This window comes from Equus caballus, chromosome 2 (assembly GCF_041296265.1).
Source record: "Equus caballus isolate H_3958 breed thoroughbred chromosome 2, TB-T2T, whole genome shotgun sequence".
Classification (NCBI taxonomy): domain Eukaryota; kingdom Metazoa; phylum Chordata; class Mammalia; order Perissodactyla; family Equidae; genus Equus; species Equus caballus.
Window position 1 is genome coordinate 11,375,588 of NC_091685.1, and position 59,798 is coordinate 11,435,385.

The following is a 59,798-nucleotide window of genomic DNA, read 5'->3' on the forward strand; positions in this document are numbered from 1 at the left end:
GTCATGAAGTTTTCTCTGATGTGGCAAACACATCCCTTCCCTCTATGGGTTTTGAAGCAATTGCGAAATACCCATATCTCTTTTCTTGGTATCTGGGAAACTGGGTTTTTATGTAGGGGTTCCCAAGCTTCATGATTCCCCAAGACCAGGTGGTTAGAGTTTCCCATTGACTCAGGACCCATTGCACCAATCAGTGCAATAAAATGGGATTAGCACCTACATTTAGCATCAGCATGTAACTCCTCCCCTTGCCTCAGCTTCTGATCTCTGACACCCCAGCAACCCCCATCCACACAGAGTCTTATGACCAGGAGTCACATAGCCATACTTCTTAGCTTGGGCTCCCCCAAAATGCAGAGCTTGAGGAAGAGGCTCATTAGCAGGTAGTTGACCCAGAAAACAGGAGGAGGGTGGTGCCTGGGAAGGGTGAACAGGAAGGAGGCAAAGTCGATCTAAGGTGTGTCATTGAGCTGGTTACCACTAGAGGCAACCAGTCTCAGTCATGCTTGGGGACCTTTGGAGGAACTGTGTAAAGTGCACCTCAGAACTGCTTGCCCGGGGCGTGGGGAGGAGAGTGTTTATTATTTACTAGCTCCTGTTGTTCCCTGGTCAAAGGTTGCCTCAGGGGTGTCAGCTCTCTGGTCCTACCAGGTGTGTATGCCTGTGCTGGAATGTCTAGGCAGCCTCCTACAGCTATCCTGCTGGCAGCAGCAGGGAAGCCCTGGGACAGAGCACAAGAGGTGTGAAGTGAGGTGAGGTGCCAACAGGCTACAAGTGGGTGCAACTGGCTACTGCAGAAATGGTCAGAGCAAAAAGGTGGGCAGAGAGGATGTGAGACGGGGCATAAAAGCTGCCAGAGCAGCCGTGCACAGTTTGCACACAGGAGAGCACAGAGCACTGCCATAATCTCAGGATCCTCAGCACAGCTCTGTGAACCCCTAGATGCCATCTGATTCACTGACATGGGGCAGCTGAGGCACTGAGAGCAGAGGGTGTCATCTGAGGTCACCCAGTGAGCCAGAGACAGACTTGAAACCAGAACCTGCATTTCCTGGCTCCCACCCAATGGTCTTCATTTGATAGAGCTTATATGCAACTAATCTTCCCATGCGCAGGGTCACCTGGCGGGCAGGGGAATGCCTGAGTTCTGGACTCAGGCTCCTGGCAACACAGGGAGAAGTCTTTCTTTTGGCAGAACCATGTTAGAATGTGAGCTCCTTGTCTGTCTTATCATTTTATTTCAGTCCCAACAGACTTTCTGGCCTGTGGTAGGTGCTCAGTACACATGTGTTGATGCACGAATGAGTCCGTTTGGTGACTGATAGGGGAAAAGTGGCACCACTCCTGGCTCCTCCTCTTGCATGCAGATGGGGGCAGTCCTCTTCTTTGGTGTTGACCTGCACAGCACTGACAGGCCTTCCTTCCCTTCCTGTAACTCAGGTCTGCTGGGTTTTGCCTGTTCTCTTCCCTCACCTCCCTTTCTCCTCCCGTTTGCCAAGATTGTAGTGTTCTTCCCAGGGACACATCTCTTACTCATTTTCTTCAGAGTGACACACGGCTCACAGTTTTTCCTGGAACCTGAAGGATCCCACTATTCCAGGTGGTGCCCTTGGAAGAGCAGGGATTCTGAGACATGCCCTCCCCCATCATGCTGCATCCTTAGTTAGCTGTCCTCGTGGCAAAGCCATCCTTGGGTGGATCAGAGCACCTTGGAAGGAGGCCCCTACCGTCTCCAGAGCCTCCACTCAGCACAGAGCCTGCAGAATGACCAACTCCTGCCCAGCCCAGCCACTTCACATTCCTCACTGCCCTCCTGCCCTCCCATCTACACCATCCACACCTCCCTCTCCTACATCTCACTTTCAGGAGCAAGATACTCAGCCAAAGCGGGTTGGGATTGCTCATGGGCTAGTACAGCCTAGGTGGAAGGAGCTGGGCAGACCACAAAGATCGGGAAGTTCCACATGCGGGGGTCGGGGGAAGCCATCTCCCCCGCCTCCCCTCACCCATTTTGGGCACTGATCCCTCACCTGTGCACCAAGTTTACCATGTGCACAGAGCATTGCCTGCTCTCCAGATGCCCCCCATCCCCTGAAGAAGGTCATGTGAGCAGGAGACACTGGAGTGGACAAGCCCAGAGGACAGGGAGGCATTGAGGGCATCAGACATTTCTAAAGCTGCCCAGGAGATCCCACGTGCAGCCAAGATCTAGACTGTTTTGGACACAACACTTCTCCTCCTGGATATAATCTGGGCCCTCCTTTCCCCTATCAGGAAGTCACACTCAGCACTCCCTCAGTGTGCCTGACATCCCTGGGAAATAGAGGTGGGTGTCAGGTTGAGGAGGATGGTGAGCTTTGGGCTCCTCATCAGGCAGTGGCTGCTGGGACCCAGCCACAAGAGGTGCCAAATGTGCTGTCCAGAAGGACACTAGTTTGGCGTTTCCAGTATATTTTGCATTAGCCAGTCAACCTTTCCTCACCTTCTCCTCCCCACAACCCCCAATATAATAGCCAATCTCTTCAACATCCATTCACCGAACAAATATTTATGAAGTTCCTACTGAGTGCTGGGTGCTGGGGTGGCAGAGATGACCCTGACATGGACCATCCTCTGAAGGTTTATGGAGTTGTGGGTGGGTATGCACAGGGCGGTATGGTGGGTGCACATTGCCAGTGTTCTCTCAACCCTGCAAACCTCAGTGCCTGCACAACCCTCAAAGGTGGTCCATTCTTTCTTATATGCGCCTGGTCATTGATTCCCTGAGTGCTGGTATCTTGCCTGTCTCAGCTCAGCCGTGCAAAGAAGGGGAAAGACAAGCTCAGGCTCTGGCTTGCAGCAGAATGGGAAGATTTCAGGACAGGACAAACACTCTGAAACATGCCATGAGGGAGAAAGTCAACAAATCCAAGAAGAGTTGCAGGCAAAGTCTTCAGAGTCAGAAGACTGGCTCTAACTGGTGTTTCTGAAGTGGAGGAGGGGTGTGAAAGAATGCTTTCTGGAGGAGAACTGGAAAGCATTTGGATAAATGCAGAGTCTGACGGTGTGCATCTTCCTGACATGCACACTACTGCACTGGGGCTCATCTATAAGCTTTTCCTTATGGCTGACATTTTCCACTGGGCCCTTGAGGGTAGACTTTAGGCCAGTGGGTGAAAGCTTCAGCAAGGCACATCTTGGCTTCCAAGAATCACACTACCAAGGTGGCCTCAGGGGTAGCTGGTAGGATCAGGACCCGGGAGTTGGCGGCTGGCCAGTCTCTGATTCTGGCCACATGATGACCTGTCCTCAGCTCTAGAAGTGGGGATGACTGTCAGATTCCAGCCAGGGAGTGGAGAGCAGGGTGTGTGACAAATAGACCATGAGTGCTGGGAGTGGCAGGAGAAGGTTTGCAGGACCTCAAACGCCATAAGCAATGTCCACCCTGCTGGGCCTCCCCCTGACTTCCTCTTCCTGATTGCCAACCCAGGCTCCCGGCCCCTTCCACACCAGGCCAGCTCAGAGCCACTGCACACACAAAGGGGGAAATCTTTCTGGAACATACCTCTGACCACCTTTGTTCCTCTGTTTAAGATCCCTCCATGGCTCCTGTCAGCATGGAAGACAAAGTCCAGTCTCCTCACCCCTCTGTTCTGTTTGAGGCTCATGTTAACTCTGCTCTTGACATTCCAATGTCCTGACCCGCTCCTCCCCGTGTGGTTTCTGCTTCATATACCTCAGATGTTTGCTTCACCTCCAAGCCATGGCCTTCAATTTCTCCATAACCAGATCGTTTCTTGCTCCCTCTGAAGGGAGCTTTGCTGAGGTTAGTCTCACTTAGAGCTCCTCTATGAGCCCTCTCAACACTTCCCAGGCTAGCCCCACTGCTCAGAGGCTACCATGTCTTTCCCACTTGTCCCTTCCCAGGTAATTCCATTCAATTTGTTGCAGGCTAGCTCCCTAAACAGGTTTCAGCCCAACTTAACCAAGCCTTGCCCACTTTCCTGGGCTTTCCCCAGTATACCACTTAGGAATCCTTTGGTTTTAGGTAACAAAAAACCTAACTCAAACTGAATTTGAACAATAAGGAGGATTCATTTGCTCACATAATTCAAATATTTGGAGGCACTCCTAGCGCCAGGTGAAGCTTGATCCAGGAGTTTGAACAATGTGATGAGTGTTCAGTTTCTCTCTGTCTAGTTCTCAGTTCAGGTACTTTGGCACGGAGTACCTTCTCGTCTGACTCTCCCCACACAGATGGCTCATGAGAACACATGCTTCCAGGTTCAAATCCAATCCTGGAGAGAGAGTCTGCTTCCAGAGAGCTTAAATTAGAGACTGAAATAGAATTTTAATCACCCTGATTGACTGACTTTGGTCACGTGCCGACCCTTGAAACGTCACTGTGGGCAAGCTCAGTGCAGACTGTCCTGAATAAATATGGGCCATGCTGGAGTTGGTGAGGCCAGTCCCACTGCACCCAAAGCCAACGAATTTGCAGACCGGTTGGACAGGGGAAGCAGGGAATGAACGCTGGGAGTCATTCAACCGAGGTCCACAACACCGACTTACCACCTTCTAGGCTAGCCCTATTCACTTCCCAGGGGAGTCCTAAATGGTCCTTGCCAGGAGCCGTGGCTCTTTCATCAGGTGGGAGCTCCTTGAGGCTCTCCCCTAAACACTGCCTTCATTACCCCGCTGGGCTGAGACCACGCTGATAAACAAATTCACCGTAAAGCATGGACATCTGCTGATAGCTCTTCCTGCTCCCTTACTCTGACCTGGATGACTTGCATTTTCCTGGGGCACTCAAGTCTCGATCTAGGGACATGAAGCATGAATGCAGAATTTCAGGAAGTCCCTTGGAGTGTTGTCATCTTGCCTCCTCTGCCTATGGGTAGGAAGGGGTGTGGTGTCTCCCCAACAGAGGAGGAGGAGGCCATGTTGACACTTTACCATTCTCTGAGTCGCACCTGTGATCTGAGCTCTGAGATTGAGTTCCAAGTCCACCTGTTCGCTAGTTTTCCCCCTGCCACCTCCATGCCAGGCCCAGCCTTTGCTCTCTCTGCCCTGCTGGGAAGCTGATTTCCCAACACTGACTGCCCGAGCCTCCCTTGCCCTCTCACTGCTGGTTGGGTTTGGCGGATAGGAGACACCAGGAAGAGATTGGAGGGTGGGGGAAGAAAGGCTGGCACATTTCTTCTCTGCTCCTTCCCTGTTCCGGCTTCCCTTCTCCGGCAATAGCTGCCTCCACCAGGCTCCAGCAATGCTGTTTCCTCTCTTGTTCCTTCAGCCTACGGATGTCGAGGGGCCTCTGCTGTTGCTCCTCTCTGGATGCCCCATCACACCTTGTTTGATTCCCGACTCTGCCTCCCCTCTGAAAGGAGCCCTGCATCCAAGTCTCTTCATCTGAAGCATCAGCAGTGAATTCTGTTTCCCGTGGGATGCTGACTGTTACCACCCAAGACTGGAGGGAGAAACCGCAGACTCTGCCAGACAAGCCTGGGGCCTGGGCCAAGCTTGTTCTTCAACAGAGCCCTGGGATAGGGAGTTGAGAGCTGCCACTGCCCTGCTGTGAGCCTTTGGGCTATTCCCTGCCCCTCTCTAGGCCCAAGTGTCTCGCTCCATCAATCCAGGAGTAATTGAATGTGATGATTTCTCGTTGTCACCCTCAAAGTAATAGTCTGTGTTCCTAAGCGTCAAGGTTGTACTGTGGTCTTGCGGGTGGAGTTGGCTTCTTTCTGACCCAGGATCTCCCTTCTGGGGCTAGAATCTTGTCCCTGAAAATGTCTCACAACAAAGGACTCAGAGCATCATGAGCCGGGCATAAATGCATCCCACCCAGTGGTCCATACTGATGGGGACAGTGGAAGCTTTCTTGTAAGAAAGTACAGGCAAGCTGAGCCTCAGTCTCATTATCTGGAAAATGGGTATAAAGAGTAAGTACTTATGACCTGCTTGTTTGGGTTAAATGAGAGAGTGTCTAGAAAGTGCCTGAAACAAACATGCTTGGATGAAAAGGCAGTCATTATTAGGTGATGATCACACCAAGAATTGCCTTCTGTGTGCTCCTCCAAGGAACCAAGGCCAGACACCCATTGCCTGGTTTCTTTGAAGTCCACCGCCTGGTTTCTCTTCAGCTGAGTTCTGTCTCCTCTGTTGTCTGTGGCTCCTGAGGCTGCTGTCTCCGCGCTGTGGGGCTCAGCCTAGCCCGGGCTGCTGCTGGCTGCAGGTCGTGGCTAGGGGTGGGAGCTGGCAGGTGCCTGGGTCTAGAGTATAAGGGAACCTGGGACAGCAGGAGGCAGGCCAGAGACTAGGTGGCTACATCTCCAGCCATGGTGCCCGTCTTGCTCTCCTTGAGTGTCCGCCTGGGCCTGGGGGCTTCTGGACTGATCTTGGACTTAGGCTTCCTCAAGCTCCTTAGTCTGCTGCTGCAGAGGCAGAAGCTGGCCAGGGCTATGGACAGCTTCCCAGGGCCCCACACCCACTGGATCTTCGGGCACTCCCTCGAGGTACGTGGAGGGGAGAGAGGGACAGAGAAAGAAAATGGCCTCCTCTGCTTCAGAGAATCAGGCCTAATCCCCTGGAGCCATGGAGGGAGACCCTATGTTTGGGCAGGAGGATGACGTCCTGGAGCCATGGTTCCCGTTCAGCTTTCCACTGATCTCGCCCTCACTCCTGCCTTCTGAGCTGGCCTCAGATGGGGAGCACTTCAAAGTTGGGGCCAAAGCAGGTCACAGACTCCTTCCCATCATTCTGAGGGCCAAGGTTCAGGCAACGCTGTGTTAAGGGCTCAGCAAGAGTGTTGGGGAGAAATCCCCTGGACAGTCCGATAGAACTGGGCAATGTTGTTTAGAGGGTAACCAGCGCCCCCTTTGTTCTGTGCAGTGTAAAGATTTCCATTTTTAAGACTGAAAAGGAAAGTGAAGGCAGAGATGAGTGCTGTCACCTGAGAGACCTCCCCGAGTGTCTAAGCAGTTGGTGCCCTGAAGGTGGGGTTCTCCCTGTCATGCCTCTGGGCTGGCTTGGGAACCGTGGCATCTCCTGGCTTCAGATCCTGGCTTGTTCTGCCCAGTTATTTCAGCGTGGTGGGGCCCACATTAGCACCCAATGTCAGGAACACCTCTTATCTCCCTGCCATAATGGGGATCTGGACCAGAGATTACTGAACACAGGGCAAGGGACACCTGCTTGGAACCAACTGGGAGAAGCAGATTCCTTGGCCCCTGGCCCCTGGAGATCCTAATTACCATCTTGGAACCAAGAGTCTGAAGTTGCAAACCTCCCCAAGTGTTTTGATCTGCAGCCAGGGTTGGGAAGCCAGAGATTAAGGCTCAGAGAGAGGCATGATGATTTCTTCCACCTCCTGAGTACACTTTCCCATTTCCAGTCTAGGGAATTGCCTCTGCTCCATGGTTGATGTTGGGAATGAGCTGGACCTCCGGTGAGGACTGCCCAGGCTTATTCTTGCCCCTTCAAATAATGACCCTCTCAGGATGGCCTGGTAACCTACATGCATCCTGGAGACACTCAGCAAAGCAAAGGGTGGGTCTGGGAGATGAATTAGACCCAGGCCCTGCTCTCAAGGAGCTTCCTGTCTAGAGGGGAAAACAGATAGCAGAGCCTTCCCTGCCCCAGGCGAGGTGGGGTGCCTAACCAGGATTGAGCATCAGCCCCATGCTCTGTATCTCACCACTTGTCCCATTGGGTTGTCATCTTTTGTTTACTGGTTCATCTTCCTCACTAGACCTGGAGGATGGAGATCTGGTCCGATTCACCACTGTACCCTCAGGGTCCTGCACAAAGCCTGGCACAGAGCAGGCATCACCAAAAGAAACAAACAGTGAATGTTCGAGTGCAGGGAGTCGACAGAGCAGACAGAGTCATGGAGAAGACAAGTGGAGGGACCAGGAGGGGTTTGGGAGAGGCTTTGCTAAGTCCGCATGGAGGTCATGGGAAGGTTGAGGTCTAACCCTAAAGGGGGTATGAGAGGCACTTAAGGAGACCTTCAATCGCTTCCCTCTCGTGTCCTCTCCACTTCTACTTGCCTCCATCAAGCCTGGGCTTGCCCTTAGCCCATGGTCTTCCCTAGGACAGGGACCTGGCTCCCTCATCCCCATGTCAGAACTGGCTTCCCTCTTTCTCCCAAATGACCCTGCCTTTCACATTGAGAGTGTGTGGAGGGCCTGGAACACAGCTCAGCTCTGGCTTCTTGGCTCTAACACAGTAACTGAAGGGCCTTGGTGCCAGGAGTGGTGGGCAGGGCTACAGAAGTTGCTGCTCTTGGGAGCTACAAAGGTTTCCTGGGAGCCTTGGCAGACACCACACCTCTGCATTCCTCCAGGTCTTGGCACTTCTGCTCTCAGTTGGAGCCAGACCTGAGCCTGAGAAATGAGGATGGAAGAGAGGGATTATTTTTTCTAACATCAAGACAAGGAAACTGAGGTTCAGAAAGGCAAGGTGTTTGCTTATGTCCATGTGGTAGCTCAGGAACTGAGTTGAGGCAGGGCCCAGGACTCGTGCCTTTCCATTCAGGACACGATCAGTCCATACAGAATGACTGATGTTTGAATGCTGGGCCTGGCAATGACGGGATAGGACGGGAAGGAGGAGGACTGGTGGTGGAAGGAAGGGCCCGGGGCTGGGAAGAGCTGTCCATCAGGATTAACTGCTCCCTTCTCATCTCCAGTTACAGTGTAGAGGCCCTGGAAACATCTACCTGTGATCCTCAATTCTCAGAATGTGTCCCCTTGAGGCGGGGTCATGTCCCATTCTTGTAGGGTCCCCTTCATTCCACTCAGAGCCCAGGGAGGACTTTGCACATAGGAGGTGCTCAGCCATATTGTTGGTCTGAGGTTGGGGCTCCTGGTAGGGGCCCATGAATCTGACCTGTGTGTGTCTGTGTGCCTGTGTTGGAGGTGGGGGATGGGAGGGGAAAATGCCAGCTCACAGTCTGGGAAAGGTGATCTGAGACTACATTGGCCTCTTTTCTGGCCCCACTCATTGCTGCCACCGTTCCCTTGACCTTGTGCTGTGCAGTAAAGAGCCCAGGTCTGGGGCTCTGGCTCATTTTCACTCAGCAGATGTTGATCATGGGCCTTCACTGTGCCTCCTCTCTGGGCTTCCCTTTCCTTGTCAATAACATGGAGACAAGCCTTTTTGCCTCACTGGGTTAGAAGAGGATCAGAAGAGATCAAGTACAGGTGCTTTTCAAACTGCTGGGCAGATGGATGTCAGGTGCTAAAGCATTGTAGAGGTTTTCTTGCTACAAAACACCCTCAGGCATTTGCTTCCTTCCTCCTCTTCCTTCCTCCCAAATCAACCCAGTCTTTGGGGGCCTGATGAAGTTTCTCTTTTCCCAATCAATGAGCACTGTCTGATCAATAAATCTGGACTTGGCCCTATCCTGAGGCCAGAGGATGAAGAAACAAGACTAGAGGTGGCCTTAGAGGACCCCGGTCTGTAGGAAAGAAATAACACAGCTCAGTGCTCCAGACCCTTGGGCCCAGGGAGGGGATGCTGAGGTGAGACCTATGCGATCTGGAAGTAGCAGCCTGTGGACGTGCAGAAGGAAGAGTGGAACACACTACCTGCGCAAAGGCACAGACGCTGGAAAGAGTGTTGCGTGTTTAGGAAATGTTTGTTCAACAAACGTTTGTTTCTCGAAGTCTCATATGTGTCTATGTTACCAGCTCTGCACAGCTAGAGTGATGAGAGGGAGACAGAATGTAGAGGATGAAGCTGGTAGTGAGTAGGGGCAGATCACATAGGACCTTGTAGGCCACGTCTGAAGGCTTTACTGTATTCTGAGAGCAATGGGGGACCAGCAGGGGAGTGACAAGCTCAAATTCATGTGGTGGAAAGATCACTTTGGCTTTGGGTGGTGACTAGATTGGCAGAGACTTCAGATGATTTAGGGAGACCTGGAAGAGGCGGAGGCAGCGACACAGGCAGATCTTGGTGGAGTGAGGCAGCGAGACAGAGAGAAGTGAGAGGTAGAGAGGCTGTCTTGGCACCATGGGCACGGGAAAGGGAGGCATTAATGCCCCACCACAGCCAGACGTGGGGTGTCAGTGAGGCGCCCTTCATGCACTAGGGAAAGGGGGCACAGGATTGCCCTGGGAGCTTTGTTACACTGTGGCATCAACATAGCTTGATCAGAGCAGAGTTCGGCAAAGTCACCTAAAGAGAGAAAAGGATCCTTGAGCCACAAGACTGGACTGTAACCAGGAGGAATGAATTCCTACGTATAAATGTAAACATGTGAGGATCTGAGACCCAGGAAGAGGAGGCTGAGGGGCTGGCGGCAGCTGTCAGTGTCTGGGCACAGGAGCCTTGGGTTCTGGATTTGGAGAGTGTCATGGCAGGACCCTCCTCATGGGAGCTGCTCCATCTGGCTCTCTTAGTTGCAGCTTCTGGATACCAATGTGAGAATCACTTGGTGGACCTGCAGGGGAGAGGGGCAGCCTCCACAGGGTAGCCACCTTGGTATCACTATAAATCATGGGAAAAACTCCATTCCGTGATTCTGACTGGCATCAGGGTGGGCGGTGGTTCTATTCCTATGCCTATGAGAGGCAGATTTGGGGGACAAATGGGTTGCATTCATGTTTGGAGATGCTGGGTCTGAGGAGTCTGGGGGTGTCAAGCAGAGTTATCCAGGGGTGGTTGGTCTTGTTTCTGGAGCTCAGGAGAAAGATAATCTGGGAGGAGCTTTTTACTTAGGAAGCAGTGTCAGGAGGATGGGAAAGGAAGCCATGGGAGCTGGTGAGCACCTATGGGGAGAAGGTGCAGCGTGGGAAGAGGCCAAGGGCTGGATTCTGGTAACCTCAGTCTTTCTTTAACAAATGATGGGTGAGAAGCTGCTGAGAAGGGGCATCAGGAGAGGTGAGAGGACATGTAGGAGATAGTTCCAGAAAGAGAGGGGAATTGACTGTGTTACAGCATCTGGAAGTCCTCTGGGCTTACCACCAAGGAGGGCACTGGTCATCTTAGCAAGATCAGTGTCAGAAGGTGGGTGCTGAAGAGGGCGGAAGTGGAAACAGTGGAGTCAACTTTTCGAGAAGTTAGGTAATGAAGGGAGCAGGAAATGGAGTGTAAGCTAGAAGAAGAAGGGGAACCAAGGGAGATTTTGTTTTGTTTTTTAAGTGGGAGAGACTTGAGCCTATCTTATATGCAGATGGGCAGGAGCCAGTGGAGAGGGTGGAGTCTGTGATGTGGGAGAGAGAGAGACTGATTGATGGGTGAGGTGCTTGAAGGGAGGGTTGGAACCCCAAAGATTGGCCTTGGAGAGGCCCTGGACACCTCCTCTACTGGAATGGAAGGGAAGGTGGGGAGGTTGGGTGAGGGCAGCTGGTTCTTCAGGTCTGGTGGCTGACCTTTAGGGATTTCTTATCTAACAGCTTGTATCTTCTCTGGGAAGTGAAGCAAGGCTACTTTTCTGGGAGCCAGGTGCAGAGGGGTGGAGGGGACAGTTGGGGAAAGAGAAGTTATGGAGGTGCAGATTGTGGCCAATGCCATGGGGCTTTCTAGAAGGTATTTCCGCTGATCACTGCTCAAATGTCACCTCAGAGGGGCCTTCCATGACCCTACCAACCCCTGTCGACAGTAGCAGCCCTGCACTTATCCTCCTGTATTTTTCTTCCTAGGGTTTTCCTGCCTGAAATTATCTTACTGGTCTATTTGATTCTTGCTGATTTCCTTTCTCCCCATCTGGAATGTAAGCTCAGGGGGCAGGGCTTGTCTTGTTCCCACTGTTTTCCCAGGGTCTAGCATCTCACCTGGCATTGAGAGTGGGTGCTCATGCCCTTTTGAATATGTGAATGAATCCCTGGGGGACCCAACTTGGGGCAGTAAAGCTGCTCACACAGGGTGAGGACCAATGTCTGCAGCCCCCTGGACTCTTGGGCACTTCTCTCCGGTATTCTTAGGTGTTTGGGTGCTTCTCTGTGCTCCCCCTCCAACCGGGTCATCCCTGGAGCTGTGTCCCTCTTTGGTGCTGGCACAGGGAGGGGCGGGGGTGGAGTATACACTTTGGAACAGAAACACCTGGACTTGAAAGTTGTGAAACTTTGGCAAGGCCCGCTGTCAATCTTCAAAAACAGCAACCAATTTAAGAGGGAAGAGAGTCCATCATCATCAATCTTTGTCTCGAGATGTGTGTTTTCCTATTAGCTTCACAGTTGTTTGGAAGACAATATTTGTTTGGCCCAGTCTAAAGGTCTGGCCCAGTTCAAAGAGTCCAAACTTTCAAGGAGTATGACGTGTAGGCAGTTCCTCTGAAATGGCTGCTCTGGCTCTATTTTAAAAAGGCTCCACTCTCTCAACTTTTCACACCACCAGCACTTCCTAGCCAATACGTGTGCCTAGGGGAGTCGTGGTCACTCATGTCAATCTCACCCAAAGTCCCTCTGCTCTTCCTATTGAGCCAGAGTTTCCTTCAGTGTGTTGCTTGTTCACATGTGTTCTTGTGTTCACACGTTCACACGTATATGTGTGGTTGCACACTTGTCTCTGAAAAAGAGGCTGGAGGATGAAGCCACCTATTGGTCACTCTGTTGTGGAGGACGTCACTTCTCTGTTCCTTGGGGCGTTACACATTAGATCCCCTCTGTCCAGGCTCCCGTGGCTGTGCGCTCAACCCCATAATTGAGTCCCCAAAGAGTTTGTGTAAATTGAGTCCATTTTGTTTGATGATTTTTGTGGTTATTTCAAAGATACTGCCTCTTCTCAGTTTTACTTGGTTCTTCTTGGTGGGCACTCCTAACCCGTGAGCTTTGAATACACAGCTTTGCTGTCCTTGACACTGGCTAGGGCTCACGCACACACAGAGTGCTGACCCATCTTGTCAGGGGCACAATGACTGTGGGGTGGGGGTGATGACTGTGACTAGAGCCCCCAAGGGCACCTGAGGATGTCCATCCTGGAGGAGAGCAGACCCAGGAGGACCTGGCCCCCAAACCCCAATCCCTGCAGGACGTTCTGGGCTGTGGGAGCCTGTGTGGCCCCAGAGACAGAGTGGAGACTCATGGGGGGGCCACAGGCCAGTGGCTTTCTGTTCAGTGACCAAGAAGTATTTTAAAGTAATTAAGACAGTCCAAGGGTAGCTGAGCTGTTTGAAAGGCATTCAGTTTTCTGTCCCCAGAGATGTGTGAGCTCTTGGGGCTGGATTTCCACATGGTTAAGGTGCTGGGCCAGGCCGCCCTGGGTACTGGGATTGGAGATCAGCATGAGCTGCCTGGAGGGAGCCTCACCATGTTGGGGAAGAGAAAAGCCCTGCCCGCTCCCCTCCATATCCATCTGTTTTTCTGAACTCTCATCTCCACTTTGAACATATTTATTTTTGTTCCCAAGCAGCCCCCTGGCAGAGCTGTGGCCGAACAGACTGGCTGAGCAGGTAGCTTGTTTCTTGAAGACTGGCCAACTGAGCTCCAGTCAACTGGCTGCTGGCCTGGGCAGGCTTGCTAACAGGGGAGGCAGCAACAGAGCCTCAGTCAGTGTCGCGGTCTACCTGACTCATGTGGGACAGCTCCCTGTGGTCTATGGGCTGCGCTGTTCTGACCTATAAAGACAGAGTGTGGTTCCTCTAGGTGATGTTGAAGTCTCAGATCTGATTCTCGGAGGAAAGCTTACTCGGACTGGTGGGTGAGGAGAGAAGAGGGTAGTGACTTATGCTTGCTCTTACTAATCTGCCCTGTTTTGTTTTCTTGGCGAGGCCAACAAGGAGTGCAACTGTGAGGCTGAGGGAGTGCGGCTGGGGAGCTGGGCTCAGTGAATTACCTCCATGCTTTGCTCTTTCCCTACTTCCTTCCTCCTGGAGAAAAACAAGCCAGCCCAGACTCAGAGCTCTATAGGGATCCCAGCTTGGGGCATCTGAGGACGGCTCTGGGGTATCCAGTTGTGTAACCCAGAGGAGCTGGCCAGGCAGCCATCTGGCCCCCAAAGGGGATGCCCAGTACTCTTGGAGAGGTTGCAGCTCCACTAGTGGGTCCAGGTGTGGAGAGCTGTCCTCACTCCTACCAGGTTCCTGGGACAATCAGGGCACATAGGAGAAGGCTGGCACGGGGAGGCAGAGGCCAGCTCAAGCTGTGAACATGTGGTCAGCATGACATCAGGGTCTCCAGTCCCTGGCGAAGATGCGGCAGAGAGTCACACTCATGGTTGATGAGGAGTGGAGTGGAGTTCAGATGAACCAGATCCACCAAGAGCTCCTTCCAACCCTGAGATCCCGTGAGTCTGGCTTCCCTCTGACTTAAGCCTCTCTTTGCTCTCTGTCTGGTTGGGCTCCCTGGACCTGGGGGGAATGGAGAGCATGGGAACAGCCATGGTGATCAGAAAGTTGGTAAGGGAAATCCAGGAAAGCAGATGGAAAAACAAGAGAGTACACAGGGGGAAGGGGGCAATTCCGGGGACACAAGCCAGGAAGGAGGCAGGAAAGGGAAGGGGTTAGGGACACCAGAAGGTTCCCTCTTACCAGTGGATGGAGATGAGCTTCATCACTCTGTGCCGTTTTTGACAGCTGTGCACAAGGGCAGTGAAAACTCTCACAACCCCCCTGGGTCAACTCAGGATGCCGAGTTCAGAGGCAGTGAGGGAGGGGATCCGCGGGGGAGATTACACTGCCTCTGCAGAGGGTCTGGAGAGAGGAACCCCAGAGAAAGCACAGACGAGTGGCTGGAGACCAAGGTAGCCAGGCCCAAACCCCAGGTCCCTTGGAGAACATTGAAGTGGCTTAGGTCAGACAGGATCCCTGGGGGCTGCATTATCAGATGCCCTGTGTCGTTCCTCAAGACAGTTTCCTGGAGATACAACATGGATCAGTTGTGTGGCTGAGGACTATAAAGGGTGCTTTACAGGGAGAAAGAGCAGGACCAGCACTTGCACAGACCTTAACGTGAATGGCACACAATGGATTGTGCACTTCCCAATTTATGCAACTGAACACAACATCCCTGACAGACTACAATGTACAGAAGAAAGTGTGGCGCTCTAACCTGAGTTAGAGTACCACTAACCTACAAGCAATGGGCAAGTCAGTTCACATCTCTGAGCCTCAGTTTTCTCATCTGTAACATGGGAGTAATTATCTGTTTCACGTTAGGTGCGTGAAGCAATCTGTGAACTCCCTCACATAAAACCCGGCATATAGTAGATACTCAACACATATCTGTCCCCTTCCATTCTCTATGTGCAGAGACAGAAAGTGGAAACACGTGGTGAAACTGGACACTAGCCAGAGCACGCAGACTAGGGCCTGCAGGAAAAACAAATGGAAATCTGCAGTGCGGCTCCCACATAGGAAGTGCTGGTGGGGCCACCACCTGGACTGTGTCTGAGGCCCTGTGCAGAGTTCCACGGTGACCTGGAGATGCCACAGTGTGATCTGTGCACTTGGGAAACTCACAGCCCAGAGGTGCAGGTAGGGGTCCTTGATGTGAATCCAAGCTCCATGGCTAAAGAGCCATGTGATCGAGCTTCCTTTCCTAATCTATGGAATGGAAATTATGGTTGTGCCCATTTTATAGAATTTTCTGAGAATTAAAGGAAAGATTTTAATAGCAGGATTTACGCAGTGTCTGAACACATTAAATGGTCAATGAATGTTAATGTTAACAGTATTAATTTTGTTTTGTTCTGGATGCAAGCAATTGTAACATCAAGCACAATGTGGATAAGGCCCCAGCAGTGCTGAGAGGCCCAGAGGAGGTAGAGATTTCAGTCACGGAGGACCAGAGAGGTTTCTGGAGAAGGGCATTCAAGCTGGATGTTGAGCAACAGGTGGAATTTCAGCAGGCGTCCTGGCTAGAGGGTGTACGAGGAGCAAGGAATGGTCTAAGCAAAGGCACAGAGGTGATGCCACACTCCAGGAGGCCATCTTAGCTCTAAGCATTAACACTCACAAGGCTACTGTGGGCACAGTGAGCATCAGTCCACTCCGAGGATCTGGGCAGCTTGCCAGCAAGGCAGCGTCACTCTTCCTCACCACATCCACACAGACATGGGTGATGCATACCAGTGGGTGTGGGCCCATCCTGTCTTAAATCCCAATGCCCCACAGAATTCCAGCACCCACTAACAATCCCAGGGTTCCTGCAGGGGCCACGCACATTACAGGATTCATCAAACTCAGGGAAGCCTAAAGCATGGTGTCCTCCTGATAGTTCATTCATGGTTCTTCCCAGTTCAGAAATTATTTACCAACCATGTTCATTTTTGCCATAGCCATGTTGCCGAGTGTCAACATAAAAATCAAAATTACTTGTTATTTTGTCATCAAAATTAGTTTATTCGGGAATAGCCAAAAGAACTGCGATTTGGGATGTGCACGCTATGGCACCATAGGCAAATTGAGAAAACAAAGGAGGGAGCTGCTTTTATAGAGAAAAAGGTGGAGTAGGGAGTGGCTTTTCTAAAGTAAAGTCCATTGAGGGGAAGTAACAGTTCAGGGCGGCAATGGCTACTCATTGGCTGGGCTACAGCATTTCTCATTGGCTGAGCTGTTGCCAGGTGGGGAGAGAAATCTTCCTTCAGTAGTAAGGTAGTTTTAGTTCCTGTCCAAGATGCAAGCATCCCTCTCTTCCTGGTTGGTGTAAGTGACATATGGGGTATGCGTGAGTGTTTCCCCTCCAGGTCCTCCTGACTCCAACTTAGTTAAGGTTCCTTTGATTACTTTCCACAGCAGTGACACGGTTAACATTCTCCAGTTATCAGGTTTCCTGGGAGACTGAGTAGGAGAGTGTAACGCATGGTCTGCTTCCTAGGGGACCGGGACAAGGTTTGGTTAGTCCTTACCCACAGGTGGAAGGATTTCAGGGCGTGTTCGGAGCACGTTCTCTAGTACAGTTTGGGGGCGATCGGGAAAGGATGTGGCGGGAGAGGCAGGGAGGGGGCTTGGAGGAAGATGTTGGGGGAGGGGAGGCTTGAAGGGAGAGAAGTCAAGGCTTAGTCTGTGCGGGATCCAGTGCTAGATGCCTCCATGCGTTATGTCACTCAAGGGCCTGGAATGCCACACGACGGTTATGGACTAGTTTGAACAGAGGGACAACGTATATTAAATGAAAAGCAGAAGGTTTCAGAAAAGTATTTATCACAAACTCCATCTACATAAAACCCCTCTGGGTGAGTAGTTGAGCTATAAAACCCCCAGAGAGCACACAGCTCCCTCTGGATGGTCCCTCCAATCTCATCTCAGACCTCTGTCCCACCAAGTGGCAGCTCCTGGAAGACCCAACACTCTTTCCCACCCCAGAGGCTCTGTGCTTGCTGTTCCCTAATCAGCAAGGCTCTTCCCTTACTCTTCTCCTGGCCAGCTCCTTGTCATCCTTTGGGTTCCACCTGAAATGTCATCTCCAACAGGAGCCGTCCTGGACCACTCCATCTAAGCAGGTCTCCTTGTTGGTCTGTCTCATAGCACAACGTTTATTTCCTCCTTCACAGACACTACTGTCTGTAATCATTTTACCTAATTGTTTCCTTACTTATTATCAGCCTTCCCCAGAGAATGAAAGGGCAGGACCATGTCTGCTTCATTCCCCTGAGACGTCTAGACAGTATCCTGCACATACCAGGTCCTCAATAAAAATGTGTCAAAGGACTTAACAGGGGTGGAATCGAGGTGTTTCTGTATTGCACAAGCTGGTATAATCTTTCTAATGAAAAAGCTTTAGTGCTGAAGAGAAAGCTCTTTCTGGCTGCAGTGTGGACAGAGTCTTGGTGGCAGGCAGGAGATGGAAGCAGCTTGGGCAGTTTGGGCTTGTGGAGCCAAGCCAAGTGCAACAAGAGTGTGGCTTGGGCTTAAAGCAGTGGCTCTGGGGCTGGAGAGGGGCCTGAGCCCAGAGATGGATGGGACTGGGGGACTGGCTGGGAGGGGGTGCAGGAGGAGGGAGAGACCCTCCAAGGGCCTGTCTGGGAATCCTCCTCTCTTCCCAGCCCAGGGTCTTGGGGCCTGGCTGGTGGTGTTGGGTTCCTGAGTGGCCTGGACCTCTGTTGCCATTTCAGATCCAGCAGATGGGGAGCCTGGACAAGGTGGTGTCCTGGGCCCACCAGTTCCCCTACGCCCACCCACTCTGGTATGGGCAATTCGTTGGCTTCCTGAACATCTATGAGCCTGACTATGCCAAAACTGTGTATAGCCGAGAGGGTGAGTGCTCCTGGGAGAGGGTGGGGCTTCCTGAGAACAAAGGTCTTAGGGCACCATGTGGGGAGGAACCCAGGCCTGCCCACTGAGTCTGGGAAGGTGAGGTCCCCATCCTATTTATGAGCAAGACTCCTCTGGGCTCCCCCAGTCCCCAGCTGGCCTGATCTTCTCTTTTTCCTGCAGACCCTAAGGCATTGGACTTTTCTGACTTCCTCCTTCAGTGGACTGGTGAGTGGGCAACTGCCCTCCCAACCCAGACCTTTGGAGCTGGGTGACCAGGATCCTTCCTGCTTTGTCCCTCCCTGCCCCGTCCACTAGTCAATTATCCCATTAACCAGACTACCAGGCTCCCATGGGCCCCTCCTAAGCTCAGCTGCTCCGTGGGGAGACAGGGAAGGAGGCAGGACATCTCCTGGCTGGTTGGGAAATGCGGCTCAGGTACCTTCTCCTGCCGGGTGAGTCCTTTTCCCTGAACAGGCAGGGTCAGGGCTCTGCAAATGTGTGAGTGTCCAGAACAGCTTCCTGGAGGAGGTGGCCCAAGATTGGTTCTGGGAGATTTTATGGGGTTTGGTGACCAGGGCAGGGCCTGAGGAAAGGAGGGGTGGTAGGACCAAGGCAGGTGTCACGGAGGCTGTGAGGCTGTCTGGGTGGCTGGAAGGCAGAGCTGGGTGGGGATACGAGGCTGTGCAGGCAGGACAGGGGTGGGATTAGGTGGGGTGTGCTTGTCCACAGGATGCCAGGGGTGGGGCAGGATTGTGTGGACTGACCGGCCCTCCCTCTCCCATCCTTTCCCCAGGGAAAGGCCTGCTGGTCCTTCATGGGCCCAAGTGGTTCCAGCACCGCAGGCTGCTCACGCCTGGCTTCCATTATGATGTACTGAACCCTATGTGGCTGTGTTCGCCTACTCTGCATGCGCCATGCTGGTGAGCACCCTGCCAGGCTCCTGGAGGCTGTGGCTGCTGGCCAGCCCCTCCCCAACCGGTGTTCCCCCAAGGCCCCCTTTGCCTGCTATAGCAGTGCTGAGCCTTCTCCACCTGACCCCTGCTGCCTGCAGGTGCTGACCAGGTGCGAAGATCCCAGTGGCCAGGCAGCCCTGGCCCTCCTCTCCACCAGGAGACCCAGCCCTCCCTGCCAGACCAAAGGGCCTCCATGGGGCCCCAAGAAGGCTCCTACTGTAGCAGATTTGAGGGCTGCCTGTGTGTGAGGATATCAGGAAGGTCTTTCACATATAAAAAGTGTCTCCTCCTCATTCTCTGTCCCCCTCGGCTGCCTAAAACAACACCATTAGCACCTCGTCTCTAAAAGGGATGCCATGGTCAGGGGGCAGGCTCAGGGTCTCAGGGCTGATAATCCCAAAGGTTACCAGGGCTATGATCTTCCCTTTGCATGAACTCCTCCCCAGCATGGCAGCAGGCCTGAGTTACTCACAGACTGTGCTGGGGAGCTCATCCCCATTCAGGCCTCCTCTTCCCATCTGTGCAGGCTGCCCTGGCTGGGAGGAAGTGTCCTTGTGCCTGTGCAAGGCCTGCCTTTAGTTCTGCCCTCTCACCTGCAGCCCCTACCCATCTCCACCCCGACATTCCGACAGGATGGAGGCCAGGCCAGGGACTGGGGTGCACGGGAGGACAGGCTGTGGGTTCTGGAGGGCAGGGGTGGGTCACTCAGTCCAGCTGGCCCCTCATATTACCTTCCATCTCTGCTCCAGGACAAGTGGGAGGAGAAGGCTCGTGAGGATAAGAGCTTTGTTTGACATCTTCTGTGATGTGGGCCACATGGCGCTGGACACGCTCGTGAAGTGCACCTTTGGCAAAGCAGACACTGGCCTGGGTCACAGGTCAGGGGGCACTTGGGGCTGACCACACTCTCCACCCAGGCCAGCTCCGAGGGGAGACTTGGCAGGACTCCTGGGCCCTGGTCTGAGAGGAGATAGGGTCCTGCCCTGGGGAGCCCCAGCTCGGGGGGAGCAGGGCTATGCCCATGGTGGGGGAGACAGATTCTGTCTTTAGTGGGGAGACTTAAGGACAGGGAGAGGAAGGCAGAAAGTGCTGCAGTTGGGGAGGCTTCTGGAATGGAGCTGCTCGGGCTCTGCTGGAGGTCAGTGTCTGAGAGACCCTCCCTTTCTCGGCTGTGCAGGGACAGTAGCTATTACCAGGCAGTCGGTGAGCTCACTCTGCTGACACAGCAGCGCATCGAGTCCTTCCAGTACCACAACGACTTCATCTACTGGCTCACCCCCCATGGCCGCCGCTTCCTGCGTGCCTGCCAGCTGGCCCACGACCACACAGGTGGGCCTTTGCTGCCGGGCCCACCCACAGAAAGCCTAGCTTCTAATCCAGCTCCTCTTGACCCCTCCAGGGTCTCTCCTTTTGCAAGAGCTCAGTTCCCCTTAGACCTGAGGATGGGTCCCCAGGAGTGACACCCTGTGCTCTGGCCCAGACCAGGTCATCAGGGAACGGAAGGCAGACCTGCAGGATGAGAAAGAGCAGGAGAAGATCCGGAATTGGAGGCACGGGGACATCCTGGACATTCTCCTGAGGGGTCGGATGAGTGCAGGCCAACTGAGATTGGTCCCAGAGGGCCTGCACACCATCCTATGGGACAGGGCTCACTGGACAGGAGCAGGGGCTGTTAACCATTGTTGTCTTCTTTCTCCTGCAAACATGACCTGTTCCTTGTCCCATGGCACATATCAGCACAGGCTTGGACATGAGATAGTGCTGGGTGTGTCTGGCTGTGGCCCTGGGGAGAGATGTCCTAGCAGGGAGGTTGGGGCACATGCTGAAAAACCTGAAGACCAGCTCCAGACTTCTAAGACAGAAGAATCTTAGTGTCCTAGAATCATAGAATCTTAGACTTTCTTCATTCATTCATTCATCCTTTCATTTGGGCCTTTATTCATTTGCTCACAAACTCCCTGAGCCCCACCTTGGGTTTGTTCCTGTGCTAGGGATGCAGAAGATGAGAAACACCTGGCCCTGCCCTCCAGACTCTTACAGTCTAGTGGAGGAGACAGGAGCTGCACGTTGACGGAGATCCCTTCCTCCACCAGGTGGCATTCTGTGTGTCAAGTGAGCAGAACTGGCAGTCAGGGCTGGGTAAGGTCACAGGTCACGTGGCCAGAGGGATCAGGGAAGGCTCCCTGGAGAAGGAGGTTGGCAAGCTGGGCTTGGGAGAACAGATAGGAATCTGCGGGAAGGTTCTAACCCTCAGTCTGAAAAGGAACTGTCCCTCCCTCCCTCGGATGTTCATGTGACAACTACTGTTGTGGCTTCTTCTTGGTACCAATCTCAAATGCCTTGGGCCATGTCGTTATGCCTCCCCTAACCCAGGATGAAGATGGGATCAAGCTGTCAGATGCTGAGCTCCGCACTGAGGTGGACTTGTTCATGTTTGAAGGCCATGACAGCACCACCAGTGGCATCTCCTGGTTTCTCTATTGCATGGCCCTGTACCCCGAGCACCAGCAGCGTTGTCGGGAGGAGGTGCGCGAGGTCCTTGGGGACCGAGACTCCTTCCAGTGGTGAGTGAGGCTGCAGGTGAGCCCAGTCTGTCCTGCTCAGCCCCAGGGAAGGACTGTGCCCATGCTGTCTGGTGTCATCCTTGGATGACACAGCCCATCCTGGAATCCAGGTGAGGGTGGTGGCAGCTCTCCTGTTCCCTCCAGTGTGTGGCGTTTTTGGGGAGCTGTGATGGACGCACTTCTGAGCCCATCCTCCCACAACGGAGGCTTTCCAGGTGTGAGTCCTGAGAGAAGGTTGTCAATAGGAGCCTGATTTCTTGTGCGCTGCCTCCTCTGACGGCAGAATCAGATGACCTTTCTGGGTTCCTGCATAGAGCAGGGAGCTCTGGGAGAGAAAGAGGCCGGAATCGGGAATGAACAGAGCTGGGAAAGCCAGGGGAGCTGATCTCTCCACTGCCTTTGCATGTGCCCTGCAGCCTCCAGAGTTGTCTAGGGAGGAGAAAAGGCTGTTTCCCAAACTCCGTCACTGAAAACCTTTCCATCGTTTTCTGTTTCTTGGTTCAAGCTTGAACTCATTAACAGGACACCGATTGATGCCGATCTCTCTTTGCAGCATGATCTCTGGGACCTCCCACAGGCTCCGCTCCCACCTCTGTCCTGACATCCCTCTCTCCCTGCCTCCCCGCCTCTGGTGTTAGCATCTGGTCACACACCTCACTTTTCTCTCTGGGCTCCATGAGGCAGGCCCACAGCAGGGACACAGAAGATGCCCAATCGATGGGAGAAACTTCAGATTCACTTGAGGGGGGCTGACCTAGGATTCCAGGGCCTAAGGTTTGGAGGACGAAGTCTTCACTACCCACTTTTTTTTTTCTCTTTTTTAAAGATTTTATTTTTTTCCTTTTTCTCCCCAAAGCCCCCCGCCGTTACAGAGTTGTATATTCTTCGTTGTGGGTCCACCCAGTTGTGGCATGTGGGATGGTGCCTCAGCGTGGTTTGATGAGCAGTGCCATGTCCGCGCCCAGGACTCGAACCAACGAAACACTGGGCCGCCTGCAGCGGAGCGCGTGAACCCAACCACTTGGCCACGGGGCCAGCCCCCACTACCCACTTTTATTGGCCAGCTGTTGGAACCCTCCCAGAGTGTCCAGCTGTGTGTCAGGTCTTGTTGGGGGTGCGAGTGGGGAGAGGAGGAGGAGGAGCCAAGTTGCTGCCCTTGGGGAGCTTTCAGAGACAAAGTCATCTGACCACCACTAGAGAAAACCCTGGAGTAGGGAAGATGGAGTGGCCCCTTACTGAGGGCAGAGGAGTCAGAACGGGTGGAGCTTGAGTTCCTTTCTAGGGAGGGGTGAAACTCAGATAGGCAAAGTGAGAGAGGGCTGGGCATTCCAGGTTGGGTAACACTGTGAACACAACCTGCAGGCAGTGAGTTAAAATATTGACTTTATGATCACTTCATTGCATCTAGAGCTTGAAGCAACTTAAAGGACATTATTTAATAAAACAGTAAAACACAAATGAAAATGGACCAGAGTGAAAACCTTAGAGTTTGGGGCTCTGTAATAAAGTGTTACACAAGAGTTGTAGTTAGACCACTGTGAGCTTACTGGTGGCAAAAGGGAAAAGAAAAACATATATGTATATATTTTTACCTGAGATTTCTGTTGTTCATGCATTTATTACCTCATTTGACCAGTGTATATCAGCCCCTGTTCCTTTCCATTCTAGCTCCACAGGGGACACGAAGCAAAACTAAAGCATTGTCCTTGTGTGGCTTCTGTGGGGCCCTGGGAGACCCAGGGCTGACATTGTCTTTGATGGCTGGGTGCACATACACCTCTAGGGTCCTGTGCTTTCCCTTCCCAGCAGTGAAGATGAGGGAAGGATGGAGGCAAGCGGCACCAGAACCCTTGGGTCTGAGTGGCCATGCCACGTCCAGTCTCGCCTGGACCGTTGGAGCGCTTGTGTCCCTCTGACTCTCGGGTGTGTGCTGGAGATGAAAGGGAGGCTGGGGCTGGAGCCTGCCTTCCCGTGGGAGCCTGAGGCTCCCCATCCCCAGGACGGCCTGGTCGTGTTGCCGGCAGGGATGATCTGGGCAAGATGACCTACTTGACCATGTGCATCAAGGAGAGCTTCCACCTCTACCCGCCCGTGCCCCAGGTGTCCTGCCAGCTCAGCAAGCCCGTCAGCTCGTGGATGGCTGCTCCCTACCCGCAGGTGGATGGGGTGGCTTTGGGGATGGTTCTCTGATACTCTCTGTGCCTTTGGCCAAATCTGTGCACCAATGGGGAAGAGCTCAGGCTCTGTGTTTGGCCTGGTTCCAATCCTGGCTGCACATGAATGGGTCCCTCTTCCCCTCAGCCTCTGTTTTCTCTTCTGTGAAATGGGAGTGTGAAGTGTCCCTTCCTTACCAGGTTGTTGTCAGGATTAGAGACAATGTCCATCAGGGCTGTCATGGACCACCATGCAGGTTGTGCCCTGAACAATTTCAGGAAGGATCATTCCCATAGACTATGATGCTGTGCAGTGCACGACCTGTCCAACTGTAAGTGGTGGCTTTCTAAAGAATGTTTATCTCGGTATCCGGCATATAGTAAGCATCAATGAATGGTAGCTGTCACTATTGATAGAATAACATTGTAAATAATAACTTCCCTTAAGAGTCAGTTAATTGAAAGCAGAAAGTGTGTAATGGTCCTTGCCTGTCCTACCTCGTGGTGGGGTAGCTTCAGTGCTCCTTTTTGTGCTGGGTGCTGTGCCCAGTGCTGGGGCTGCAGGAGGCAGGTGTGACGATGATCAAAAGCCCTTTGATGTGTTGAGTATGGTTGTGAAGTTTCTGTCACTGCCAGTGCTCAGGCAGAGGCTGGTGCCCAGTTGGGGGGACACTGGGGGATTCTGGCCCAGTGAGGAGGTGGACCTGGCTCTCCCAGGACCACCTGGTCACCAGGCCTCCGCTCTGCCCGCAGGGATCCTGGTCTCTCTGCACATCTACGCCCTCCATAGGAACAGCGCAGTGTGGCCCGACCCTGAGGTACCCCAACCCCAGGCCGGGGGTCAGCTGAGGTGGGAGGCTGTGGGGGTCCGCCTTCCACAGCACCTGGCAGGTGTTTAAGCAAGGCCTGTCCCCTCAGGTCTTTGACCTACTGTGCTTTTACTCTGAGAACGTGGCCAGGCGCCACCCCTTTGCCTTCATACCCTTCTCCGCTGGGCCCAGGCAAGGAGAGGCCCAATTTCCCCAGATGTGAGGGGCAGGGTGGGTGAGGTTGGAAGACATTGTGGGGGAGGCATCATTTTGGGGAACTCTGTGGTGAGGGGGCAATGCTGGGTTTGTGGTGACTCTAAGGCAGGGTGAGTTCCAGGGACCTTCTTGCCACTAGCCTATTCATGTCCCTGGCAGGTGGTGGGTGGGTGAGTCATAACTAGAGAGAACCCCAAGCCAGAATGTGAATCTACCTGGTCTGGACCCCTCACCATGCCCCCAAGAAGAGTTTCTTAAGCCCAGGTCAATCAATCGATCAGCCAATTGTTCTCCTCACAATCCTTGCTGATTTTTGTTGGCCACTAAGAGCACTGCATCCCTCACTCTGGACACCCCACAGCCTGATGCCATGTTGTGCTCTCACCGCAGGAGCTGCATCGGGCAGCAGTTTGCCATGAATGAGATGAAGGTGGTCACGGCCCTCTGCTTGCTGCGCTTTGAGTTCGCCCTGGACCCCTTGCGGCTGCCTATCCCGTTGCCCCAGCTGGTCCTGTGGTCCAGGAATGGCATCCATCTGCACCTGAAGCCGCTGGGCCCGGGCTCTAGGAAGCAGCTCTGCTGAGAGTAGGGCCTGGACAGCCCAGGCCATGGCCTGTCCCTGGGCACCGCCCTCCCCAGGCTGGGTTGTGCAGTAGCTGTGGCTCTCTGCCTTCCAGGGGCTTGTAGATTAGAAGGGGAGGAGGCGCTAGTGTAGACAATCACCTCGAGGGCAGGGCCATGTTGTCTATAAATGCTTATCATGCCTGTATGTCTAGGGCTTGCACCTACTTGCTGCTAGAATCTTCGCTTATCTCCCATAATTGGCAGTCTTTCTAAAATGTAGCAGAAACTTACATCCAGCCTGAATGACACAGTGAACGCCTTGGAAATTGTGCCTCGGGATTCACAGTTATGACCAGGCACTCACCCATCCCATGTGACAGAGAGGTGACTTTGTCCCTTCACTGAGATGTGTTTCTTTGTTTCACTTTTGTGTGTGTGCTTAGAATATAACAGAAATAAGGGAAAATCGCCTAAAGCAAAAATGTCCAGAAGAATGAGTTTCTCCAGCAAACTCCCAGGTGACCGCCGCCCAGGTCGAGGAATATGGAAGAAGGTCTCACGGGTCTGCCTTCTGCCCCCCGAGATAGGGTTCTGTGGCACTCCTCACATCGTCAGCATCTGTGTCACTGTCACTTGGTGCTCTAGGCATTTGGGCTTTGGCTGGGAAGGGGGCAGAGTGGCATTTGAGGGGTCTTCCTGGAAGAGATGGTGCTTGAATCAGGCCTTGAGGCAGGTGAGGCACGAAGCTGTAAAGAAGGACTTTTGGGGAGGCCTCAGATGAGGCCCATGCTGAACCAGAGACCCTTCCCCAGGAGTCCCTGCAGCAGCTGCCTGATGGCTGGGGGCACACTCTCCTCTAGCGCTCCGGCCCAAGGCCATTAAGTGGGCTCCAACTGAGGAATTAGACAGCTGTGGAAGGGAGGGCATGGAGAATGGGGGAGGGACGGGAGAGGGGAATTCTGGACCTGGGACTTGGGAGGTCTCTATGCTGCCCTGGAGATGCACCATCTGGAGAAACATCCTTCCTGGTATTGATGCTTCCCCCCTCAGATGTAGGCTGCAGCCCTGGAAGGTTGGCATGGGCCACCTGCTCACTCCTACAAAGCCCTCTTGAGACCCAAACCTCCTTGCCCACCTGAGGCTGGGATGCTGAGGCTCCAGCCAGAGTGTCCCCCATACCACTGGCTTCCCCTCTGTCCTGACCCTGGACAGACCTTTCTCTGCTAAAGTGAAGATAGGGTTTCACTAACCATCACCTGGGAGCTGAGCCCAGCGGTCATAACCACCTCTGGCCCATGAGTGGTGCCCAAGTCTAAGATGTGTCTACTTCCCAATGTCTTTGGATTATCGGGAGGCCTGTGAGTCAGGACAGGAGGAGGCCAGCATCCCACTTCAATATTAAGGGAAGGAAGCTGCCAAGATGCTCCTTAGGGAAGAGCTTGAGCTGGGGCCTTCCAACTCAGGCCTCTTTTGACCAAGACTCTGTAGGGAGCAGTGACTCTCTCTGGGGCCAGGAGTCAGTGGGAAATAGAGCTGAGAGCTCCGGAGCCTGAGGGAAGGGGGAGGCTCCCTGTGGGAGGGGAGGACAGGCTGAGGACCCACAAGCACCAAAGATGAATTCCATTCAATCCTTCTGGCTCTCCGAACACAGCCTGCTGCCCCCAGTGATCCCAGGAGTTTTCATGCATGTGTGTGTGCACAGTGTGACGTGAGAGGGGCACATGCAGGAATGGCTGCACAGCAATGTCTCTGTGGGTGTGTCGGGAATATGCATATATGTGTGAACTCAGCCTGGGTTTTTCCCCTTGTCTAGAGCCAGTAGGGTCATGTCTTGGTCACTCTGTTTATCTCTGTGGAATCCTGTGGTTGGAGCTCGTGACCATGGCCTGCTGCCCAGAATTCAATGTTCTTGTTGTCTTGTACTCTCTGAAGCAGTCAGCCGAGCCCTTCTGCACCACCTGATGCCAGGGACCTGCTGACCTTCTTGTCCAGGACTCTCCTGGCTTACTCTCATGCCCAAACCACTGGTCAGGCTCTGAGTGTCTATCCTTCTTCTCAGAGCAGGACTGAACTAGCCCAGTGACCTAGGAGACCAGGGGACTGGGAGGGACGTCCTCGCTGCAGGCACTGGCTGAGGATGAAGCCCCTTCAGAGAGGCAGAACATGGCATCACAGCACAGGCGGAGGGCTTCAGGGAGGTCAGTCTATGGCATCCATGGCCCTGGGCTGGGAATGGTAGGGGGTACAAGAGGGAAGGACCTGTGTGCAGAATCAGCAGGAGAGCAGGGCTGGGTTGAGAGAGACCAGTGGAGGAGTGCAAAGGGGCCTGGTGCTGGGACAGGGCCCAGGGTCAGGAGGATCAGCCCCCAAGCAGTCAGCCAGCATGATGGGGTTGAAGAAGCCGCTCCTCCCACAGGGTGGCCAACCAGAGATACAGGGGACTGCCAAGGGGCTGTCCTGTGAGGGAGGTGCCATGGCTGTTTGCTGCTTGGGGTGTGACATCCTCTCCCACCAGCCAGCCAGTCTGCCTCTCTGGGCTCCTTCTAGTCCGTCCCAGACAGACGCCCATGCTGTAGCCTCTGAGGAAATGGGTCACAACTGGCCCTGCTGGGGTCCTGGCACCACAGATCAGATATTACCTCCCTTCCTTGTCTCCTCTGTCTTCCCTCCCTTTGTCTCTCTCTTCTCTTCATCCATCTCATTCCAAGGGAGGACAACACTCCATGCGACACTGTGAACTTTATTGCAGACAGTGGGAAAGAAGGAGAAGGTATGTGAATGACAAACGGGTAGACAGTTCACACATCAAAGTGATTGAAAACATATAGCAATGGTGGTTACACAGCGACTCAGCAGGCTGAATATTGGCTCCCCATGGTGTCCATGTCCTGATCCCTGGGCCCTGCAACCACATCCTGTTTTAACTCAGTGGGGTCTATGTAATCACAAAGGTCCTCACAGTGAAGAAGGCCAGGTGAAGACAGAGGAGAGAGATATTTGAAGACACTGCTGGTTTTGAATATGGCGGGGGCTCCAGGAGCCAAGGAATGCAAGGAATGCAGTTCTAGATGCTGGAAAGGCAAAGAGGTTTTCTCTCCTAGTGGTCTGGAGGTAGGGTGACCCTGCCAACACCTTGGTTGTGGTCCAGCAAAGCTATTTCAGACTTGTGGCTCCAGAACCGTAAGAGAATAAATTTGCATTGTTTTAAGTCTCTATGACTGAGGTAAATTATTATAGCAGCAAAGGAAACTAATATAGGGACAGGCAGGCAAGCAGAAGGGAAAAAGACAAGGATAGAACAGACAGGCTGGAGGACAGGCAGGTGATGAGGAAATTGATGACAGTCATAGATGCAGGTGAGTCAGAGACAGACAGACACACAGGTAGGGAGCCTGGAGAAAATGAGAGAGAGAAGGGCCACAGGTTAATGGGCAGGAGGCAGGAGATAAGGGAGGCTGGCAGGTGGCAGAGAGAAAGCGGGAAGTGGGCAGGTAGGTAGGGGCAGGAGAGAGCGACAGAAACACAGGACGGCTGCAGGGGCCCCTCAGAGCCCACCCTTGCCCCACAAGAGTTAGAGGAGCTTCCTGAGATGCAGGTGGATCCCATTCTTGGACTTCAACACAATTCTTGGAACGGGAACAGCGACCCTGGAGGGATCTGGTGCCAGCTCAAAGCGAAGTAGGGTCAGGGCCACGGCCACCTTCAGCTCGTTCATGGCAAACTGCTTCCCGATGCAGTTCCTGGGCCAGGGAGGGGAAGCAAAGTGAGAAGTGGCCTCAAGTTTGTTCTGAGTTCGACAGTCATTGTCCACTGAGCCCCAGCCAGGAACAGGGCGTTCAGGGCTTTTCTGCATTTGATCCAGCCCTGATCCTATCCATACACCGTACACACACCTCTACCCCAAGCCTGGTTCACACCCTCCCCCTGACCTCTGATAAAGCCTACCTCTCTCCCAGGACTAGCTCCTAGGTGCTAACTCTGCTCTCAGTGGGCCTGAAATCCTGGTAGGTGAGGGTCAGTGCTCTAGGTCACCAGTCAAGTCAAGTGAATCACTACAAAAGTTAATTATTAGTTTGTTCACTCCCTCCACAACCATCATGGCAGAGTTAGTTGTTCCCTTTATCTCTCCCCTCTAAGTTACAACCAGTCATATATCCATTGAGCCCAAAAGGACTCCCTGCACAGCACAGCAGAATGCCTGAGAGATCCATGGATCCGTATATCTGAAGTTGGGTGGACTGGACATCCGGGAAGCAGTGAAACTATGGGAGCATCAGAGGCCCAGTGGCTCTGATCCAAAATGCAGATCCTCACACTGGCAGGTGTGCCGGTGACTACAGGCTGTAGTGGCAAACACGGCATTTGTAGCTTAGCCCTTGTCCCGCCCCCCAGCAGTGTCAAGTGGCACACATGTCCTGAGGATTCAGGACAGAGCAGAGCCTGTGACCCAGCCTCCTACCCATCTCCCAGCAGTGGCTCCAGTCTTTCCAGCAGTGGGGGCAGCATCCAAAATGTGAATTTCCCCAGTAGGGGCAGGGTGCCCTGACATGAGGTTTTAAAGTACACTAGCACAGGTCAATGGCCAGAGGCTACTGGATCAGCAACAACATTTGTGGCTTAGCCCCTGCCTCTCCCCCACTAGTGGCAGGTGACGCCCATGACTTGAGGCTTCAGGTACCACAGCAGAACCCATGACCCAGCCTCCATTGATGGTACCCCCAACACTGGCTATACCAGGAGTGGAGGCTGCATACAAGAACCCAGGCCGCTGGCAGCCACATTGAACCTGTGAATCCAGCACCCTTGGCAGCAGTGCTGCCAGCACCTTCAGATGACAAAGGAGCAGCAGTGCATGTGGTGCATGGGCAGCAGCACCCAAGGAGAACTCACAGAGAGCTAGTGGGGGAACACAAGACCCAGGAAACCCTGGAAGCAGCAGAATTGCTCACAGCCTGGTTATCCTGGTGGTGACACATGAGACTGCAGTGACATCATAAGCAGCAAGGCACCAGAAACCTCAGGGGCACAAGCAGTAGAAGGAGGGCATAGATGATGCCTCTAGCAGTAGTTGAGGGTGGAACGTGTAGGCTTTCAAATACAACCCACAACACAGTACCAAAGCAATCAAAGCCATACCAAAATAAGAAAGGTGGTTACTACCACAAATACACAAGCAGAGGATCAATTTACCAAACACCATGAAGAACTATAGTAACACGGCAGAAGGGAAGCAGAATGACCGCTTTCCAGAAACCAAACTTGAAGTCACAGCATATTACAATCTGATTAACAGAGATTCAAAATAATTGTCATAAAGAAACTTGAGTTACAAGAAATCTCAGAAAGACAGTTCAATGGGCTCAGGAAAAAAATTAATGAACAGAAGGAGTACTTCACCAAAGAGAAACTCTAAAAAAAATAAAGAAAAAACAAACAGAAATTCTGCAGATGAAGAAAATTATTAATGAGAGGAAAAATAAAGTAGAAAGCATTAAAAATAAAGCAGATTATATGGAAGAGAGAATTAGTGAGCTCGAAGGTCGAAATCTAGAAATGATTCATGTGGAGGAGGAGAGAGAACTAAGATTTTTTTAAAATGTAGAAATTTTACAAAAAATATCCAAGTGAATTAGAACAAGTAACAGAAGGATGATTGGTAGCTGAGAAGGAGAAGAGAAGGGGAAATGAGCAGAGAGTTTACTCAAAGAAACAATAGCTGAGAACTTCTCAAACCTGGGGAAAGAACTGGACGTCCAAGTACATGAAGTTAATAGAACCCCTAATTACCTCAATGCAAAAAGACCTTCTCCAAGGCCTATTATATTAAAAATGCCAAAATTCAATGACAAAGAAAAAATGCTAATGGTAGCAAGAGAGAAGAAAATAACCTACAAAGGAATTCTCGTCAGCCTTTCAGTGGATGTCTCAGCAGAAACCCCACAGGCTAGGAGAGAGTGTAATGATATATTAAAAATTGAAAGAAAAAAGCTATCAGCCAAGAATACTCTATCCAGTGAAGTTATCCTTCAGATATGAAGGAGAAATAAAAGGTTTCCCAGACAAACAAAACCTGGAGGACTTCACTGTCCCTGGACCTGCCTTACAAGACATGTTGAAAGGAGACCTTCTACCTGAAACAAGGGGGCATAAGTTTATAAAGCTTTGAGGAAGGAGATAAATAAATAGACAGAATCAGAAAATTGCAGCTCTATATCAGAATAGGTTAGTAAAATCTTAATTATTACATGAGACATAAAGGGAAAAGGGCATCAAAAATATAACCATTTCAATTTGGTCACAAACTCACAACACAAAAAAGAGTAATTTGTGACAACAAAAACAGGGAAGGGGAAGAGGAAAAGGATGGAACCTGCATGGGCTAATGCAGATAAGAGGTTATCAGAAAAATGACTATGTCATCTGTGAGATTATTTATACAAACCTCATGGTAACCACACACACAAAAAAAAAATCAAAGCAGAGTCACAAATCATAAATAAAGAGGAAACTGAGAAAACCACCCAACTGAGATGGTAGTCAGAAATGCAAGGAAAAAGAAACAATGGCAATATAGAACACCCAGAAAACAAAAGATAAAATGGCAGTATTAAGCCTCCATATCTCAATAATGACTCTAAATGTAAATGGATTGGATTCACCAATAAGAAGAGACAGAGTAGCTGGATGGATTAAAAAACAAAACCCAACAATATGCTGCCTCCAGGAGATCCATCTCAGCTCCAAAGACAAACATATGCTCAGAGTGAAAGGATGGAAAATGATACTCCAAGCAAATGGCAAGCAAAAGAATGTAGGGGTAGCCATACTTATATCAGACAAAAGAGACTTTGAGACAAAAAAGATAACAAAAGACAAAGGTGGGCACTATATAATGCTAAAAGGGACATTCCATGCAAAGACATAACACTTATTAATATATATGCACCTAACACAGACACACCAAAGTATATAAAGCAACTTTTAACAGATCTAAGGGAGAAACTGACAGCAAAACCATAACAGTAAGGGACTTTAACACCCCAGCTATATCAAAGGGTAGATCATCCAGAGAGAAATTCAACAAGGAAACGGTGGGCTTAAATGAAACAATAGACAAGGTGGACTTAATATATACTATATAGAGAGAACATTCCATCCAAAAACAGAGAAATACACTTTCTTCTCAAGTGCACATGGAACATTCTTAAAGATAGACCATATGTTGGGAAACAAAGCAAGCCTCAATAAATTTAAGAAGATTGAAATCATATCAAGCATCTTTTCCAACCACAGTGCTATGAAACTAGAAATCAACTACAAGATAAAAGCTTGGAAAGGCACAAATATGTGGAGTTTAAGCAACATGCTACTTAACAACCAGTGGATAAATGAAGAAATCAAAGTAGAAATCAAAAAGTACCTGCAGACGAATGAAAATATAAAGACAACATACCAAAACTTATGAGATGGAGAATAAGTGGTATTAAGAGGGAAGTTTATAGCAATACAGCACTTCTTCAAGAAACAACAAAAATCTTGAACAATCTAACACTATGTGTAAAAGAACTAGAAAAAGAAGAACAAGGCTCAAAGTAAGTAGAAGGAAGGAAATAACAAAAATCAGAGCAGAAATTAATGAAATAGGGACTAAAAGAATAACAGAGAAGATCAATGAAACTACAAGCCAGTTCTTTGAGAGACAAAGAAAATTGACACACCATTTGCTAGACACTGAAAACAGGAGAGAATTCTCAAATAAAATCAGAAAAGAAAGAGGAGAAATTACTATAGACGCTGCAGAAATACAAAGGATTATAAGAGAATAATATGAAAAGCTATATGCTAACAAATTGGATAACCTAGACAAAAATGGATAAATTCTTAGAATTGTGCAACCTCTCAAAACTGAATCGAGGAAATAGAGAATCTGAATAGATCAATCACAAGTAAAGACACTGAAAGAATAATCAAAAACCTCTCAAAAACAAAAGTCCAAGAGAAGATGGTTTCTGTGATGAACTCTACCAGATATTCAGAGATTTAAAACCAATCCGTCTCAAGCTCTTCTGAAAAATTGAAGTCATTTTATGAGACCAACATTACCATGATACCAAAACCAGACAAGGACCACAGAAAAAAGGAAAATTACAGGACAATATTGCTGATGAACATAGATGCAAAAATCTTCAGCAAGATATCAGCAAATGGAATACAATGAGACATTAAAAAGATCACACTTCATGATCAAATGGGATTTTTTCCAGGGATGCAGAGATGGTTCAACATCCACAAATCAATCAATGTGATACACCACATTAACAAAATGAGTAATAAAAATCACATGATCGTGTCAAATGATGCATTTTCTCAAGCATTGACAAGATCCAATATTAATTTATTGTAAAAACTCTCAATAAAATGGGTATAGAAGGAAAGTACCTCAACATAATAAAGGCCATATGTGACAAACCCACAGCCAACATCATACTCAATGGTGAAAAACTGAAAGCTATTTCTCTGAGAACAGGAATAAGACAAAGATACACACTCTTATTACTCTTATTCAACTTAGTTCTGGAAGTTTTAGCCAGAGCAATTGGGCAAGAAAAAAGAAATAAAAGGCATCTAAATTGGAAAGGAAGAAGTGAAACTGTCACTATTTGCAGATGACATGATTCTATATATAGAAGACCCTAAAGAATCCACCAGAAAATTATTAGAAGTAATTAATGAACACAGTAAAGTTGCAGGGTACAAAATCAACATACAAAAATCAGTTGCATTTCTATACACTAATAATGAACTAGCAGAAATAGAAATCAAGAATACAATCCCATTTACAACTGCAACAAAAAGAATAAAATACATAGGAATAAATTTAACCAAGAAGATGAAAGACCTATACACTGAAAACTGAAAGACATTATTGAAAGAAATCAAAGAAGACATAAAGAAATGGAATGATATTCTGTGTTCATGGATTGGCGGAATAAGCATAGTTAAAATGTCCATATTACCTAAAGCGATCTATATAGTCAATGCAATCCCAATCAGAATTCCAATGACATTCTTCACAGAAATAGACCAAAAAATCTGAAAATTTGTGTGGAACAAGAAGGGACTCTGAAAAGCCAAAGCAATCCTGAGAAAAAAGAACAAACCTGGAGGTGTCACACTCCCTGAATTCAAAATATACTACAAAGCTATAGTAATCAAAACAGCAGGATACCCTTAGAAGAACAGACACAGAGATCAATGGGACAGAAGTCTTTTCAATTAAAGGTGTTGGGAAAACTGGACAGCCACATGCAAAAGAATGGCAGTAGATCATTATCTTAACACCATACACAAAAATTAACTCAAAATGGATTAAAGGCTTGAATGTAAGACCTGAAACCATAAAACTCCTGGAAGTATACATAGGTAGTATGCTCTTTGACATTGGTCTTGGCAGTATGTTCTCAAACAGCATATTCACTCAGGCAAGTGAAACAAAAGAAAAAATAAACAAATGAGACTGCATCAAACTAAAAAGCTTCTGCACAGCAAAGGAAACCATCACAGAATGAAAAGATAACCCACCAACAAGGGGACAAAATATTTGCAAATCATATATTTGAGGAAGGGTTAATTTCCAAAATATATAAAGAACTCATACAACTCAAATGACAACAACAAAAACAACCCAGTCAAAAAATGGGCAGAGGACATGAACAGAAAATTTTCCAAAGAAGATATATGGATGACCAACAGATACATGAGAAGGTGCTCAACATCACTAATTATCAGGGACTCACACCTGTCAGAATGGCTATAATTAAGAAGACAAGAAATAACTAGTGTTGGAGAGGTTGTGGAGAAAAGGGAACCCTCATATACTGCTGGTGAGAATGCAAACTTGTGCAGCCACTATGGAGACAGGATGGAGATTTCTTAAAAAATTAAAAGTAGAAATACCATATGATCCATCTATTCCACTACTGGGTGTTTATCCAAAGAATATGAAATTAATAATTCAAAAGAGCTTATGTACCCCTATGTTCATTGCAGCATTATTTACTATAGCTAAGACATGGAAGCAACCCAATTGCCCATCAATGGATGAATAGATAAGCAGTGGTGTATATACATACAATGGAATACTACCCAGCAATAAAAAAATAATATTGTGCCATTTGTGACAATGTGGATGGACCTTGAGCGTATTATGCCAGGCAATGTAAGTCAGACAGAGAAAGACAAATACCGTATGATTTCATTCATATGTGGAAGATAGACAAACACATGAATAAAGAGAGCAGATTAGTAGTTACCAAAGGGGAAGGGGTCGGGGGAGGAAGAAAGGGGTAAACAGGCACGTATGTGTATGCGGTGACAGATAAAACCAGACTATTGGTGGTGAACACAGTGCAGCCTACACAGAAACTGAAATATAATAACGTGTACGTGACATTTACACAATGTTATAAGCCAATATAATCTCAATAAAATAATTTTTAATCAGTTAATCATTAGTTTGCTCACCCCCTCCACAAGCAGTTTCTGGCTTCACAATGTGGAGGCCGGGTTAGGTCATAGTAGGAGGAGGTAGGCCACACTCTCAGATGCTCACCATACAGGGGGACACACAGGGACATTGAGCCTCAGAGAGAGACTACCATGGAGTTGTGTAAGGACATCAGAAGGGCAACAGGGAAGCTTCCTGGGTTGTCCACAGGTTTGTGAACCTCAGCCTGTTGTACCATCTGCCTCCCAATTAGTGGTCCAGACTCCTGCCTCCCCCTCATCCTCTCAGTCAACCAGCTTCTGTAGCCTTCCAATCTAGTTCCAGAAATGTCCCCCTTGCCATCCCTCAGTCTCCTCACCTGGGCTTTTCTGTCTGTCTGCCTCTCCTCCCTCTACACCGAAGCAATGGCCCAGCTCAGACGCTCCTAAGCCTCCATCACGGGAAGGACATGTCCAAATGCCTCAGCTGGCACCAAAACTCTAGATGGGTTGTTGCCTCACTCGCCTCTTACCTGTCCAGCTCCACTTCCTAGCTCATCTCATGTTGAGATCGCCGAGATCGCCTCCCTCCACTTCTGCCTGCCACATGCTCAAGGCTAAGACCAATGACAGCCTGCACTTACCCCTCTGCTGGCTCTACCTCTTCCTTTCCAGACCCCCAAGGCACCATTAGTGTTTTACTCAATGACACATCACCGTCCTGTGCCCAGGACAGTGCCAGGAACATGGAGCATCCAACAATCTGCTCAATGAGTGAATGAGTGACTGAAAGAATGAGTGAATGAATGAATGATGTGTGTCTTGAGTAGAGGTATTTGCTTCTTGACTGTGAACTCTCGGAGGCAGGGACAGTATCTTTCATCTCTGTGTTCCCATCTCCCAGCACAGGACTTGGCAAACAGAGGCAGGCTTAGTACATAGTTTTATAATTGAATCCAAAAGGGAAAAAACCCAGAATGGCGTAAAATAAAAGTAGACGTTAGTTCTAACCTAGGAATTGAGCTGTCTAATACTCTCCTGTCCTCTGGTGGCAGCCACAGCCTGCAGTTCAAGTCTGTGATGAAGGACCCAGTTTTGGGAGAAACCAAGTGCTAGAGCCAATTTCTGGAAGCACAATTTGCTTAAAGCCTGTTTTGTGAAAGTTGATTCACCATTTGAAGAATTTATAGAATTATGGATTCAGAAAAATCTTGTTTCTAGTAACTACTTACAATGTTTGTGGAAGTTCCTGTTTCACAGGACGATTTCAGCAGCCCTGGAGGATTTTCACAGCAGCCGCTCTGGAGTGGACTCGTCCAGCTCAACAGCTGTCTCGAGTGTGCTTTAGATTTTACACACCAGGAAGCTTTCGAAGGCGTGTGTCATACACGGAATAGTGGATCTTCTCTCAAAAGCAATTGACTGTCCTCATGTTTTTTTTGCCAACGTTGGACTGTAGAGACTCTGGGACTATAGTGTATATATTCCACGTCACATAAAGGTTTTTGCCAATTGGAAGAGTTGTCATGGTTATGTGAATATTAATATACGGTCAAATTTTATTGGGATAGACTGCAAAAATAGAGAAGACACACACTGGTGTGAAACCTTCTCCCAATGGCTACTGTAACCTTCCATGTATATGGCTGACCAGTTAGGACAGGGAAGGCCTGGAAATCAAGATGCATGCAAACATCACTGAGGCAGTGAGTAGCAGATTGGGGAATTAAGGAGAAAAGGCCCTGGGCTGGACTGTGAATGTGGGAAGAGAGAAACGACCTGTTAAGATTACTGACAATTGAGGAAAGCAACCATCTGAAGTTTAATTTTCTTCTTCTTCTTTTTTTTTTTTTGTGAGGAATATTGGCCCTGAGCTAACATCTGTTGCCAATCCTTCTCTTTTTGATGGAGGAAGATTGTCGCTGAGCTCATATCTGTGCCAATATTCCTCTATTTTATGTGGGATGCTGCCACAGTGTGGCTCAATGAGTGGTGCTAGGTCTGCACCTGGGATCCGAACTCGCAAACCCTGGGCTGCCAAAGCAGACCACACGAACTTAACCACTACACCATGGGGCCGGCCCCTGAAGTTTAATTTTTATGGAAAATTGTAATTCTGAAAAGTCATAATCCTAAAGTGTGGAGAACACTGAGTACACTGAACTTTGGAACAGCTGCTATCACTGATCATAGCTGGCCATCGGAAAAGTCAGTGGGTCAAAGTCCCCGTGGCATGCCCTGAAATGTTACCTTTCTTGTGTACAAAGAGACACATGCCTCCTTCTCCACACACTGACATACAAGGGCATGTAGACTCAAATATAAACATGGGAGGTCACAAACATTGAGTGGGCACCCAGTGACACTCCCCCACCCCCAGACCAAATATGGAAAATCTCACCTTGATCCTCCTGAAAAGGGCAGGAAAGCGTGGCTGTGTTGAGAAGAACCTGGTGCAAACCGGAAAGGATCAAACACCTGCAGAGAGCACCAGGACCAGGCAGGTGGAGTCAAGTCCTTCCTTCCACCCACGAGGGGACAGGAGTCTCAGAGTTTGGAGTGAGAGGAAGTATTGGTCTTGAAAGATCATCCCATACCCTTCTCCCATGACCATCATACCTCTGGGTTTGGCCACACTTTCGGATTGTGGTGAAGGGCATAAAAGGAGAGCATGACCATGATTCCTGTGGGGCAGGAGGAGAAGAGAGAGCACTGATCATACTCATGGGGAAGAGCACTGTCCCTCTGCTGGCAGGGAGCATGTACATGCAGGAAAGACTTGGGAGCTACAATGAGAGCCACTTCCCATCACTCTGAGTGGAATGATCCTGACGTAAGAGAGGTGGGGTGGACATGGCAAAGCTCATGGAGGTAACCATGATCCAGGATTGAGAAGCAAGAAAGAATTGGAGGCTTACTTTTTGTTTCAACTCAAGTGAAAACTCATATGTATCAGATACCATCCATGAGCCCTTGGGGAATATGCATTAACTGATTTAATTCTCACAACCCTCTAAGGAAGACTCTCATGTCCCCATTGTTAAAACAAGGCACCTGAGTCTCAGAGAGACTGAAGGACTTGACTATGATCACACGGCCAAGATGTGTCAGGGCTAGGATTCAACCCAATGGAGGTGAGCCAAAGGATGACCTCCAACAGGCAGAGGTCTCAGATCTGGTCATCAGCTGCTTTCTGCCAACAACCTGAGGGATCCTCAAAGACTGGACCATCTGATCCATGACGATGGATTACCTAATCTCCTTCATTTGATGAGACCCCATAAGAAAAGAACTACATCTCCCTCTACCCCTGTCTGATTATCTCTCCAGCCCTCAGATCTCAGGGAATTATAATTTTATGGCTACTTCCCGAGCCCACATTCAGAGGCTAGCATTTGTTTATTGAGCTTTTGCTGGGTTAAAGTTCTGTGCCTAGTATTTCACACACCTCATCCTAACTACAAAGTAAGTATTGATTTTCTTGAGGGGAAAACAAGAACCAGAGAGGTTCAGAACTGCTCTAGGACACGTGTATTTCTGATCCTCCTTGTGTTCTTCAGGGCTCAGGTTAGTGAGTGTGATGAAGCTCATACCTCTGGGTAGGGAGCGTCCATCAGGGAAGGTGATGGGTTTGCTGAGCTCTCTGCCAATGCCTGGTACTGGTGGATAGAGTCGCAGTGCCTCCTTGATACACATGGTGGTGTAGGGCATCTGGTCCAGGTGGTCCCTGAAACCGAAGCTTATTCTGAAGGGAGGGCAGGGTCTGGGCAGACCAGGGGCTTCTCTAGCTGAGTGGGCAGGGCTCTCCCATTTCTTGAGCACTCACCAGCTGATGGAGGTGCCATCCCCCAGGAGGCCCTGGATCTCCTCCCGGCACTTCTGCTGATGCTCGGGGTGCATAGCCAGAGCATAGAGAATCCAGGAGATGCCACTGGCTGTGGTGTCGTGGCCCTCGAACATGAACGTGTCCACCTCGGCACGGAGGTCCTTGTCAGACAAGCTGCTCCCATTCTCCATCTGAGGAAGGCATGGCGAGAGTACAGCATTTGCCCCATGTTCTGCACTCCTGGGCAAAGCCTCAGGCCTCTCCTACACACACTCACTCTGGCAAAGAGGAGGATGTCCAGGAAATCCAAGTGCCTCTTCTTTCTGACCTTCTCCAGCTCTCCCTCCTTCCGCAGCTGAGCCTTCCTCAACTTGATCACTTGTTCTGTCCCAAAAAAGTGTTTCCCAGGTAGAGCTGAGAGGTCTGGTTGCCCAGATACAGCAACCCACAGTAGCCCCATCTTCCCCCTGCCCCAATCTGGGTGCCTGGTGGATAAGGATGAGTGTGGGAGTGGGTGCACACATTAGGGGTGAGAGCCCTTGCACCATGTGATTGCAGGTCAAAAATCCCTTAAATAGCACAGCCCATAGATTCTCTGTTTGAATGCTGCTGGGAGGGAGTCTCATGTAACCATCAACCATGTGGTACAGAGTTCCTGGAACCCTAACATCATTGGGACAGTTCCCATCCTCTGCACCAGGGAAATACCCAGCATGAGTTTGTCCAAGCTCCTGAAGAGGAACATATGAGCCTGGCTCTACCTGAAGGGTCAGGGCCAGTCCCTTTGAGATGTGCCTGATGATGGAGGGGAGCAACCCATGGAGAAGAAGCCAAAACCTGTGTGTTGATGGGCGAGCTTGCAGGCCCGGTGGTTCCAGCTGCCTTCACGGGTCAGCCTATAGATGATGTCACTGTGGTAGAAGACATTCCTCAGGCGGACATAAAACCGATTGTTCAGATCCTCAACAGCATGGGTATAGGATTGGGAGTTCCTAAAGGGAGAGGATGCAGAAGAGAGTAGAGTGGAGGAAGGTCTCTGACCTGGAGGTGGAGTGGGGCTCTGGATGGAGGTTTCCTCAGTCAGTGGGGACAGGACGCTGATGCATGGGACATTGTTGTCTTCTGGCCCTCAAGACTCTTAGCCTTCTATAAATGGTGTGGGCAGCCAGGCTTCTACCTTAGCCAGAGATCAGGGATCCATGATTGAGTCGCAGTTTGGTCTGGCTGGGATTTGAACTTGTCTAGAGCTGTGGGCAGAATCTTGCTTCATGTAGAGGTGAACATCTAAGTTGTCCCATTTGCTACTCAGGTAAGTCCACACCAGTGGGTAAGAAAGAAGACACAGCAGCTGAAGGGCAATCACTGACCTATCTGTCTGGATGCTGCCCTGGTGGCTGAAGGCACACTTCATGATGGTGTCCAGGGTCATCAAGGAGATGTGTCCAAAGATGTCCAGATGTGAGTCCTGGTTGATGAGCTCCTCCCATTTGTCCTGTGGTGAGAAGGGGACATTGACCCTACTCTGTCCCCCAGAAAACCTGTGATGACAAGGCCATGCGCTCTCTGTGTCTCTCCAGATATCTTGTTTGGAATCCCTCACTTTCAAGAACAGATGCATTAGAGCAAATTAAGACTGTAAAGCAAATGTTTGTCAAGTGAGGCATATTTCTCAGAAACTTTTATTATATATAATTAAACACATTCTGTAGCAATAGTCTGAATTGGTTTTGAGGTTTTAGGAACAAGTTACCATTATAATCACCTTTTAGCAGCCAGAAAGCATTGTTTTTCAGGGGACAAAGGGGGAATCTTCTCTGTCCTGGGGCTGAGCTAGACCTGAGGGATAGGTGAAGTCCAACTTTAGGGAGCAAACCTGTCAAGCCAAGAAAAATCCTAAGGGGAGACTACTGGGGCTCCTAAGGAAGGGACATCAGGGGCTTCAATTCCTTTCATTCCTCAAATGTTAACTGAGCACAGCTGGTGAGAAATCAGAGTCCTGATCAGAGGTATGGTTATGGCAGGTCCTGGCTCTGAGAGTGTAGATTTTGTCTCCATTTCCATCCATGGAGTAGCTTGGCTCAAATGCATCAAGAAGCCCTGGGACCCTGGCCAGAGCCCACCTGAGTGACATCCTGGCATGTCCACCTTGCCAGTTAAGCTGCCATTGCTTAGGTAAGTCAGGGTCAGCTTGTCCTGCTGTCAAGGGGAGTAACACTTGCTCTAGTCGACTGTGCTGAAGACGTGGAGGTGAAAGGAGAGTGGACTCTGTATCTACTATGGCCCGCCTTTTCATTGGCTATAAAGGAAGTGTGGATCCAAGATGATACCTGGTTACCATCCTTTCCTATACACTTTTGGGGAGCCCTGTCTCATAGAATTATTCTGGGTGCCTCTACTTGATGGATGTCTTAGGGACATTGTGTCTGGACTGGCCTCTGTGAGTTGTGCTATGTGTGAACATGTGCAGGTGAGAGAGGGATAGACTTACCAGCATCACTCGGACAGAGTCAGCCATGAGCCCTACATAGGGCTTCAGGATGTCATAGTGGAAGGCTGGGGTCAGCATCCGCCGGTGCTGGAACCATGTCTGCCCATTTAACAGGAGCAAACCATACCCTGGACCAGAGATAGGGGTATGTGGGAGTGAGAGACTGGATCAGAGTGACGACTGAGGACAACTTAGGAGGAACCAAGGGTGCTAGAATAAGGCCCATCATGGGGAAAGGCAGGAAAGGTAATACATTTAAGGATTGAGAATTTCCCCAAATGAGTGGTACATAGGAAGTGATTATGACAGCTGTGAGATAAAGGTTGAAAAAGAGTAGAGGGCAGGTCAGAGAAGGATTTGAATTAGTCAGGCTGAGATCATTTGTGAGGACTGAGAAGTGATGTGGAAGAAGCCAAGCTTCAGGAGGGCTTCACTGCCATTACAAAGGGGGAGGGTCTTGTTACAAGAAGAGAAATGAGGCTTGATCCAGAGATGAGGATGGTGACATGGGAGCCAGGCACCTGTTGCTCTCTATGAGCCCAATAGAGAGCTCTTGGCAAACCAAGCTGGCAGGTGGACCACAGTCCTAATCAGACGTACTTACCAATCCAGGGAGCCATGAATTTGTAGATACCAAGAGACTTTGGGTCTGAAAGGTAAGGAAGGACGTTACAGGAAGCTGCAGGGGACCAAACAAGACCAACAGCTCTCAGGAGGCAGCTGGAGTCCAGACCATGGGCTGTGATCCCTTTCCAATGATTATCAACTGCCAGTTTGTCTTAACCCACTGCCCAACTGCCTCCCCTCCTTGACTCTCTGTCCTGATAGTCACTGTGGGCTCAGGAAGGCAGACGCAATGTCCCAGCAGCAGGGAGCCCAGAGGACTAGGATGTTGAATCTGCAAGAAACACTAGCTCTGTCCTCAGTGCCAAAGAAAACACAGAAGACTGGTTTTCCTGCAATTGGTGGTGGCTTAGCCATCCTATGAACCAGGACAGACAACAATTGGAGATGCCAAACCCAAATCAGTGCACAAAGAAAATTGTCTTTCATTCTGGGGCAATTTGCATAACAGATCATCTCCATCTGGTTAAAAAGGAAAGAAAAAAAGAAAAGAAAAAATAAATTCAGTCCCACACAGCTCTTTAAGCCTTCAGTTTATGTAAACAGTGTTGGCCTTAGGCTGGCTTGTGTGCCAGAAGGATGGATGAAAGAGTCAGGCTGAACTACCAGTCTCTTCTGGAATTTCATAGACCCAGGGGCATGTACCCGAGAGGGAAAAGTTTCTCCAGCTGGGATGCGGGTTTTGCTCTCACCTGATCTCCCCAGGATCACCTTCATGTAGTCAGGGTCATAGACCAGTAGTTGGACACTTGTGCCCCCCAGCCAGCGAGGAGAGGCACACGGGAATTTCTCTACCCTTTTCAGAAGGTCTTGTAAGCCTTGGTCATTTCGTAACTGTAACCAAGGGAAAGACAAATCAATAAAACCTTTCTCTTTAGGTCCAGTGCTTGGAGTGATGGTGAAGGGCAGGACAGCCACAGGGAGATAGTTCTGGATGTATCAGCAGTGATTAGGAACTTGGAACTGTTTCTAATGAGTTGGTCTTGCTGTCTCACCAAGAGTTGGTCTGAGGCCCGATTCTCACTTCTGGTTGGGCCATTTCTGGACCTCTTCTCAGAACTACCTTCAGAATCTTACCCATAGTAGGTGCTTGATAAGTGTTCTGTAGTAGACTCCAAGGTGTACAAAACTTTATACAGGCTTATTATATTCGAGTTATTGGTTGAATTGTGCCCCCCTCAAATTCATATGTTGTTGTCCCAATGCCCAGTACCTCAGAATGTGACCTTACTTTGAGACAGGATCTTTACAGGGCCAACAGGTTAATGTGAGGTCCTTAGGGTCAGCCGTTATCCAATATGACTCCTGTCTTTAAAAAAAGGGAGGAATTTGGATACAGAGACACTCATTTTTTTTGAGAGAAGATGATGTGAAGAGATATGAAGAAGATAGTGATTTACTAACCAAGGAGAGAGCCTGAAGCAGATGCTTCCCTCAGAGTCTGCAGAAGGAACCATCCCCGCTAACTCCTTGATTTTGGAGTTCTAGTCTCCAGAACTATGAGACACTAACTTTTTGTTGTTTTAGCCACCGAGTTTGTGGTACTTTGTTATGGCAGCCCAAGGAAACTAGAACAATTACGTAATGCTCAAGGCAAACCCAAGAAAGAATGGATGATTACTTGATCCAGTTTCACTGAAGAATCAGGAAACCCAGGTTGAAGGATATGTCCAGGTGAGCTGCATTTCAACCCAAGCCTGCTGACTGCAAGGTGTCCTTCCTCCAGGTTCCCAAGGCTCTCTGGGTGTCTCTATCATCATATTTCAATTCAATGTTTTCATTGCTGGGCACTATGTTGGCAAATATGGGATCTCTGTGTTCTTAGAGCCAGCATAGCGCACGTTTCATAGGAATTACGTGTTAATTTTCAAAGAAGGAATAAGTGCATAAGGGAATGAATGAGTACAGGTAGGAGAGTGAATGAGTGAGTCTTGATTAAAATTCATGTTGCAAGTGACAGATACAATCTTGAGCTAATGTAAGACAAAGGATAACAAAGAAGGCTGAGGACCCAAGAGTGGCTCACAGAGCCCAAGGGCAGGGGACAGCCAGAACATGGAACGGGCAGATCCAGGGACTGGAGAGCTACCAGGACTGAGTCTCTCATTCTTTCTCCCTGTACATGCATGCATTCATTCTCTCAACAAACATTTATGGAGGCTCTACCTTGTACCAGACACACTTCTAGAATGTGATGATACAGCCATGAATAAAAAGGCAACAGTCCCTTTTCTTGTGAAGCTGGGACCCTGTGGTGGAGAAGAGCAGTTCTGAATTTCTGGAGTTGGGACATTATCATTCTACCACACGTCATGTCTGAGTGTCCCTGTGAATACCATTCTGAGAATCTGATTGTAATATCATGGCCAAGGTGTCCACCTGCTACAATCAACTGTGGCTGGGCTTGAATAGGGCTTTCAGGGGTCCACCCTTTGTGAGGGAAGAGATCTCAAGGCAGGTAAGCTGGGCAGATATCAAAATGTTTCTACTACAGTGAACGAAAAAATACATGAATGCGTAGATAAGCAAATGGATTTACTCAATCATTTCTTTACATGTGTGATGAGTATTTACTTTGGGTCAATTACCGTCCTCACTGCTGTAGATTCAACAGTGAACAACTCAAGTCCCTGCTTCCATGGAGCTTATTTTCTAGCTGGAGTAGGGGTGGGGCAGACAATCCTGCCCTTAACTGAGAAGTGTCCTGCTTGAATTACTTCCGAAGGCCTCTCTGTCCTCCCAGGTCATGTCCAACACCAGGGCTGCCCTTCTTCTTTGATCCAGTGTGGGAACTGACCAGTGGGAGCGTCTTATCATCCAAGCTATGTTACCTGGTCCTCTAGGATCCCTTCATACTGGCCCAGCAGAAGCCTGGGGACCCTGGTTCAGCACAGTAGCATTCCTCCTTTCTGTTTGCTTGATGCCCAAGCCAGTCAGCTTCCTGGAAACCCTGCCCTTGGGCACTGTCACTAGTTCCCATAGGAACCTCAAGGAGCTAAACTGTGTTCTGACCGTCCATTCTCCTCTCTGGGCCATTGTGGAGCCCACTGGTCTGTCAGCCCTCTAGTCAACAGCTGAGGCGGCCATCTATCCCTTAGCAGGTCTGGCAAGAGCCAGTCGAGACTCTTGAAGAGTAGATGATGTCCATGGTGGCAGTGGCAGTAACCATGTAGGCAAATACCTGTGTCCATATGGGCTCCAGGCAGGGGCTACTCAGGGCAGACAGTGCTCTCCTGGAGCTGTCCTTACGTGGCTGCTCCTGGGAACTGCAGCCACAGAGGAATTTCTCCCAAGGGGGGCACAAGGAGAACATGTAGATAGGTAATAATGCAGCCACACAGGCCATCACCAGATGTGTGGGCTCTGCTGACAGGGAAGCTACACCCGCGATAGGAGGGAGGACACGGGAAAGATTGGGCTGTTTGGGGCTATTTGGATCCCAAAGTTGTGAGTCCCCTTTCATAGTTCCTACTGGATTTCAACCCTATTTAATGCAGTGAGTTTGTTAAGCCTACAAAATGCTTGTCCTTCACAGGCATTAATATTATTCTAAATTCATGCAAAAGTGTGAGTTAACCGTGGTCTCTGTCTGTGCTAGTCCTCATTCTAGGATTATAATAACTCACTTGAGTAATATCAGTATCATCATCATCCCCAATTTATAGGTGAGGAAACTGAGGCATAGAGCGAGTATTCAAAGTGTGTGGCAGAGCTGGGATGTGAATCTAGGTAACTTGGCAACAGAGCCCATATGCTGAACTGCCCCAACTTGTCACTTGTCATCTGGCCTGAAAGATTAGCTTAAGCTAATCACGTGTGGTGTTCTAATCCCTGACTCTGCCAATAACAGAGGTATTGAATAAATGAAAATCTCAGACAGTATTATAAGCAAAGAAAAACTTGGCTGCAATATCTGTCAGGCCAGCAGAAGGTAAGAGGTGATTCAGTACCAGGAGTGTGTTAGTTATGTAAATAGAAATGATCTACTTCCTGGGTCTACCTATCATCTAATGACCATCCGTGTCATGAGAATGTCACTGGAGGAAACTTTAGGGGCTCCTTTGTCAAATCCTAGCTCAGAAATGTGACAACTACATCAACAAAAGGCCACAATTTCCCCAATTCAGGAAATAATCTGGAGTCATCAGTACAAATTACTTGAACAGACTGGGCTTTGGCTGTCTCTCTGTGGCTGATATAACAATTCCCGTCTTGGCTACTCTGCTAATAATTACCTTTCCTCCTTCTCTGAAAAGAGAGGAAGCCTCAAGTCTCTCCAACACCCTGCCTCCTATGTTCTGCACCCTCTCCCCACAGGGATCAGTGCTAACAGAGCTGGCTGGAGGCACAGTCTCTCACTCAACCTGCAGGTTGCTCCTTCCTCTGTCACTTCACACACCTGGGTGAGGCATCCCTATGTGTCAGGCTCTGTGCTGGGTACTGGGGCACAGGAAGGGGGACGACATCTTCAGCCCCAAGGAGCTCACAGTATGGGGGTTTGGGGATGAGAGCTGGGAGGCAAACAGACTCTGTTCAGTGGCACAACTCAAATGTCAGTGCTCCTTACCTGGGGCCATCCTGGAAACCTTCTCACTCATGTGTGCTAGTGACCTGTCAGGGTTTTATGAATGAAATCACCAGTCTGGAAAATTGCTCAGTTTCATGCACATCGAGCTCATTGTCCCCCTACACCTGACATCAACCCTCAGATCAGCAAGTGAGCTCTTTTCCTGTGACATGACACCTTCTTAGATTTCTGATTATCTTCTCCACAGACTGTGAACCCCACAGGGCAGGGACACATAGAGTGACATCTGTGTTCCCAGTTAGGCTCAGGGCCAGGCAGAGGGGTTGGGGTTGAGTGACTGGGGCGAGGAGGCATCTAGAAGCCTTTTCTGTGAGAACAGCTGAGGCTGCTCAGCCTTGAGAGGGAGGAGATTCAGGAAGGAACAGTCATTGTCCTAAAGTGCAGGGCTGTCAGATCAGCCTGCAAATCTACCTAAGGAAGGTGTGTCTGGCAGACCAGAGAACACCGGCACAGGCTTCCTGTGAAGGAGTGAGCTTCCCGGACTGGGATGAGGAGCAGAGACCTGAGAGGTAAGCTGGCTTTTCCCAGGGGCCACATGCTCATCATACAACACGGCTTTGTCAGATGGACGTGCTGACCAGGCTCTCAGAGCCCCAGCCCCCTCGACCCTCCCCAATCCCATCCCACTCCTTCCTACCTCCTGGCTGTGCCCGTATAGCCAGTGGGAAGGAGGGCACGGGAACTCCTGGAAGGCTTTGAGCAGCCACTGTCTGCGCAGGTAGAGCTGGGCAGCCTTGAGCAGCAGCAGAACCAGGCCGAGCAGGGAGGCCACTTGCAGGAGCCCAGAAACACTGCCCAGGGGTCTGGGGGGGCTCAGCCCAGAGACACTCATGGTGCAGAGGCTTCCGGAGCGCTGACTTGCCTGACTGTTGCAACCTCCCCTGTGCATCCTAGAGCAAGTCAGTCAGGAGACAATTGGCACGCCCACTCGTGGGGAGGGTGAAGGGTGAGGGCAGAGCTTAGACCTGGGCCACCGTTGTTGATTAACTATGGAGGATCCACTTTGGGAAACAGTGGGAGAAAATCTTTCTCAGCTGACGGTGATAATGGCCCAGTACATATCAAACTTCCACTCATCAGTTTCCTACCCAAACTTTCAATGTGCACCTACTATGTGCCAGGCAGGATGCTAGGTGCTGGGACATAACTGCAAGCAAAACAGACATGAACCCTGGATTTGAGGAATTCACTCTCCAGTTTACAAATGGCCAGTAGGTGAGGTAGGTTTATTTATTATCCCCATTTGAGAGATGAAAACTAGTTAGAGAGGCAAAGTGATGGGGCCATGGTAAAACAGTTAGGCAGAGCCCCAGCTTGGACTAGAACAATTCTCCATTGGACTCTGAAGTGGCCTGTCTCGGCTGACTCTGCAGTTTTCTCAGGGGTTTGTCCCAGTCTACTCTTCAGTGGTGATGCAGGGTGAATGTGCCAGTGAATAGAGCACTGGCCTTGGACTCCGGAGGCTCAGCCCCAGGTTAGGGTTAATACATGGAAGCCAGTAACTTACACTTTCTGAGCCTCAGTTTCTCCTTTTCTAAGGGGGGATAATAATCCCATTCCTAAGTACATCCTAGGAGTGCCCATTTGCTTAGTCATTCATTCACTCAGCAAATATTTCTTGAGCACACAGTCTAGGTAAAGGCAGAAAACTAACTGAGAACAATAAAATATGCAAGACCTATACTGGAGGAAAGAATAGTGAACTGAGGCCACCCAGGGAAGGAGAAGACTAAAAACAACAATGGGGTCTTGAAGGATATATAGGAGTTCATTAATTGCAGACACTTAGAGAGAGAGATGAGAACTGAAAAAGTCATGGAGATCATATGCAAAACAGGAAGGGATGGGGACAAGTTAATCTTCAAGTCTCTCACCCTCATGTTTTTCATGATTATCTCCTTCAAGGTCACATCTAAGGCCCATAACTCACAAAGTAAAACACAATATATTTCAGGAAGAATTCCTTAAAGGCAGCCTTTCAAGGAGATGTTTCCTCCTGACCTGTTTCCTTACCTATGTTACATCTTACTCCCAACACCCTATTCCTTTTCACTACCTCGTGACAGGTTATTCATCACACAACCCGTGGGGCCTGAGTTCTCTTCTTTCTTCCCTAAACCCTAGGCTCCTGTTCAAAACCCAGCCCATGTAATTACTTACATCCCTTCAGGCCAATCTTCCCCTAGTTCTGTGATACTTTCCATCTCCCTCTATTTCTGCCTCTGGGACTCTTGGGTCCTGACCCTTTCCCTTACTTGGCTCAGCACCAAGGACTTTTCACCAACACCACCTGGGGCAGTAGTGGAGAGGACTTTGGAATCAGGGAGCCTGGCTCTGAATTCTGGTTGTAACTCTCTTTCCCTCCCTGAGCCCTCAGTTTCTTCTGTATAGTTGGGCTCATAATGCTTGGTAATTGCTAACATTCAGAGAGCACTTGCTATGTTCGGGGCACTGAGCAAAGAACTTTGTGTTTTCTCCCACAACAACCCTACACAACAGATTTTTTTTTAAATCCCCAATTCTTGATGAGGAAACTGAGGCACAAAGAGGTTCACTACTTGCTCATGGTTACCCTGTTGGTAAGAGGTGGAGCCAGGATTGCACCCCAGGCATTCTGACTCCAGAGACTTTGCTGTTAACCATTTATGTAGAGAGAAGCTTATTGGGTTGAGCCTCCAGTCCATACATGGCAGCCCTTGAATTTTCCACAGGGCATTTCCTGTTTTCTCCAGTGTTTCCAAGCAGCAGGAGAGTGTTTCAGGTTATCAGCTCCACATATTGGCCTAAATGTGAGCCTCACTATCCAGATCTGTTGTGAGAAAGTGTCGGGTTAAACATGTGGCTAGATGTGTCAGTCATCGAAAATGATGTTTCCAGAGGATTTTTAATGATATGAGGAAATCTTATAATGAAGTGATCAAAGCAGAATGTACAACTGTGTGTAGAATATGAGCTGAACTCTTAGAAAGTTGTGCTGGCTGGTCAACAGTTATTAACCAGTAAGTATGTTTCCCATCCATTTGCTGTCCATACACCCAAACCAAGGGCTCCTTGCAGGTAGTAACTAGGCCTTCTGTGTCCTTATGCTCCCACAGCATGGAACACATGACTGTGCCTACTGATGGTGCCAAGAAATCCTTACTGATATGATGACTGAAGGAAGGAGGGAATGAGGAAGACTTTGGACTGGTTAGATCACCATCTTCAACACAGCCGGGTCAGTTTTGGTGCCACATTTTAAAAGGAAATTAATGTTCTTATTCCTGGATGGTTCCTCATTCTGTTTATAGGCAACAGAAAGGCAAAGGAGGGGGACAGTCAATCTCGAAGGCAGCGGCGTGAAGCAATTACTCCTGTGGGTAGGTAGTTCCTGTTTTCTTGGTTTGGTAAAGTTGGGTTTGATGCTGATGCAATTTATGATGCTGTGTTTACTTTTAATCTCTATGTGGATGGCATCTCCCAGGTAGAAGCTTTTTCTTTTCTTTAAAAGAGCTTTACTTGGGTATAATTTATATACCATAGAATTGATCCATTTACCATCAATAGGTTTTGGTATATTACGTTTTATAATTTTTTAGTTAATAAAATATATATAACATAAAATTTGCCACTTTTGGGGTGACGTCAGTGTCATGGTGGAGTGAAGTCTCCCGGGACTCTCTCCCCTCCAAATTACAACCAAAAGGAGCAACCGCATTCCAACAAAAAAAATCCTAATACCACAGAAATCGTCAGAGATCCACAGCAGCCAAACAACGGAGGACGGAGAGGCTGAAGCCCCCCTCATTGGAGCTGGAATGGGGTAAGAGAGAACTTCGCTCCCTGCCTTAGAGACTGGGATCGCTGCTGTGGGTGAGGGAAGGAATGGGGGAGGGGCCGCCATCTCGGCTGAAGGCAGAGGGCTCAGAACGTGCTGCTTTCGACCCCTATCTAGTGGTGACAGCCTGTAACCGCAACCAAATAATAGCATTATGCGTAAAAACCATTCCTCCACCATCCAGCAATTTATAAAATCCCAGACCAGAAGGAAAACAATAAAAGCACAGAAGTATGTCCTGATGACTTGGAAATAGGTAAAGTAAGTGACAATGAATTCAGAATAGCTATCATCAAAAAACTCAATGAGGTAAAGGGAAATATAGAGACATGAGTCAACGACTTCTGGAGTTACTTCACAAAAGAGATTGAAACTATAAAGAAGAATCAATCAGAAATACTAGAGATGAAAAATACAATGGATCAGATAAAACAGAATATGGATTCCCTTACTGCCCATGTAGACACCATAGAGGAGCAAATTAGCATAATCAAAGATAGACATGTTGAATGGCTCCAGACAGAGGATGAAACAGAACTAAGAATTAAAAAAACTGATTAAAATCTCTGAGAAATAGCCGACTCAATGAGAAAATGCAACTTAAGTATCATCGGTATTCCTGAGGGAGTGGAAAAGGAAAATGGAGCAGAACGTGTGCTCAATGAAATAATAGCAGAGAACTCCCCAAATCTAGGGATTGAGAGAGAAAAGTGTGTGGAGGAAGCTTTCGGATCTCCTAGATTTGTAAATGTAAGACATAGATTTGTACTGCAAGACATAGAGTAGTAAAAATGGCAAAAATGAATGACAAAGAAAGAAACTCAGGGCAACAAGGCAGAAGAAAATAACCTACAAAGGAACCCCTATCAGACTTTCAGCAGATTTCTCTCCAGAAACCTTATAAGCTAGGAGAGATTGGAATGACATATTCAAAACTTTAAAGGATAAAAATCTTCAGCCAAGTATACTCTAGTCAGCAAAAATATCCTTCAGATATGAGAGAGAAATTAAATCTTTTCCAGACAAACAAAAGCTAAGGGACTTTGTAGCCACAAACCCCCCCTTCAAGAAATCCTCAAGAAGGCCCTCATACCTGAAAAAAGAAATAAAGGGAGAAAGGGGTCAGAAAACACAGAGTAGGGAGACAAATGGGTAGAATCAGAATAGGATAGCAAATATTTAACTATAGCATTAGGATAAATGGAAGGAAATCACCAAACCAAAAACAATCTTATCACTCTAACCACAAACTCACAACACAAGTTGGAATAAGAGATGAAAATAATAATTTAGGAGGGGAGGAGGAAAGGGACTTAATCAGTTTAGGTTAAGAAAGTAAGAGATCACAAGAAAATGGACTATGTTATGCACAAGATTCTGAATACAAACTTCAGGGTAGCCACTAAACTAAAAAACAGAACAGAGACACAAAACATAAATAAGGAAAAATATAAGGAACTCAGCATAAGAAATTGCAGAAGTCAATGGATAGGCTAAAACACACAGGATGAGAAACAAAGGAAACGCCAGAAAACCAGAAAACGAGTGATAGAATTACAGCATTAAGCTCTCATGCATCAATAATCACCCTCAATGTCAATGGATTGAACTCTCCAATAAAAAGACACAGAGTGGCAAGATGGGTTAAAGAACAAGATCCAACAATTTGTTGCCTCCAGAAAACACACCTCAGCTCCAAGGACAAACACAGGCTCAGAGTGAAGGGGTGGAAGACAATACTCCAAGCTAATAACAAACAAAAGAGAGCAAGTGTCGCAATACTTATATCAGACAAAACAGATTTCAAGATAAGGCAGGTAGAGAGAGACATAGAGGGCCAACATATAACGATCAAAAGGACACCTTATCAAGAAGAAATAACACTTACAAATATCTATGCACCCAACACAGGAGCACCAAAGTTCACAAAGCAACTATTAACAAAGCTAAAAGAGGATATCGAAAAAAACACAATAATAGTAGGGGACCTCAATACCCCACTTACATCAATGGACAGATCATTCAGACAGAAAACCAACAAGGAAACAGTGGAGCTGAAGAAAAAGCTAAGACAGTTTGACTTAATAGACATATTTAGAACTCTTCATCCCAAAACAGGAGAATACACATTCTTCTCAAGCATACACGGAAGATTCTCAAGGATAGACCATATGTTGGCAATCAAGGAAAACTTCTACAAATTTAAAAAAATTGAAACAATAACAAGTATCTTCTCTGATCATAATGCTATAAAGCTAGAAGTTAATTACAAGAAAAAAGCTGAGAAAGGCACAAAGATGTGGAGACTAAATAATATGCTATTGAACAAGCAATGGATCATTGAGGAAATTAAAGGAGAAATAAAAGAATACCTGGAGACAAATGAAAACAATAATATGCCATACCAACTCACATGGGATACAGCAAAAGCTGTATTAAGAGGAAAATTCATTGCAATACAGACACATCTTAACAAACAAGAAAAATCCCAAATAAGCAATCTTAAACTACACCTAACTGAATTAGAGACAGAAGAACAAACAAAGCCCAAAGTCAGCAGAAGGAGAGAAATCATAAAAATCAGGGCAGAAATAAATGCTATTGAAACAAAAAGGCAGTAGAAAGGATCAATAAAACAAAGAGCTCATTCTTTGAGAAGAAAAATAAAATTGACAACCCCCTAGCCAGACTTACAAAGAAAAAAAGGGAGAAAGCTGAAATAAACAGAATCAGACATGAAAGAGGAGAAATAACAACAGACTCCGCAGAAATACAATGGATTATAAGAGAATATTACGAAAAACTATATGCCAACAAAATGGATAACCTAGAGGAAATTGATAAATTTTTGGATTCCTACAATCTCCCAAAGGTCACTCAAGAAGAAGCAGACAATTTGAACAGACCAATCACAAAGAAAGAGATTGAAACAGCAATCAAAAACATCCCAAAGAATAAAACCCCAGGACCAGATGGCTTTCCTGGGGAATTCTACCAAACTTTCAGAGAGGATTTAATACCTATCCTTTTCAAGGTATTCCAACAACTTAGGGAGGATGGAACACTTCCTAAAATATTCTACAAGGCCAACATCATGCTGATACCAAAGCCTGACAAGGACAGCACGAAAAAGGAGAACTACTGGCCAATATCGCTGATGAACATAGATGCAAAAATTCTCAACAAAATTTGGGCAACCCAAATTCAGCAATTCATCAAAAGGATCATACATCATGATCAAGTGGGATTCATACCAGGGACACAGGGATGGTTCAACATCCGCAAATCAATCAACGTGATACACCACATCGACAAATTGAGGAATAAAAAACACATGATCATCTCAACAGGTGTAGATAAAGCATTTGACAAGATCCAACAGACGTTTATGATAAAAACTCTGAACAAAATGGGCATAGAAGGGAACTACCTCAACCTAATAAAGGCCATATGTGACAAACCCACAGCCAACATCATACTTAATGGGCAAAAACTGAGTCCCATTCCCCAGAAAACAGGAATGAGGCAAGGATGCCCTCTATCACCACTCTTACTTAACATAGTACTGGAGGTTTTGGCCAGAGAAATTAGGCAAGAAAAAGGAATAAAAGGAATCCAAATAGGGAGGGAAGAAGTGAAACTCTCACCGTTTGCAGATGACACGATCTTATATATAGAAAACCCCAAAGAATCCATTGGAAACCTTTTAGAAATAATGAACAACTATGGCAAAGTTGCAAGGTATAAAATCAATTTACATAAATCAGTAGCATTTCTATACTCTAATAACGAACTAACAGAAAAAGAACTCAAGAACACAATACCATTCACAATCACAACAAAAAGAGTAAAATACCTGGGGGTAAATTTAACTAAGGAAGTGAAAGACCTATACAACGAAAATTACAAGGCTTTTCTGAAAGAAATGGATGACGACATAAAGAGATGGAAAGACATTCCATGTACATGGATTGGAAGAATAAACATAGTTAAAATGTCCATTCTACCTAAAGCAATCTACAGATTCAATGCTATCCCAATCAGAATCCCAATGACAGTCTTTACAGAAATAGAACAAAGAATCCTAAAATTCATATGGGGCAACAAAAGACCCCAAATTGCTAAAGCAATCCTGAGAAAAAAGAACAAAGCTGGAGGCATCACAATCCCTGACTTCAAAACATACTACAAAGCTACAGTAATCAAAACAGCATGGTACTGGTACAAAAACAGGTGCACGGAACAATAGGAAAGAATTGAAAGCCCAGAAATAAAACCACACATCTATGGACAGCTAATCTTCGACAAAGGAGCTGAGAGCATACAATGGAGAAAAGAAAGTCTTTTCAACAAATGGTGCTGGGAAAACTGGAAAGCCACATGTAAAAGAATGAAAATTGACCATTCTTTTTCACCATTCACCAAAATAAACTCAAAATGGATCAAAGACCTAAAAGTAAGACCTGAAACCATAAGGCTTCTGGAAGAAAATGTAGACAGTACACTCTTTGCCGTCAGTATTAAAAGGATCTTTTTGGACACCATGTCTTCTCAGACAAGGGAAACAATAGAAAGAATAAACAAATGGGACTTCATCAGACTAAAGAGCTTCTTCAAGGCAAATGAAAACAGGATTGAAACAAAAAAAGAACCCACTAACTGGGAAAAAATATTTGCAAGTCATACATCCGATAAAGGGTTAATCTCCATAATATGTAAAGAACTCACACAACTCAATAACAAAAATATCAAACAACCCGGTCAAAAAGCGGGCTGGAGAAATGAGCAGACATTTCTCCAAAGAAGATATACTGATGGCCAATAAGCACATGAAAAGATGCTCATCATCGCTGATCATCAGGGAAATGCAAGTCAAAATTATACTAAGAGATCACCTTACACCCATTAGAATGACAAAAATAACCAAAACAAAAAGTAACAAATGTTGGAGAGGTTGTGGAGAAAAAGGAACCCTCATCCACTGCTGGTGGGAATGCAAACTGGTGTAGCCACTATGGAAAACAGTATGGGGATTCCTCAAAAAATTAAAAAGAGAACTACCATACGATCCAGCTATCCCACTACTGGGTGTCTATCCAAAGAGCTTGAAGTCAGCAATTCCAAAAGTCCCACGCACCTCACTGTTCACTGCAGCATTATTTACAATCTCCAAGATGTGGAAGCAACCTATGTGCCCATCAACAGATCATTGGATAAAGAAGATGTGGTATATATGTTCAATGGAATACTACTCAGCCATAAAAGAGAACAAAATCGTCCCATTTGCCACAACATGGATGGACCTTGAGGGAATTATGTTAAGTGAAATAAGCCAGTTAGAGAAGGACAATCTCTGTATGACTCCACTCATATGAGGAATTAAAAAATGTAGACAAAGAGAACAGATTAGTGGCTACCAGGGGAAAGGTGGAGTGGGGGGTGGTCACAATAGGTGAAGGGGTGCACCTACAACACTACTGGCAAACAATAATGTACAACTGAAATTTCACAGGATTGTAACCTATCATTAACTCAATAAAAAAATAAATAAATAAACTTCCTTTATTGTGTTGTGGAAAGTCACCCATTGGGTATTTTATTGGTTACTACAGCTAGCATAAACTCAACTAATGTATTTATTTATTTATTTTTGCTGAGCAAGACTCGCGCTGAGCTAACATGTGTGCCAATCTTCCTCTATTTTGTATATAAGTTGCCACCACAGTATGACTGCTAATGAGTGGTATAGGTCTACGCCTAGGAACTGAACCCCAGGCCACCAAAGTGGACCATGCCACACTTAATCACTAGGCCATGAGGCCGGCTCCCATTTATTTTTAATTGTTTGCATCCCCTCTAAAATACAAATTTCAAGCGGTCAGTCCTTGTCTGTCTATTCATTGCTGCATCCTCAGGGCCTAGAACAGCATTTGGTGCACAGGAGTGGTCAATAAATACACATGAGTGAAGAATAAGTGTAGACTGAATTATGTCTCCTAAAGCGGGAGTGAGCTAGACCAAGCCGCACAGCCTCTTACCAAACCCCAGCTGAGACTGACATCATGAGTCTTGCATCAGAGCTGCAATGTCTACTTTTTCAGAACATAAATAACTGTTCTTTGGCTGCACATAATAGCTGGGGCCAAAGGTTAGCTTGTGGTCATGGTTCGTTTGTTCATCCGTCCATCGATGAACTCATTTATTCATTAACCAAATATGTGTTGGGTGCCTACCAAGGCATGGGTACACAGGGTTATGGGGTCAACCTGTGGCTACAGTTGGGGCCAATCTATAGTTAGATTTAGTTAGGCAGACATGGCTCTGTATTCCACAAATAAGTGTTACTAGTCTCAATTTAGAAAGAGAAAGAGGGGCCAGCCCAGGGGCACAGCAGTTAAGTTTGCATGTTCCGCTTCGGCGACCTGGGGTTCACCTGTTCGGATCCTGGGTGTGGACATGGCACCGCTTGGCACGCCATGCTGTGGTAGGCGTCCCACATATAAAGTAGAGGAAGATGGGCATGGATGTTAGCTCAGGGCCAGTCTTCCGCAGCGAAAAGAGGATTGGCAGCAGTTAGCTCAGGGCTAATATTCCTCAAAAAAAAAAAAAAGAAAGAGAGCATGGGTGATTCAGTACAGCAAGTTTCTAGCTAGGAGGTACATTTAGAGCACTCTTCAGGAATGGAGGCCTTTCCTGGTGACTAGCATACTAATTCATAGAACAATGGGTTGGGGTAGTGGGAAGAAGTAAGGAAAAAATTGGTGTCCTTATTAGATATTTTAGAGAAGATTGCCAGGGAAGCTGTAGTGCTCCATTTGGAGGGTGATATTCACATTGTCTTCTATTTGAATTTGCAGGGCTGAAGACTTCATCGTCAAGACCTCTCAAGATTGGAGAGAGAGAACTGTGGACCCTTTCCTTCAGCTCTTGCCAGTGTTCTTAGGGAGACTCTGGTTCCTGGAGTGTTGAATAAATATGCATTCTGATTTCATCAAATGTCACTGATGTCCCTACTTTAAGCATCCTCAAGTGCCAGAAGAAGTAGGCTTATAACATCTTAGATTATTTTGTTCATTTCTGGGCATCAGGCTTTAAGGGGGATGTTGTCAAACTCATTTGAGTTCAGAAGAGACAAATCAGAAAAGTGTTGGATATGAGGATGATGATATGTGAGGAAAGCAGCAAGAACTAGAGGTCTGGATTCCCATTCAAGAGGGATAAGATGGGGCTGCTTGAAACACTAGCCAGAAACTTGGCCAGAAGTTCAGTGTTGAATGGTCAACGAGACCTGAGAGAACGTGTAGTTCAGGCCTCCTTCTTGAGGAGAAAAAGAGAGTCAGGATTTGGAGAAATAATTCAAAATGTAAATATTAAGTCCAAATACCAGAAGTAGAATTGTAAAATGAGAGATAAAACAGAGAGGCAAGAGCCTAAATTGGTCCCAGATTGGAGTAGGAACAGAAGAATAGTTCCAAGATGATTGCCATGGACACCATCTAGTCTCCACATCTTGACTCTGTGGTGGTGGCTATTAGTGCAAGACCACATCTGACTTGCTAAAACTATAGAGCTGAAACACTGAGGACTTGGAAAGTCTTGATGACTGTCTCTAACTACTTAAAGAGTTGCCAGGGCTCCAGAGTTCTGGGTCTGCTACTCATAACTGAGAGACCTTGAGTGTGCCACCTGATCTCACTGAACTTCCCTTTCCTCATCTGGAAATGGAGCATAATAATAATAAATATACACATTACAAAGGGGTGGTACAGACCCAATTATGTAACAGTGGTACATGGACTCTGAAAATTATAAATTGTTGAAGAAGTTTTGAGTTGTACCAATGGTTGAAAGTTATAAGAAGGAAGATTTTGATTCAGTATTCTGAAACTTTTGTCAGTGATAACTGCCTACAGATGGAATGCCTGAACTAATGGGCATCTCTGTTGCTAGCCGCAGCCATTTGCTAAAGTTCTTAAGGATATTAAGGTAGAGGAAGGGATTTAAACTGGGTCCAGGCATGGGCTCATAGAGTCCACTCATGCCGTGAAATCACAGACAAACTCCGTCGGTGCTTGGAGTACCTGAGTATTTCTGGAGATCCACAATTTTCTTTAGATTTGTAAAAAGGTCAATGATTCACAAAAGGTAAAGAATAAAAACATGATAACTTCATGTAACTAAAACTCTGTTTGGTGTATTATCCTTTACAAAAAAAACTTTAGGATTAGTGCTTAAGAAAATGATCACCATTTTTTGCTTCTGTGCTATCTCTGAGTTCAGGGGACAAAAAGAGAGAGTCATAGTATTTTCTCCAGGCCTATGTGACTCCTTCAAGATGCTTGCCCACCCCATCCATTCCTGGCTTAGGACTGAATATTTATAAATTTACCTCGATGGCCTGCTTTATGATGGCTCTTGATTACTAAACTCTAAGTGCTATGACACCCTTCATGCTCAGCACTATCCCTGATACTGTTTCTATTTTAAAGGACCTGTCCCAGACGATGCTTAAATGATAGGCCGTTTGTGGCAGAGATGATTCAGTGTCTAATCAACATTCTTTCTGGACTCCTACAGAAATAGAACTCTTAGC

The 59,798-nt window shown here is 48.2% G+C and overlaps 2 protein-coding genes and 1 long non-coding RNA gene across 6 annotated transcripts; 2 read left to right on the forward strand and 1 right to left on the reverse strand.

Moving 5' to 3' along the window:
* Positions 1 to 6,283: 6,283 nt before the first annotated feature.
* Positions 6,284 to 25,536, forward strand: LOC100063993 (cytochrome P450 4B1-like). Its single transcript, XM_070248198.1, is given in 14 exon segments — positions 6,284 to 6,491; positions 17,977 to 18,118; positions 18,299 to 18,343; positions 18,912 to 18,992; positions 18,995 to 19,038; positions 19,821 to 19,856; positions 19,858 to 19,949; positions 20,249 to 20,400; positions 20,552 to 20,664; positions 21,445 to 21,635; positions 23,660 to 23,801; positions 24,523 to 24,606; positions 24,707 to 24,789; positions 25,204 to 25,536. Coding segments are annotated over 14 exon segments (1,575 nt in total). The 5' UTR covers positions 6,284 to 6,314; the 3' UTR covers positions 25,397 to 25,536.
* Positions 25,537 to 28,101: 2,565 nt separating this feature from the next.
* On the reverse strand, positions 28,102 to 48,326 carry LOC100064020 (cytochrome P450 4A6). 4 transcript variants are annotated; one of them, XR_002804305.2, is made up of 13 exons: positions 48,026 to 48,315; positions 43,493 to 43,634; positions 42,781 to 42,825; positions 42,177 to 42,304; positions 41,056 to 41,180; positions 40,526 to 40,680; positions 39,966 to 40,072; positions 39,689 to 39,879; positions 39,456 to 39,589; positions 38,482 to 38,546; positions 38,264 to 38,340; positions 37,095 to 37,332; positions 28,102 to 29,117 (listed from the first exon to the last, which is right to left on the reverse strand). XR_002804305.2 is itself a non-coding variant. In XM_001495049.6 (12 exons), exons 1-12 carry the CDS (start codon positions 48,275 to 48,277, stop codon positions 28,949 to 28,951), a joined length of 1,590 nt encoding a protein of 529 aa, XP_001495099.4. In that variant the 5' UTR covers positions 48,278 to 48,326; the 3' UTR covers positions 28,102 to 28,948. The 4 variants fall into 4 exon arrangements, 2 of the variants coding, with proteins under 2 accessions (XP_001495099.4, XP_014592978.3); XR_011431158.1 differs by having other exon boundaries at positions 37,095 to 37,434; XM_001495049.6 differs by lacking the exon at positions 37,095 to 37,332 and having other exon boundaries at positions 48,026 to 48,326.
* LOC106782799 (uncharacterized) lies at positions 47,654 to 58,196 on the forward strand. Its single transcript, XR_011431174.1, has 5 exons — positions 47,654 to 47,897; positions 50,484 to 50,577; positions 50,679 to 50,747; positions 51,114 to 51,190; positions 58,063 to 58,196. It is a non-coding gene; the product is annotated as an uncharacterized lncRNA (long non-coding RNA).
* Positions 58,197 to 59,798: the final 1,602 nt, after the last annotated feature.

Bases quoted from the DNA above. Each gene is read 5' to 3' on its own strand.
- LOC100064020 (XM_001495049.6), bottom strand. From the start codon at position 48,277: ATGCACAGGGGAGGTTGCAACAGTCAGGCAAGTCAGCGCTCCGGAAGC. The intron at 38,341-38,481 runs GTATGATGGTCA...TGCTCTCTGCAG, and splicing joins AAGTGTGGCCAAACCCAGAG to GTGTTTGATCCTTTCCGGTT. The intron at 29,118-38,263 runs GTGAGATTTTCC...TCCCTGGCCCAG, and splicing joins CCCTTTTCAGGAGGATCAAG to GAACTGCATCGGGAAGCAGT.